The sequence below is a fragment of the Ipomoea nil genome, unplaced genomic scaffold, assembly GCF_001879475.1.
Source record: "Ipomoea nil cultivar Tokyo-kokei standard unplaced genomic scaffold, Asagao_1.1 scaffold2283, whole genome shotgun sequence".
NCBI lineage: Eukaryota > Viridiplantae > Streptophyta > Magnoliopsida > Solanales > Convolvulaceae > Ipomoea > Ipomoea nil.
The window spans coordinates 2,558,229-2,617,731 of record NW_017618711.1 but is presented as its reverse complement, the minus strand read 5'-3'; the positions used below and the strand labels follow the sequence as shown (position 1 = coordinate 2,617,731).

Below are 59,503 nucleotides of genomic sequence, written 5' to 3'. Positions count from 1 at the left end.
TCTTTCTAGTATAGGAAGGAGAGTCTCGTCGTTGACCCGCGTCGCAAACCTGCTAAAGCTCTTTTTTTTCAAGACTGTTCATAACTACTTTCTCAAGTTACTAAAGCACAAATAGTCAATATTAACTCCATTAAGGCTTGATCCCACAACCTCCTATATGGAAGTTCAACTTGGTGCCACTAGACCACACAATCTTTGCTATAATTTTGATATTTAATTATAAGATAGTGTAAAAAAAATTAAAAAAAAAAAAAAGACAATCTAGTTAATATAATTAATTAATAGATTTGAAAGTTATGGTGCATTGTAAGAAATAAAAAATAATATACCTCATAAAATTATATCTTTTTTAACAATTTTTGATAATGAATATTTTTTTTTTAAATAAAGACATTGTAGACATCCAATTCTAAATTAAATGAATGCATATATATTAATTTTTGTTATAACTACTAATTAATTTAATTTAATAAGAGTAATAAAGTGGCTATTACTTTTTATCTACTGATGTAGCAAAAATAAGATGTGAGCTCGGGTGTGTAATGTCGTCCTCTGGGGATTGGGGGATATGGCACGCAATATGCAATCATAATAAACTAGGCACTAGCATAAGGAAATCAACAAGAAGCTAAGCAAACTACAAGTTTAAGGAAATGATAAGACTAACACATATACACAAAGATAAACACAAAATAAAGAGATAGGACTCAAGCTAGGGAGCATTATCATCTAGATGCTTTAACAACCTAAGGGATTAGGGAGAACAAGTAACTAAGGAAACAAGCGGGAATGCACGTAGGTATCCTAGTCTACGAACCATTCTCATGATTAATAAACAAGGATTAGGACAAGGAAATGCCCCACTTTCGTGGTGAATCAATTCCAAGTCTATCAAGCACACAAAGCATCTAAACCCCCCAATTTCCCCTATTTTCATAGGAAGAAATCGGGTTTATGCAAAGGGTGGCTTGGATCCACCACCCAACTCTCATTGAGGCAAGGAATCCTCCAAAAACAAGCTAATGAATGTGTACATCAAACATTAACAAGATATAAATACAAAACCTTTACAAACACATGAACCCTAGGTTGGAGTTCTTCCCCTTTTTTACAATAATCACAAATCAAGCATCAAGATAGATAATACAACCCTAACTCAAGTCCATAAACTAACTACTCATGATTAACTAGCATAAAGAACACAAAAGCATAAGTAACAAACATAAATCTTGCAAAAGAAAGAGATAAAAGGAAGGAAAGCTTCTCTATTGAAAATGGATGGTGGAATCTTGAAATGTTGGAATCCAAGCTTCAAATCCAAGATTACAAGCTTCAAAAGTGTGAAGAAACATAAATCTAAGCCTAATCTAACCTAAAAATATGAAAGGAAGTGAAAGGAAATGTCTAGGGTTGGAACAAGGTCCAAAAACCAAGTAGAAATGACTAAAATCGCGCCTATATAGTGGACAGAGCACAGTGGGACGCCCTCAGGGATGGGCGTACGCCAGGGGGTACGATTTTTGGTGCATTTCCAGTGAAAACTGCATCAGGGAGAAGAGATGCGTACTGGCATACGTATGGGCGTACGGCAGGGCGTACGAGGCTCCTGGAAACAGAATTCTGTGCACTTGTCTTGACTTCTAGGCTATTTTCCTCCTCTAAAACCATTTTATTGGCACTTATGGTCTTCAACAAAGTTGTAGCCCTTTAAGTTGGCTTTCCAATGGAGCAATAATCACTTCATTTGGACATTCCTAGGCCGAGATATGATCAAAAAACCGAACAGTGTCCGAAATGAGCGAAAATTACAATGTCTTGATTTTTTGCTCCTCTTTTGTTTTGATTTGCCCAAATGACTAAGACCATTGAATACACCACTCTTAGGCTCCCTTGGAAGTGTTTTGCCCATCTCCATAGCTTCTCCTTGGCTCCCATGGACTCCTAATGCGTCCAAAATGCCCCATTTGACTCCAATGTCCACCAAAATGCCTGAAAATACTCATCTTTGTTTCCAAACAAAACTCCTTACAAAATAACACAATTTAATCATAATCTCATGAAATTTGGAATGATCTATAAGCAAAATGGCTTAGTGAAAGGGGGAAAAATATAGATAAATAAGCATTTATCATCTACACCAATGAAGTCATTGATTTTTTTTTTTTTTTCATTTTGAGACAAAGTCTTTTAAAAGTTTGTCAATACAATTGCTATGATTACTGCTTATAGAGAATGGAGATAAATAATTTGAAATATATAGTTACAATAGATATTTTTATAATCATAAAATAAAAATTAACTTACAAATATCTTTAAAAATTTTCACAAATAAATATTAATGAAATATTCCGTTACTAAAGTTTATACTAACGAAATGCTGGGGTATTTAAGGGAAGAAAATTACTGAGTATATTTTTGAATGCTACTGGCTCTATTACATTGTAGTATCTGTTCATATACTTTCTCAACCTACTGAAATACAAAGAACCAATAACGCCTCCACTGAGGCTCGAACTCACAACCTTCCAAATTATATAATAGAGGGTAAAGTAGAATTATGCTGGGGTATTTAAGGGGAGATATATAATTCAAAATAATTCGAATCATTAATTTCATGTAACAATTACGTCAACATTTTTTAGTTCTCATTAGGGTTCAAATTATTTTTTAATTTTTTCTATGTTATTAATAAAATACTTGGTAAATAAATATATATAACATTATTTTGTATTATAACTTTGATATTTAATTACAAGATAATGTAAAAAGAAGACAATGGACAATATAGTTAATATAATTAATTAATTAATTTGAAAGTAAAGAATCTTTGCATGGTAAGAAATAAAAACAATATAACTAATAAAATTATATATCATTTAAAATTTTTTGATAATGAATACTTTAAAAAAAAAAAAAAAAAGACATCGTAGACATCTAATTTTATCCACAACAATGAAGTGCTTGATTTTTTTTTTTATATAAATTTTCATTCGTTGTTGAGACAAATTGTTTTGAAAGTTTGTTAATGACAATTGTTACAATTGATGTCAGTAGAGGATGAAGATAAATAATTTGAAATATATGGTCACAATAGATATTGTTATAATTATATAGTAAAATATAAGTTTTCATAATAAATAGTTAACGGAATATTTCGTTACTAAGGTTTATACTAACGGAATGTTGAGGTATTTAAGGGAAGAAAATTATATAATATAATGTAAAGTAAGAAAATCAAAGGAAAACACTAAACTTAAAATAATCTGAACCATTAGTTTTATAAAACGATTACTAATATATTTTTTAGTTTACATTATGGGCCTAACTCGGTGTCTTTATTGTTTTTATTAAGTTTGTAGATGCATACATAAATTAGTAGATAAATAAATAAATAAATAAATAAATAAATAAATATATATATATATATATATATATATATATATATATATGCATTAATTTAATTTAATTAAAATTAGGTGTCTACGATCCCTTTATTAAAAAAAAAAAAGTTTTCATTATTAATAAAGTAAATAAAATAAATAATTTCATTAGTTATATAGTCTTTATTTTTTCTAATGCTAATATTATTTATATTCAAATTTATCAATTGGTTATATCACTAGTTCACTACATTGTCCACTGTTTTATTATTACAATATCTTGTAATTAAATATCAAAGTGATAATATAAAATAATATTATATATTTATTTACCAAATATTTTATTAATACCATGAGAAAAAATAGTTTGAAGCCAATTATATTAACTATTTGGAAGAATTTGTTGACAAATAGAGTATTCAAATAACCCAACAAACTTAAGCGGGAAACTACCTCATAATATATTTGGACTACATCATATAATGTTTAAATTTTTACTACCTTAGCTAATGTTATTCCTTAAACTATGAATTTCTTTATCCACAATAACTCATTCGACAATAATGGTTGAACTAAATGAACCCGAGCAGAACAATAAATGACTTATATGCTTTTATGTTGATAATAATATGTAAATGTTAATTATATCATTATCTTACGTAGCTAAATTTAAAACTTATTATTAAAATTGTCAATGTAGGATAATAGAATACCGTAACACACTTGATGCATTTAAAAGATGTCGATACTACACCAATGCTACAATCAAATTGACAAACCTAAAAAATGAAGAAATTTGAAAATAGTCATTGTTGATGTATTCATTGATCATGTATGTAAAATGCTTATTGTGCATTTGATGGTTTTATTGGGACAGGTTCCACCATAAATCGGATATAGAAACATAGAATAGGGGTAGAAAAAGAATTACCCGGGGCGCGAGGTCCAAAATAGTACGTACAAAGTCCGAGACACATACCTAGAATGACGGCCCAAATACAAATACCACTACCCAAGGAATGGAATATGGCCCAAAATAATGACTAAACAAGCCAAGGGAACTAATAAATGAAATAAAACGGGGTTAAGACTCAGGCCAACGAACCGGGAGGGGATTGGTGAGCCAAGGGGTGCCTTTAAAAGGGAGGGAAGAGTGCATATTTATACTGTTGAGGGATTCACGTATGGTTGACAAATGGACGACATCTGACAGCATTCATTATGGACCACACATGTGTCCTCCCACTACCTTGCTTCCAGCGCACTCCCATGCATAAGTGGAGTTTCTTGCCCTTTAATACACAAGATCCGCAAATTATGCCGTGGAAACGTGTTCACTATGCTTGGTGAACACGGTCTCAAACGACATCGTTTTTACCGAAAAAAAGAAAAAAATTAGTTAATGTGTTGTCAGGGCCGTTCCAATAAAAATGGAGGTCCTGTGCGATATCTTAAATTGGGCCCCTTTTTTTCAAGTAATTTGTATATATATAAAATATTTGTTCAAAATGTTGTGTCAAAAATTCAAAATATAAATATTGTATAGAAACTACATCTAAAATTTCATGTAATCTCGGTCACTCTTCTCTCAATTTGGCAAATATTTTGATTAAAATGTTGACGAAAATTTTCTAGAGAATTTATCTTTAGGACCTTTATTTATTGATAAATCTCTTTTAGGACCATTTTTCACAAGAATATCTATTAATTTATAATTAAGAGCTTCCCAATTTCTTGTTTCATATGTGTCAAATAAAAGCGAATCATTTAGTTTATTGTGACGAACATCATCTAAACAACTATCAACCTTCTTATTATTGTCATTGTCACAGTGATACATATCATCGTTGTGCACACTATCATTTAATTTTTTTCTAATCTCACAATCATCTTGATCTTCCATATGAAGATTAGCATCTAACAATTTTTCATTGCCATCATTTTTTTGCACATCTATTTGAGTTAGTTGCTCAATTCTTCTTTTCTTTTTACACTTCTCAAACCCAGATGAATATATTTTAGAATACATAATTATAAAATCCTAAGAAAAAAATAAGAATTTATTTAGAAATTAATCCCTATGAATAAATAAATAATTAATCAAGAAACAAATTCTTTTTCCAAAAAGGCTGAACCCCAACCCTAAGGCCCCCACACCTCAACCCTAACTTTATGAATTATTAAAGAAACAAGTTCTTGAATATATTATTCTGTAATCAGAATTATTAAGTCATGTAAATAAAATAATAAATAAGAATTGTGAAATATTTAGTAATTTTAATTACCTGTTAAGCGAATTGAAGAACTTGAGAATTTGTGACTTTGTATGATCAAGAAAAATTGAAGAATTTTGTCAAGCTGCGTCTATCGTCTGCTATTTGCGTCAATTGCATGCTAGTTGAGCTTTGCCTCAGTATGCGTCAATTACATTACACCTAATTGTCGTCTGCTATAATGCTGTATGTGAGATTTGCGTAAATGCGTAAATAATAGGGTTGCGCCGAATGAAAGAAATTTGCTATGGTACTACTGTTTACGTAATGATGATTCGATTAATACCTAATTGCATGCCGCCTCCCACTTATATACTCTATACATAATAAATTTATTTATTTTTTAATTATGGGGCCCCCAAAAATTGGGGGCCCTGTGCAAAGTCCCTGGGCAGACATGCCTAGGGACGGGCCTGTGTGTTGTTAATGGCGTTTTGCATTCTATGTTCATATTATGAATTTACATTTATTAAATTATGAATTTTCTGTTATGAGATTATGAATTTAGAGTTATGTAATTCTGAATTTTCTGTACATTCATAATCTCATAACAGAAAATTCATAATTTCATAACTGCACATTCATAAATCCATGCTTGCACATTCATAATTTATAAGTGTTGAAGAAACTTGCACGAAGAGGAAGTGAAACCGCGAAATGTGAATATAAAGAAGAAAAATCGCGCTTTTAATTAAAAAAAAATGGTGGAAGATAACGGTGCCCGTAGGCACCGTTACCGTTTCGGACCGTGTTCACCATGGATGGTGAATACGGTTCCATGACATAACGATTGAGGATCGCAAATTATGCCGTGGGGGCATCGTTTTTACCGGGAAAAAAATTAGTTAATGCGTTGTTAACGGCATTTTGCATTCTATGTTCAGATTATGAATTTACATTTATTAAATTATGAATTTTCTGTTATGAGATTATGAATTTATATTTATGTAATTATGAATTTTCTGTTATGAGATTATGAATTTACAATTATGTTATTATGAATTTTCTGTACATTCATAATCTAATAACAGAAAATTAATAATCTCATAACAGAAAATTCATAATCTCGTAAAAGAAAATTCATAATCTCGTAAAAGAAAATTATTTATTAAATTATGATTTTTTTTATGAGATTATGAATTTACAGTTATGTAATTATGAATTTTCTGTACATTCATAATCTTATAACAAAAGATTCATAATCTCATAACAGAAAATTCATAATCTCATAATTTTTTTTTCATAATTTCATAATTGCACATACATAAATCCATGCCTGCACATTCATAATTTATGAGTGTTGAAGAAAATTGCGCGAAGAGGAAGTGAAATCGCAAAATGTGAATATGAAGAAGAAAAGTCGCACTGCTAATTAAAAAAAAAAAAAAAGGATTGGTGGAAGATAACGGTGCCCGTAGGCACTGTTACCGTTTGGGTTCGTGTTCACCATCCATGGTGAACACGGTTCCATGGCATAACAATTGCATAAGATCTTGATTGACTTGGTGGGTTGGGACTTGTGTTGTTATGCTTGAGATTGTGGGTTTGATACCCCATAGTAATATTTTTTTAAAATAATAATATTTTTGCTCCAAACTTCATTCTTTTGTTAACACAATAGAATTCCATTATTCTTGTTGGGCCAACACCTCATCCATAAAGATGGACACCCTGATTAGGCCAAGACTTTCCCAAACGGATAGTTATGCTGTGGGCTCGTGCCCAGCGTGCATCATGGGCACGGTAACAGTGCCGTCAGGCACCGTTATCTTCCCCCTCTTTTTTTTTTTTTTTTTTTTTTTTTTTTTTTTTTTTTTTTTAAATTTAATTTCAGACCGCTTCGTTATAGGAGCATATATTCACAGCTTTGTGTTCATAATTTCATAACTGTACATTCATAATTCCATAATTGTACATTCATAATTCTATAACTATACATTCATAATTCCGTAACTGTACATTCATAATTCAATAACTGTAAATTCATAATTTTCGAAGCTCTATGTTCATAATTGTAAGTTCATAATGTCAGAGTTCTATGTTCATAATTTCATAACTGTACATTCATAATTCCATAACTGTACATTCATAATTCCATAACTGTACATTCATAATTCCATAACTGTACATTCATAATTCCATACTGTATATTCATAATTCCATACCGAACATTCATAATTTTCGAAGCTCTATGTTCATAATTCCATAACTATACATTCATAATTCTATAACTGTACATTCATAATGTCATAACTGTATATTCATAATTTCATAACGAATATGCCGTTAACAGCGTTTCGAACAAATATTTTTTTTTATAGTTAAAACAGCGTCGTTTTCACGGAAAACGACGCCGTTTTAGCGCCGTGCGCACCTTGCAAGGTACGCACGTGCGCATAGCATAATTTGCCATCCCAAACCCCCGGGATCCCCAAATCCCCATCAACATTCATTAAATATATTTTAACTAATATATCATCATCAACCTTGACAACAAAAACACTTGGTATATATAATGTAGTCAATATTTAAAAAATGTGTATGGACAAAGTGAAAAATAATTTAACCCAAATGTTAGTATCAATTCAATAAAAAAAAAAAACACACACACACACACAATCAAATACTGCGCTCATTTCTACCAATTCTAAAAATATATATGAACTTGAAAATGAACATGTGCAAAATGGATGTGAAAATTGTTGATGGAACTGGACCGTTGCAACATTAGTATTCGAACTATCTGCATAGTTATTGTTATACTATTTAAAAAACAAGTTATGAAAATAAAACAAAAGGTACTACTCATGAAATTTATGCAAATACAATAAATATTAAAATTTTATTTAATACTTCCACATGACACATTGGGGAGGGGGTATTACACAAAATATCAATAGGCGCTTGCAAGATCAAGAATTAGTAGTACAACTAAGATCCTAATCATATACACGACAAAACAAATCCACAACTTCTTACACCATAATCTCATTACATGACACTGCCATCTATACTATAACCACTAACCTCATTACAAATAACACATTACCAACAAAAAAAGAATATGACAAATAATGAAGATAAAGATAATGTCAATACTACCAAAAAAAGAATTAAGAAGATTTAGAAAAATTCAAACAAAAAATAGTATCTATTTAGATTATCGATTTTACGAAGTTACCAATATTTATTTGAGTGACAATTTTAATGAATCTCATATATTATTTTACATTTATATACTTATAATTACACATTTAAATAAATAAATTCGATATTCAATTATTTATGAACTTCTTTAATATAATATTACACATAGGTTAAAATACTTATTTAAATATAAACATTAAGCATTAATGCATTCGCCGGAATGAACGTTTAAAACTAGTGTTGATAAAACTTTGGTTGGAATTGCGCGGGAACACAACGACACGATTCTTTAGGTTGAGGAAGGTAATTTCGCGCGACCCAATGAGAACTTAACACGTGTGAACGGTACAAAGTAGTGAAGTACCTCCGATAAAGTCGATCACTTCATTCCAGTGTTTTCCCGCCGTTGCTCCGCTCTCGTTTTCTGTAATCCATTCTATCATAAGAAGAAGGTTGTTGCAAGTCGAATCTATGGCGAATCAAGCTGGTACCATTTCCAAAATCCGACTCGAAAATTTTATGTGCCATAACAATCTCGAAATCGACTTCGGAGATTCGGTCAACTTTATCACAGGCCAAAATGGAAGTAAGCTCTCTCGTCTCGTTCTAAGTAGTTGTGTCTTTCCTTTACCGCTGTTCAATGTGTTCTGTTTAGTAAGTAGAGAGTAGATGCCGGGAAAAGGGTAAGGCTTTCGGGGGATATATTTTGTGGTATAAGAAGCTGAACTGGCAATTGCTACTCTTAACATTTTCTTGGTATTGATTGATATTTGAATGCTTTAGGTGGTAAAAGTGCGATCCTCACAGCCTTGTGTTTGGCATTTGGAAGCCGTGCTAGAGGCACGCAAAGGGCAAATACAATGAAGGACTTCATAAAGACAGGCTGCAGGTTTGATGTTATCTGGTTCTGTCTCTTCTATAGCAGTACACGGTTGATAAAATATATGAAAGTAATTCTCTATCATCGTTTTATTAGGGCCGCCTCCCCGAGCCTTTTTTTTTTTTTGCCCCCCTCGAAACAAGCTTTCTAACTCCAATTGCATTTCTGTTGCGTATTATCTCTCCTTTCAAGGGGTTCAGGTTTTAGAGTGGGGTTTGGGAGTGATGTAACATTTTTATTCTTTGGATGTGTGGCACTCTATTGGATCCATTAGACTGATGAATTGTGGACTGTGGTGGTGATCAGGCAATTCCAAATGTCCGCAAGAATGCCACTTTACTGCTATTTCATATTTTTGTATTACTAGGAATCTGACTTTCCTTGGCCTAAGTGTAATGACACTGCAAAAGTAGCTTTCCCTTGTATACTTAAAAGTAACAGTGTATTGTTAACACTTAATTTTGGATTTTATCCATTTACTGCTTGTTTGACCTAGCTTATTTTTTTGGCATATTGTTGAGTTTGTCTCATATATGGATTACGAATAAGTGTTTGTCTCATACTAGGAGTAGGAGTGAAACGGGTAGACCTATTGTATAGGGATTGGATGCCTATAAATATATTGGTTGTATCCCTAAAGGGTGGTGTGTCACCACCATTACCATCACAAATAATAAGAGAATACGTTCACTCCCGTGGATGTAGGCACATTGCCGAACCACGTAAATCTTGCCTTCTTTACCCTTTTCTGCCATTGTTATTGTTTATTGTTCTTGTTAATCTCAAAAAATTGGTATCAGAGCACTGTTGAGATGACCAGTTCAAGTACAAAATTCAAGGTACCAAAATTTGATGGTACAGGGAATTTTGGGTTATGGCAGTCTAGGGTAAAGGATTTGTTGGCACAACATGGTCTTCTGAAAACCTTGAGGGCGGAAAAGCCAGCTAATTTAGAAGAGGATGATAAGGAGGAGTTGAAGAAACAGGAAGCTACGGACGTGGTACATGCTGATGACTCTTATTATAGTGAAGGTGACGTTCTAGCAGTTACAAGGAACAAGTTCGAACATGGTTTGGACTTATTGGATGTTTCTAGATGCTAGATGAGAAAGTGGTGAGGGGCGCTGTAGTGTTGGGCAGCGCGGATACCAAGAGGGGTCGTGGACCTGGTATCAATATGGGTCAATATTGGCTCGCTATGGATCGGGCTTGTCACGAGTCACGGCTGGTATCGGTATGGGCTTATATGGCCTCGGTATGTGCCGGTATGGCACTGGTTAGGGCCGATATGAGTTTGGTATGGGAGGACTTCTCGGGACCACGAAGAAGTTCGTGAACATGCACTGGGAAACGTTTGGTGCTGCGTTGTGCGTGTTGCTGGCCAGTGGTAATTGCTGGTTAGTGGAGCATTGGGCAAGGCACACGAGTTTAGTGTGACTTTGCAGGGGCGCTGTTGTGTTGGGGCAGCGTGGATACTAGGAGGGGATATGGACCTGGTATGGGCCGGATGCAGGAAGTCAGCTGAACGGGGCAGTTAGCATGAGTCGCGGCGGTATAACAGGTCGACGGCTGAGGGGCGAATGGCTTGGAACAAAGCGGTTCGTGTACATGCACTGGGTAACGTTTGATGCTGCGTATGCATGTGGCTGGCTAGTTGGGATGAGCATGGTTGTTCCTACCCATGTGTATATGTGAGACAAGTTTTTTTCTCCTAAGGGGCATAATTGTGAAGGTGAAGATGGTGAGATACATCTTTTCTCCTAAGGGACATATTTGCTAAGGTGGAGATTTGTTGAGTTATCTTTTTCTCCTAAAGGACATATTTGCGAAGGTGGAGAAGTCTTTTCTCCCAAAGGGTATATATGTGAAGGTGGAGATGGTGAGATAAGTCTTTTCTCCTAAAGAGCATATTCGTCAAGGTGGAGAATTGTTGAGTTATCTTTTCTCCTAAAGAACATATTCGCCAAGGTGGAGATTGTTGAGTTTGTCTCATATATGGATTAGGAATAAGTGTTTGTCTCATACTAGGAGTAGGAGTGAAACGGGTAGACCTATTGTATAGGGATTGGATGCCTATAAATATATTGGTTGTATCCCTAAAGGGTGGTGTGTCACCACCATTACCATCACAAATAATAAGAGAATACTTTCACTCCCGTGGATGTAGGCACATTGTCGAACCACGTAAATCTTGTCTTCTTTATCCTTTACTGCCATTATTATTTTTCTTGTTCTTATTAATCTCAACACATATCTACTTAAAAGATTGATAAACTAAGCCAAGCACTAACTTTCTAAAAATTTAAATTAGCTTTTTAGAGTAGATGAGCTAAATTACAATTATCTACATGTAACCCTGAATTTAGGCTTTTGGTAAAGGCTCTTTGCTTAAAAGAGGTTTGATCAAACTCTTAAGTTCTCATTTTTGTTCTGATGTATTCCAATTATTTACTATCAATGTATAAAACCACAGCATTGTTAAATTAATAAATGTCCTTTTTTCTAATTTTATGCTATCATATTAATGAACCAAGTTTCAAAATTAAATCATCCACACAATATAGGTATTAACAAGAAAGGATTTCAATGTGCATTTAGCCAAGCAAAATAAAAACTTGTTTAACAAGTTCATTATAAAAAGGATTTATCTAAATTGATCTATTTAAAGAAGTTACAGTTGGGCCAATTAAGCCCTGTGTCATACCAAGCTTATTGTGTTCTTTTAATTGTAAGATACATTAATCCCATGAAAACTTTTGCAGCTATGCTCTTGTACATGTAGAGATAAAGAACCAAGGGGAGGATTCTTTCAAGCCTGAAACATATGGTCGGACCATAATAGTAGAGCGCAGGATATCAGAATCTGCCAGTTCTATAATTTTAAAGAACCACCAAGGTTTCTTGTATTATTACTTTATAACTGGTTCTCACTGGATTGAAATTAAGGATTTTGTTCTTTGTAATTTTAATATTTTATTACTTTATATGAGCATTAATCTAGAAGCCTAGAAGGTATTGTACCCAAGTAGAAATATCCAGTTTGATTTGCTTAATATGAAGAATCATAGGAATGCTTTTATAATTTCTATCCTGTTTCTTAAAGATGCTTTTTTTGTGTACCAATTTGCTAGTTCCTCTTCATTCGTATTGGAGCTCAGATCATGCTATATTCCTGAAACACATGCTAAGTCTAGCTGTCTAGGATTACTATATATTTGAGCTTGATATTCAATCTACACGCAAACAATAGATTTGGGGTATAAATTATTTTTAATTTTTATTTCTTAAATTATGTAATACCATTGAGTGTAGTTAGTCTGTTAACTACTTGACTTTTATTTTTTTCCCATCTCCTTTTTCCTATGTTGTAATAACCAAATCTTCTTACATTTGGCATTCTTTCTGGTATCCTTTTCCATTCCCATCTCTTTTTGTGTATCATTCATCAGCAAGAAAGGTGCCATATTGCCCCTTCTGTTGAAGATTAGTAATTCAAACTTTCCAGTGTGGTTTTGAAAATTAACATCCTAGTTGGGAGTTCTAATTTTGCTACATTGCTGAAGCATATACTAATTTTAAGATTGTTTTGGTAAACATTGATGTTCTTGTCTGTGCAACCAATACCTTCAAGTATACTCATTTTCTGAGCTATTATTTTTGTCTATTTTCCTCTCTATTATAATACAATTTCTTACCTATGATATTCATTTCTGTTTCCGTTTTCCCATCTCCCCTCTATGTATCACTCTCCAGGCAAAAAGGTGGCTACTCGAAGAGAGGATCTCCATGAACTAGTGGAGCACTTTAATGTGAGAATGGGCCTTATACATGCCATGTGGAGTATTCTTTGTTGATTAAAGGCCTTGATCATTTGTTTGTTTTTGTAGATTGATGTTGAAAATCCGTGTGTTATAATGAGTCAAGACAAAAGTCGAGAATTCTTGCATTCGGGAAATGACAAAGACAAGTTCAAGGTAGGCAACTCAAGTTGCATTCCCCATTAGTATTTACTTTTGTTTGTTTGTTTTTTTGTTTTGTTTTGTTTTGTTTTTTTTTTTTTTTTTTTTTGCTTTTCTGTTGTGTTTTTGTTTGTTTTTTTTTGTTTATATATATATATATATATATATATATATATATATATATTTATTTATATATTATTTTCATCTTTCAATTAATTTTTTTTTGTTTTTTTGTTTTTTTTTGTGAAAAGTATTAAGAATGTGTTCTTTGCTCAGTGGAATTTGCCTAACCTTGATTTAGTTACGTAGTTACTAGTAACTAATTAGGATAGCATAGAGGCAAATTATGAGAATTGCATACTTACTAATATTATCTTATGCAGTTCTTTTTCAAGGCAACACTTCTTCAGCAAGTGGAGGATCTTCTGAAGGGTATTGAAGGTCACCTGTGTAATGCAGATAGTCTGATTGATGAACTAGAGAAGTCCATTAGCCCAATAGTTATGGAAATTGAGGAGCTGAATATCAAGATAAAAAGTGTGGAACACATAGAAGAGATATCTCATCAGTTGGAGCTGCTAAAAAAGAAACTAGCTTGGTCGTGGGTCTATAATGTAGACACTCAACTGCGGGAAAAAAGTGAGTTGATTGTGAAACTAAATGGACGGATTCCTATGTGTCAGTCCCAAATAGATCAGTGGATGGTAAGTGCTGCATTTATGGTTTTAATAAAGAAGGTTGCTCTGGAATAGTTATGCCTATTGGTAACTGACTAACTGCTGATTTATTATACCCATCTCTCATCTACTCTTGTTTTTTCTTGTTAGAGAATGGCATATTCCTCCTTTGGCAATTAATATTAATTTGTTCCCTTACTCCTACATCATTCCCATGGGTTTCATGTTGAGTTAATTAAGTAAATCCTCAGGTTGATGATTTATCTTTCTCTGATTGGTCTGTATTAAAGTATTATGTTCGCGTGTGATGATCAAAATTGTTAACATATGCTATTTCCTAAAATATTTAGCATATGTTAATATGGTACCCTATATTTGTATTATATTTTGCTTTGCAAAATGTGCTCCATCAACCATTAGGTGAAGAGTCTAAGAGTTGAATATTGAATCAGGTACTATTTCCCTCTTGGTTATTGACAAGTTTGGATTGGGTGATCACTATTGGTGACTTCTCAAAATGTTTTAAATGTTTAGACCTAGCAATGTATATTTGTTTTTTGGTCTCATATCCTTGCTTTTCTGGTATCATTTTTTGATCATATCATAGTATTGTACATATAATCAACAAACATCAAGAAATATATCATTTTAATGGGCAGAGAAGGATTGAGGAATTGAGTGATCGCATAGCCAAGAAAAATGCACAAGTTGCAGTTTTATTGGAGAAGACATCAGAATTCATGATCAAGAAGGATGATTTTAAGCAAAAACTTTCTTTGGTATGGTGCTTGCTTTACATTTTCCATTTGTGGTTTTGGATTGAGATCTATTGTGATTTTTATGAAAATGATTTACTTCTGTTGTGTAATAGTAAGGTCTGGTTTGGCTTGTGACCAAGTGTGCTGTTGTTGACACTTATGTCAAGAGTCCAACCTGGAAGCCATTTTGACATTCCCATTCTGTACTACCTGCATAATAGCATTTGATGGAATAGAATGTTCCATATATTAACGAAGAGCTTAATCTATTAGAGGGTGGATATATTATATATTTTATTCAGTTTCCTTAATGGAAAGAATTGTTTCCTGCATGCATACTGATACTGTTTCTTTGAACTGCTCTTGATTGTTCTATATGCTAACAAAACCATGATAATGTGATGTGTGATGTGTGGATTTTATTTCTTAGGCTACAAAAGCTAAGCTTGGCGTAGAAGAAGAACATGGACGTAAAGCCAATTACATTCAGACATTAGAAAAACGACGGAAGTTGCTGGACAGACAAATTCATGAAACTCAAGAGCAACATATTAGAAATACTCAGGTTTCTTTACCTCTTTGAATTAATGTCTTTTAGTTTTTTAATCTTTGGTTTTCTTAGAAAATGACAAGTTGAATTTCTTGTTTTACATCCTGTGAACTAATTAGTCTTAGAGAAACTTGAAGTATCATAATCTTACAATTATCTGAAGTTTTGGAAAGAAAGACATGAATGCAGACTCTCTTATGTGCCTCTCATAGCTTGTAAATAGTAGGTACTTGTAATCAAGTTTGTTAAGAAGCAGTGAAATACTGTTTTTATTAAGTTCATTAATCAGATTACATTGAGCTACTACATATATAGTCATACAAGGAAGACGCGGATAAAAGCTAAATAAATGTTAGGCTACTCAAGGTAACTACTCTTGATGGAGGCCATGCTGCTATGGGAATTAGGGCTGCTCAAGACTAGTATACAACATTTAGGAAAAGGCAAGACATATATCTCAACACTCCCCTCAAGTTGGAGCATATAAATCAAATGTTCCAAGCTTGCTACAAATGTATTCAATCCTAGGTTCAAAAAGAGATTTAGTGAGAACATTAACGAGTTGATCATTTGATTTAACGAATGGTGTAAAGATGTCTCCAAGATGAAACCTTTTCTCATATAATGTGGCAATCAACCGCAATATGTTTGGTTCTTTTGTGGGAGATAGGATTGATGCAATATGCAAAGTTGCTTGATTATCACAAATTAACTTCATAGAACAAAGTTGGCAGAAATTGAGTTTTGTGAGACCTTAACCCAAATTAGCTCACATATTCCAAGTGTCATTACTCGGTATTTTGTTTTTGCACTTGAATAGAGTTGTCAAAATTGGTTTTGCCTACTGGGCCAACCTGCCTCGCCCCCCTATATAGGTAGCGGTGGGTTTTGATTTTGGCGGCCCACAGAAAGAGTGGGCCTTAGAGGTCCACCCATAAAATAAAATAAAATGATATATATATATATATATATATATATATATATATATATATATATATATATACCTTTCATTTTATTTTATTATTTTTAGTGTTGTATATCGTGGATATTGGACTAGTAAAAGTCCCAAAGAAATTAGGATTTAATTTGAATGATGGTAGCAATGAAATTATAATATTATATATTAGAATATTAGATTAGTATATTAGAATATTATTATAGGTTAGAGAATATGACTTAAAAAGAATGTATCTATTAAACAATGAACTATCTTGTATATTTCTATATGTTCTGTGTGTAAATGTATAAGGAAGTATAGAGCTATTTATATAAGACAAGAATTAATCCTAGCCATAGATTTCAAACACCTAAAACTAAGGCTAAGAGAGATCCTCTCAACTAACTCCCTATTCCTCTAACATTCCCCCTCAAGTTGGAGCATCCAACTTGTTACATATGTATCACATGAACCATAAGACTCCACACCTAGACTCATAACTTCCAAGGCTAACGCTCAAGTCTTGAACCACTCGAACAACCTTCGAATCACATTGTGCCAAACCAGTCCACAACGCACCTTGTCGCACCAACAACGCTTCTACGGAGCCAACAAAAGCTAGGCCAATCACCACAGCGCCGCATCTGCCTCTCACACCCTACACCCTTATCACCGCTGCCTAACACCACAACGTACTTGCCACTCACTCCACAAACCGTTAGCGCTGCTAGACCACAGTGCACCTGTCCCTCTCACCATGCACCCTTATTAACGCTGCCTAACACTACAGCGTCTCCCTGGTGCATGCACGTAAACTGATTCACTCTGAATCATTCTTCAGCCGTCGGCCTCCCCCACGGCATATTCCAGGTCCGCCCCACTCCTGACACCGTGTTGCCCACTCTTGCAACACCCCTGTTTACGCACACTGAACAAGCTGCACTTAACTCAACTCAGACTCTAGAATTGCTCCCATACCAAATTAACTTAAAGCGACAAACTATGATAAACAAAACACAAAGCTCAAGACTTATTAATACGATAAACAAAAGAACCTACTGCCTAATTATTTTGTAGCCATGAGACCACCCAACTTCACTTCATGGACCTCCCCTACCATCTCTCTTGGCTGATACCAGACTGGTGAACAAACAGATCCTCGCTGCTGTTGTCGGGGGTTATGAACCCAAACCCCTTCTGGTCACCGAACCACTCGACGCAACCCTTCATCCTCTGCTCACTCTCCTCAGCCACTTTTTTCTCACAAACCCTACCTCTCTCTCTCGCGACCAACAGTAACCTTCAAGTTTCCCAGTTGGAATTTTTGCACCACTTACGCAGCAGGAGATGCAGCAATCCAAAATGCAGAAGTCCACAATGCAACAGTCCAAACAAACGCAGTAGTGAAGTGAAGACCGTACAACCAACAAACACCTTCGCAACACCGGACTACACCACCACTGCAGACGTACTGGGCGTTCAGAGGCGAGCCCAACGGTACCGGCTTTGACCGGAGTAGTCGCCAGAGAACTCCGCACGCGCCGGCGCGTGGCGTCGGAAACCTAGGACCGCGGCGGCGCTTGAGGACTCCGGTGGCTGCTCCGCCTCTCCCGCCGGCGTGAGTCGCCTCCTCTTTCCGACCAACACCCACTTCCCAGTCATCTCAATCTCGCTCTGATACCATGTTAAACAATGAACTATCTTGTATATTTCTATATGTTCTGTGTGTAAATGTACAAGGAAGTATAGAGCTATTTATATAAGATAAGAACTATTCCTAGCCATAGATTTCAAACACCTAAAACTAAGGCTAAGAGAGATCCTCTCAACTAACTCCCTATTCCTCTAACAGTATCGAACTATGTACTAAAAAAGATTGTTGGGTTGGCTTGGCCTGCCCAGCCTGCAGGCGTTGAAGGGGGTAGGGCGGGCTAGCCAACTCCTAGGACCTTTTAAGTAGTGGGCCTCAAAGGCCTGCCTTGCCCCCCGCGGCCTGCATTGACAACTCTACACTTGAGCATGCAGCCACATCATGTTTCTTGATTTTCCAAAAAACAAGATTACCTTCAAATAGAATACAATATCCAAATGTTGATGAATTGATCTCCTATCCCAAGGGCATCCATCCCTAAATGCATTTGTATAACCAACAATTTTAGTACATCAATAATCCCTATAAAGCAACCTTATACTTGAGAGGTGTTTTCACATATCTTAAGGTTTTGATGGTTGCATCCCGATGACTTTGACATGTCTCTTGCATAAATTGACTAACTACACAAACAACAAAGGAGATATCTGGATAGGTGACAGTTAAGTATTTGCCAACTAATCATCAGCATCTACTTGGATTGGATAATGATTCCCCCTATCTTGTAAGAAGTTTAACATTTGGATCCATGGGTGTTAATTGGCTGTTTGGCTTGCTATTTGTCATACTTGTTGCTTCAAGAATGTCCAAAGCATATTTTCGTTGGGACACAACGCTTGGATTGAGCAACCTCAATAACAAGAAAATAATTCAATTTTTCGAGATCTTTTGTATCAAAATGTTCGATTTATTCTGTCTATATCGTCCCTTTTAATAACAATGTCATCAACATAAATCACAATATATATGCTTTTTCTAGTTAGACGTTTATAAAAGATAGAATATCAACCTTGCTTTGAATCATGGCAAATAGTTGAACACTATCACTAAACCTCCCAAACCAAACATGGGGGATTGATTCAACCCATAGTGAGAGCATTTGAAGCAACATACTAGATTAGTTTTTGTCTGGCCCACAAGACTAGAGGGTTGCTCCATGTACACTTTTTCTTGTTTGGGGTATTGATCTGCCTATTCATTCTACTAGGATATGAGGCTCTTGAGTGTGCCCTAGTTGACATGATTCACATTCTATAGATTTTAGATTTGACAAACTAGGAAAAAGTTGGCATAGTTTATTGAGGCTAGGATGTCCTAAATGACAATGATCATGAAAAGGTAAAACATTAGATTGCTGTAGTAGATTGCATAGTTGGGCTTTAACTCTTTCCCGAACATTTCTTTCATGCTAGATTTCTTCTATTTATATAGTAAGATGATCAACAATTTCTTGTCCCATAAACCATAGTTCCACTGCAAAGGTCTGATCTTGATAATTTTGGGACCCCAAGTTTCTCATTGGTGATGACTAAGTTCCTTGAGAGATTTGGTATAGACTTTATGCTGGGCAGGAACATTCTCAACAGTGTTTAAAACTTCATCTTCAGTCATTGTTATTAGAAAAATATGAAAAAAACCATGGAGGGTCGCGGACAACTAGACGAGACGAGTTGATTTGGAGAATTTGGCCGGAAAAAGTTGCCTTAGAAGATCTCACTCGCCAGTGCATGGCTTCAGAGGTTTGTCAGCATGCAGGTGCATGCGGGGACTGTTTCTGAAATAAGATGGGCAGAGTCGCCTGCCCTCCTTTAGAAGGTTTATTCCACCAATTTAGTGAAGAGGGCTCCCAGCTGTGCACAACTGAGAAAATGGTAGAATAATGAACAATGTTTGTCCTGTTCATCTCTAGAAAATTGAAGGAATTTCAGTCCCCAGAGGGAGAGGCTTTTGATACCATTGTGAAGAAGCAATGAAATATTGTTTTTATTCAGTTCACTAATCAAATTATACTAGTCTGCTACATATATGTCATACAAGGAAGGCACAGGGATAAAAGCTAAATAATTGCAAGGCTGCTCAAGGCAACTACTCCTAATGGAGGCCATGCTGCTATTGGGATTAGGCTGCTCCAGACTACAGTGTACAAGATTTAGGAAAAGACAAGACATATACCTCAACAAAGTTATTAGGCAATATATCTAGTTTCATATCTTCTCTCTTTCCCTCCCATCATTCTACTACTTAACACATCAAGTTTCTTCCTCAGTGGTGGATGGTATTTCGGGTGAGCTTACTTTTTAGGTCAACAGTAACTGCGCACCTTCCATTTTTGGCTCTGATTTTCATCTTTACAAAAGTCAATTAGCATTGCATGTCTTCTCCAATATTCCAATTTGACCTGACCTTTTTGCAGTGTACTTAAAATAAATTTGTTTGGTGTTCAAAATTTTCGAGTGAGACAGTTGCTCATCCATTAACCCAGGATGTCAAATTTTCTATATTATGTTTGTATCTTGCTGAAGAGGTGTTACTTTGGTTTTTTCTTCTGGTTGTTGGTTGCCTATGGCACTTTTGAAGAGCCAGTTCTGCACCTTAGAAGTCTTTTTAGTTCACTATTTATTCTTCAAAGACCAGATCTTCTATGCATGCTCCTGCTGTAAACTGCAATATTGAACATATAAAGCTATTAACTTTAAATGTGAGTTTACATAGGTGTGCTCGTGTAATCTGTATTTGAAGTATACAGATTTGTTGTACTGTTTTAAATTTGTTATGAGGTCAGATATCTTGTTTTATCTTGCTATGGTTAGTTTGAGACCATGGCAATAATGCAGGGCTCTCAGGGGTGGTTGTTCTAGTAGTGGTGGCAGTAGTAAATGAAATCTGATGATGGTGTTTTTTTTTTGCAAATAATGTAAGTGAAACTTGGAGATTAATCAGATGATTGTTATAGGAGTAACTGTAGAAGGTTGGGGTGTTTCCCTTAGTGAAGACGCCAAGACGGTATTGTTTGAATCAGTCTTGGTGGAGACAGAGATGGTGAACCTGTGGACCTGGCTCTGATGTTGTCTTTTTTTACTTTCTTTGTTTTAGTTTCCTTTTTTGCTTTTCTGTTCTTAAATTTCTACATTATCTATTTTTATTTATTTTTAATTTAATGGCAATTTGATATGCCGAAAAGTCTCTTAATGTAGTGTTGTAACATCAAAGATGAAATGGTCTTCATGTTTTTAGTCTTAATTTGTAGGCAGAAGAGCACGAGATGGAGGAAAGATTGAAGGAGTTACAAGAAGATGTGGACAATGCTTGTTTAATACTTCAAAGGTTAAAAGCAGTTTTGTAATGCAAGGCTATGAATTTGCGCTTTGCAGTCTCACTCATGCCATATGAGAATTGTCAACCTGATGTAATGTATGCATATGGTCTTTGTAGATATCAATTAGTTCTAACATAATTCAATGGTTTGCAGATTGAGAGCTGAAGAGGATGCCCTAGAAGTAAATATTGGAAAAACAAAGGATCAAGTGAATGCTATTATTGGTGAAGTATGGTCTTCTAACTGTTGTTGTCTATGGTCTTATAGAATTTTTTGATTAGTTAATAAAAAATTTATTCATAAGAAAAAGCATATAAAGATTGCACCATGACGAACAAAGTCTACTTTCAAAAAGAAAAAGAAAAAAGACAGCACTTGCTTACATTATGTGAACTTTTGATGAAAAAATGAACAAGTAAACACTTCATAAATGCAGCACACCCAACCTTCAAAAATTAAATGATGAATAATATTTATAAATTTTGATGAACATTTCTCAACTGTGATGAAAAGTAAGGTAGATGGGTCCATGATGTAATTTGTGGAATGCAATAATGGAGTAGTTTCTCTTTCATTTGTTTCTGTACATGTGTGTATTGTATGCCATTATATTGTGCAATAGGAATTTAATTTTATACTAATGTTCTTTGAATGACTAGAATATAGAACTCTCATGATAATGCACATATCATTTGTACTTTCCTGCTTGAATAAATGAATTTATACTTTACTTTTTAGATTCAGGAAAATGAAAAAGAGCTTTATCGTATTCATAGGCACATTGGTGATCTTCAACTTAATAGAACCAGCAAGGTAAAATTTATTTTTAAGCAAATTTGTCCTTTTTCTTTTTCTTTTAGTTTCCACTGTTAGAAAAACTATGATTGTAAGTTTTTCTTTTGGGACCCAGTTACTAAATTTTTTATGGCTTTACTGATTATCTAAATGATAAGTCCACTGTTTCTAACTCATTTTCTGGCCAAATAGACCTTAGATTTCAGCAAGTGCCTAAAAATAGAACATGTGGTCCTAATTTTAGGTTGTGTTGAAGGTTGCTTGATATATGTAGAACACGTAAACAGACTATGTACTGTATATCTATTGAACTCTGATAAATAGGAAACTGTACTAGATAGGTATATTAGTATTATAGTATATATACATGCTAGCAGAAGAGTAAACCAAGCTCTCAACCACTCATTTCAAATTCAAAACAGTAGTTGAGAGCTATTCTCTCAACCTCCCTCAACACTCTCTAACAATATATAAAGCAAATAATTTGTGGATAGTTTACAAATTTAAATCATGGAAACTTTTGGTTTTGTATTTCACTTCAGTTAATTAGTTGTTTTTTTTTTTCCCTCTTCGCTCAGGTTACAGCTTTTGGAGGGAGTCGAGTGACTCATCTTTTGAAGGAGATTGAAAGAAATCATAAAAGGTTCAAGAGGTCCCCAATTGGTCCTATTGGTTCCCATGTGGTATGTGTAATGGAAAATACAAATGTGCATTTTCAACTTTGCTGCTGAATAAAATAATTTTGTTTTTATTGTTTTCTTAGATGCCTAAGATTAAGAACTTCTACATAGTGTTGCATTTTATCTTTGATTCTTTTTCCATAGCAAATTGTTTCATGAAAATATTATTTTTAAGGTTTCAGCTGTTGCATGCTGTTTAGCAGCGATACTTGTATCCTCGTTGGTTCATTAAAAATAATGGAAAATGTTTCAGTTTGTTGAAAAACTAGTTTATTGATCTTATCTTCTTCAAATGTCAAGAGAGCACAACTATATATACACACACCAAGGCTAGGCCAACAGACAAGAATACAGAAGTTGAGACACAACACTTGTAAAATGAGTCTTGAAACTAAACAGTTATAATGTGCATCGTTCTCAACAGTCCCCATCAAGTTGGAGCGTATAAATAAAATGCTCCATTCCAAGCACAAGGAGATTGTTTGATGCTTTTTTTCACTTGTAAAAAGCCAAACAGGTTGTTATAGGCTAGGATCGCGTCAAAGGCATAGAAACTTAGGAATACAAAACGAAGCTTTTCTGGAGTGCTTCTTCTCCCCAAATGAAGCGTTTTTGTGGAGTGCTTCTTCTCCCCCAAATGAAGCGTTTTTGTGGAGTGCTTCTTCTCCCCCAATCTTCCCTTCAATAGGAAGCCCAAAATACAAATTTCCCAGATCTCCCTTCTTCAAATACATAGATACCTATTTATACACATAATAAAACTACCCACTACTCCAACTACCCCACTACCTTAAACTACTCTAACTACCTAAGGAAGTGGTCATCCCACTACTACTACTTCTACCACTATAATAATAATAATAATAATAATAATAATAATAATAATAATAAAGTGCCCCATGATCATGGTTATATCATTGCCGCACCCATCAAAATCACCTTGTCCTCAAGGTGATAATTAATGAGACGTAACTCCAAAGCTTGACCAAATCTGCTTCTGTATATTATCAAAGGCATCCTCTCTAAGCACTACTAATAATAATAATCTCTCTTGGACTAGTCTTGTGGTGAACCGATTTCCTTGGCGTGACTAATTAATCTACAACAGCAAATTAATTGAGTCAGCAGCAACTGTTGATTTTGGAAGCAATTCTGCGCAATTCTTGGTTGGCAGCCGTTGAATGATCCATGGCGACACCATGTTCCCTAGCTTTCTTTTGTCAATTCTGGGGATTAGTTTTGTTCGCCGGCAGAATTTCGCTTCGGTCAGCAGTGCAACTGGTTTGGTGGTAGCGGGCGCAAAACTGTTGAGTGTTGTTGCTGTGATTTTTCTTCTTTTTTTAGTTTTTTCCTTTCGTTTTGGGAACAAGCCTGAAAATAATTTTTTCAGGATGATACTCTCAACTGAGCTATCCTCGCAGGGAAGTAACAAAGTCTGATATGGATTGTTCGCCCATGACGACTGGCTCTGATACCAATTGTTATAGGCTAGGATCGCGTCAAAGGCATAGAAACTTAGGAATACAAAACGAAGCTTTTCTGGAGTGCTTCTTCTCCCCAAATGAAGCGTTTTTGTGGAGTGCTTCTTCTCCCCCAAATGAAGCGTTTTTGTGGAGTGCTTCTTCTCCCCCAATCTTCCCTTCAATAGGAAGCCCAAAATACAAATTTCCCAGATCTCCCTTCTTCAAATACATAGATACCTATTTATACACATAATAAAACTACCCACTACTCCAACTACCCCACTACCTTAAACTACTCTAACTACCTAAGGAAGTGGTCATCCCACTACTACTACTTCTACCACTATAATAATAATAATAATAATAATAATAATAATAATAATAATAATAAAGTGCCCCATGATCATGGTTATATCACAGGTATCAATGTAACCAATACCAAAAATCTATGTGTAACCTTTTTTTTACATGCTGAGCTTTGTGTTATTCCACTTGTCTTTCGAGGCCCACCTTCAGATTCAAAATTGTCAAATGTGACCACTTCATCACTTGAAGTGACCAGATTAATGTCTCATGGATCTGGTATGACAAAGTGATGGTTTTTAGGAAATCACAGAAAAGTGAGTGGTTTTCTCCCCTTGAGCAATGCACAAAGTGAGTGCTTTTCTTATAGAGGATGAATTGAAGAGTCAAAGACCCATCACCCATCAATCATCTTTTTCTTCTTCAATTTATCAGTTATATGTCATTCCATTGCTTCCTCAATTATTCCTAATCGTTGACCATCCCTTTTTTTTTCTCTCATTTTTCAGAGTGCTAATTGTCACTTGGCTGAGTTACACCAAGTCGCCAGTGCTATTAATTTTTGAAGAGGCATAGTTAATCTTTGGAGAGTCAGGAGAGTTCTAAACTCCTAGAACTCTCTAATGAAAAAAAAATTGAAAGCTTTTCAATTCTCAAGAGGCTTAAATACTTAATAGTTTTCTAGTTATTATATATAAAATCAATTCTAGAACTCTCCAAGGCTCCAACAATACATAAATTCTCTTGATTCAAAATTCTATAATTAGTTAATATATAATTATATGTTATTTGGTAGATAGCTTATCCTATGATTTATCAATTGATGTTTATAGATTATAAATATGAAGTTAGGATTATGGATTATTATTAAGATAAATTCTTAATTAACAAATTAAGGATTATAGATGATTAAGAATGATTCTTACTAAGAATATTAACATATTAATTGATTTAATGATATTCTCAAGTGACTTAACTTAGGAATTTTAAATTTTTTCTCCTGGGCTTTGCGCTTCCACTTTAAAGCAAAGTAGTGCCTTGTTGCTCTTAGTGCACTATTGCTTTTAAATTTTGTTGAAATTATACACCATCTGCAACCAACCACTGTTTAGGTTATATCTAGAGTAAGACGGTGAGGATTTCAAGTAGACTTGGTTCCTATTTGTCTTGCTATAGGTGAAAAAGTTTCAAGTGTCTTGGATGAGTTAAGAGGTGGCCCTGAATTATTGGGACATTCATTCATGGAATTTACTTTCATGCGGGAGATGATTTCTTCATTGGTATGCATATGGAAAAGGTGATGATGGTGGTAGTGGTGTTGATGTTTTGATAGTTGAGGTGATGCGGTTACTTAGCTATGATTATGGACTAAGACATGATGATGGAATGACTTAGAAAAGGTAGGAACAGGAATTGCCTTATCATGGGAAACATAGGGTTCTGCCATGAAGTTGGATTTGATAGTGGAACTGATAGAGTGGTAGGAAAGAATGGAGTGGACTCGAAAAAAGTTGCATCAAATGAGGTGTAGAAATGCTTTTACTCAAGGTAGTAGCATCATTAACCTTTTTGAAGATGTGAATACCTTACAAACACATTTGAGGGATTTGGATATAGATTAGGACAATACAAGTACACCCGAAAACTTGTAATGGTAATTCATTAGGTATCTTAGGCATTCGGTTTGTGGACTAACAGAGTAACAGGAATGGTGTATATGGCAGCCCCCAAAATTTGCTTAGGACATTATAATGGATAACTATAGTGCGAGCTGTTTCAACTAGGTGTCAATTATTCTGTTTAGCTATTCCATTTTGCTGAGGAGCACCTAAATAAGAAGATTCATGAAGAACCCCTTGCGAGGACAAGGAGTTAGTAAAGGGTGATGAAAAATACTCTGCTTTATCACTGCGCAAGACCTTTATACTCCAAATTGATTCTTGATTTCATTGTAGAATAAAAAAAACTAGAATATGGAAGTTGTCTTTGCTGTTTTCCTCCATGTTTCACTATGGCTGTATCAATTATTTGATTAAAAGGAAGTACTGTAGAATTAGTTTAGTGAGTTGTGTATGACAGTTGGTAGTCTATGAATAGATCTTTTCTGCTAATCGGATTTCTAATTAAGTATATTGATGTACTGTTTATTAATGGTTACTTTGTTTTCTTCAATTTGTGCTTTATAGACCTTGGTTAATGGGGAGAAGTGGGGAGCTGCAGTAGAAAATGCACTTGGAAGGCTGCTAAATGCTTTTATTGTTACAGACCATAAAGACTCTCTTGTTCTAAGGGCATGTGCTAAGGATGCCAACTATGGCTCCCTTCAGATTATCATATATGACTTTTCAAGACCAAGGTTGAGATATGGTGTACTGTTTACAATGGGACCATCTGTATTATCAACATTTTGGGTTTAAATTCTGTTTGTGCTATTCCTCAAATGTTGACTTTACTTATTGTAGGTTAAATATTCCAAGCCACATGCTCCCTCAAACTGGTCATCCAACTACAATTTCCGTTATACGCTCTGAAGAAGATGCTGTATTTAATGTCCTAATTGATATGGTAAAGTTTCAAAAATTTATCCAAGTGATGTTTACTTTGAAGATGCTGCATTTTGGTGTGTTAGCTATTGCATGTTTATCTATGCTTTCATCCATTCTGAGAGTAATCATAATATCATATACAACAGTCGATTTGTCCATGTCCCACAAGGTAGAACCCTTCCTCCATTGGTGAATCCAATTCATTAGCAATGGGGTCAGCTGACCCACTGAAATTATAAAATGTCGTCTATGTAAGTCTACAATCTTATATTCATTTTATATGTGTTATGCTGAGTATGAATTTGATTGAAAATATCAAATGATCCACTTAAAAAAATGTAAAAATTCTATAAGTGGAGTCAAAGTTTTATACTAATCTTGGGCTGAATAAAAAATATTAGAATATCATCAGAAAATGAGAGTGATGGCTTAGTTGTAATAGGGAAAATAACATTTCTTTCAATTTTCAAAATTTCTTCAATATTAATTTCATATTAATAAAATTATACAGATTACATGTGTGTGTTTGAGTCCACTGAATTAAAATCTTAAAGTTGCTACCATCACCGGCTTACCCCCTGCCCAAAAAAGCCCTACCGGCCTAACGTTTACAGTTACATCAGATCAAAATCAGCATAATCTTAATGAAAACTTGTTTCACATTCATGTTGCTCTCCAATTAATGCCTATAATTATGGACTAATATATTTTCAAAATCATGAAATATGTTGTATTTCACTAGGGTAATGCTGAGAGACAAGTTCTTGTTGATAACTATGGTGATGGAAAAGTGGTTGCTTTTGAGCAAGCAATTGCAAATTTGAAAGAGGTTTACACTTCTGATGGATATAAAATGTAAGTTGACTTATAATAGTAGTTTGTGTGGTTTATCTATCAAAAATCAATTTGTGAGGAGTTGATGCAAATTATGGCTTAAATGGATTGAACTCGTGCATTCAATAAGTATAATAGGTTAAATTTTATTTCAATTAAGAATGCATTTAGGTAATTATTACTTTATATGTTTGTAGGTTTTCCCGAGGTTCAGTGCAAACTACTCTTCCACCAATGAAGAATGCTAGAACCGGACGTCTTTGTGGTTCATTTGTCAATCAGATAGAGAGTCTTGAAAGAGATGCATTAATTGTAAAAGAGCGCAATGAAAAATCTAAGGTATTGAAGAGGGGATATGATGAAGATCTTAGAATTCTCAATGAGAAGAAGCCAAATACTAAAGTAAGTTGCGTGCTTACTAATTACTAATTTGTATATGAATGTATTTTGCTTAGTTTCCTATTTTGATCACTTAATGCACTGGCTTTACTTAACTATTTACATATATACACAAACATATATTATTGCGAAAATATTTTAATCTTCAGCTTAGACAGTTCATTGAAGATTGAATTTCATCTTATGATAAATTGATAATAGTTCTTCCCTAAACCATTTAAATGTGAGCAGAAATTATATGTATGTATGTGTAGAAACATTATAGAAGAGGTGGATGCTTGGTGAGTATTTAGGTGGATTTATTTCTCATTGACTGTTATTTGGCTGGAATATTTCTGAATTTTATTGACACCTGTTACTTCAGAGAACCATATCTTCACGGATTTTTCATAATAAACTAAAAATATTGACCAGTTTGATTTCTAAGTTGATCAGTTTTAGTTATAAATGAAAGACATACTGTTGATATAACTATTCATTCCTTTGCTTCATATAGAGGATGCGGAGTGAGGCTGATCGAGACTTGCAGTCTAAGGAATTCCGCTTAAAAGATTTTAAGAAGTCACGGTTTGCAGAAACTTGTACCACAATTACATCCAATGATGAACTTCTTCAGGAAAAATCGGTCTTTCCTTTAAATCATTCTCATAGTATAAATCCAGCATGTTTATTATTATTGTTATTATTATAGGCAAAAAGGATTCTAATTTAGTGTTATTTTCTTTTGAAACTAACGTCCAGAAAATCGTCAATGAGATTCAAGAAGAGGAAAAACTTCTGGAGGAAATTCAGTCGAGATTGAATAAAGCGGAAGTTAAAAGAAATAATTTAAAGATGTCGCTTGAAAATTGGTGTGGTATGCCAATTTTTTTTTTTTCATTTCTTTTTAATCTGCCTATATCACAATATATACTGTACATGCCCATACATTAGAATGCAGAGTCTGCAAATAAGGGCAAGGTTGCCTTGGGAAATGCAGAAGATGAGCTGAAGGACATAGTAGAAGATCTAGGCAATGCCAAATCGGTCTAGCTTATTTTACATGCTTTTCATTTTTGCTTTCCTTGCTGAAGCTTTTTTTTTCCTGATTATATTATTTGGAAATCACAAGTTGATTACAATTCAAATTGTTTATTCAGAAGAAGAATTATTATGAAGGTGTCATGAATAGCAAAGTCTTAAATGTACTCAAGGAGGTGGAGAAAGAATATCAAGAGCTTGAACATAGCCGTGAGGTATGCTTCTGACCTTATTTTGTGGTCATAATAGTGAAACTTAAGTCAGAGAAATACAAGGACAGTGAGTTTCTTTTTTCTTTTCCCTTTTTTTGGAGAGCGGGGGTGGGGAGTTAGACTTGACTGATTCACCTTTCCAGATCTTCCATTGTTCACTACAATTGGATATGGTTATGATACAAACCATGCATAAAAGGAAAGTAATCAAATAATCATTCAAATGGCAGAATTCAGGGAAGAATACAATCAGTGATTAACTGATTATGTAATTCCTTGCTTATTTTATGGAGCATGTAATTAGGGATTAACTGATTATGTAATAAATAATTGGTGCTCCTTCCTTGTTTTACATATGGTAATAGATTATAAATAGGGACACATCTATTAGAAGAGACGGCATCCAGTGTAATTAGAACAATTAAGCTCTAAGTAGCAGAGGGCTGGAATTTATTATTGCTGGAGGGATATTCTTAGAAGTCCCTTGGTTTCTTTCTTTTGTGTTTCTTGGTTCGAATCCATCCTGTTTACTCTTATCAGGTTATGTCTAGAATCCATGTAATCCAGAACCTTTGTTTAACCTTGTTAGACAAGTGACGGGTAAACTGTATTACTGTATGTTCACTGTACAGAAAAGAAAAGCTATATATACAAGCTAAGGAAAGACCTATGCCACTTATTTCAAAATTCAAACTCAAGGGTTGAGAGTAATTCTTTCAACGAAACCTGACTTCTAACACTCCCACTCAAGATGGTGCATAAATATCGAACATGCCCAGCTTGTTACATATATATGACATCTGACTCCAACTCAGTCCTTTCGTGAATATGTCAGCTAGTTGATCACCACTACAAACATGCACATCAGATATCAGTCCTTGTTGCACTTTCTCTCGTATAATGTGACAATCTACCTCAATATGTTTCGTCCGCTCATGGAAAACTGGATTATTCGTAATGTGTATAGCTGCACGATTATCACACCACAACTTTATAGGCAGCTCCACTTCTACACCTATCTCTCTTAGAATATTATGTACCCAAATTACCTCACTGGTCACATGAGCCATAGCTCTATACTCGGACACTGCACTTGACCGTGCCACAACACTTTGCTTCTTACTCTTCCACGGAATTAAATTGCCTCCCAAAAACACACAATACCCCGTCATTGACTTCCTGTCGCTAGGCGAGCCAGCCCAATCTGCATCGGAGAATGCCTCAACAGCTGTATGTCCATAATCAGCATAAAGGACCCCCTTTCCAGGTGCACTCTTCAGATATTTCACAATACAAACTGCTTCCCAATGAGTTCGTGTAGGTGAGCTCATGAACTGCCTCACCACTCACTGGAAACGCAATATCCGGACGAGTAATTGTGTGGTAGTTTAGCTTCCCTACCAGTCTCCTATACCTTTCTGGATCTTCAAACACCTCCCCCTCATCTGCTACAAGCTTGACACCTTGTTCCATCGGCGTATCACACGGCTTTGACCCAAGCAATCCAGTATCACCAAGAAGGTCCATCACATATTTCCTCTGTGAAAGAAATATGCCCTTCTTTGAGCGAGCAACTTCAATACCCATAAAGTATTTTAGTATTCCCAAATCTTTAGTATGAAACTCAGCTCCAAGGAAGGACTTAAGAACACCTATTCCGTCTGCATCACTACCTGTGATTACAATGTTATCCACATACACTATCAACAAAACACACCCACGGTTAGTATGTTTATAAAAGACAGTATGATCACAAGCACTCCTCAGCATTCCAAACTTCATAATTGCACTGCTAAACCTCCTAAACCACGCACGCGGGGACTGTCTCAGACCGTACAAAGACTTCTTTAACTTGCACACTTTCCCAGTCTCCCCCTGAGCTACAAACCCTGGTGGTTGCTCCATATAAACTTCTTCAAGTAAATCACCTTGTAAAAGCACATTTTTGACATCTAGCTGATATAAACTGTATGTATTCACTGTTACTGTATGTTCACTGTACAGAAAAGAAGAACTATATATACAAGCTAAAGAAAGACCTATGCCACTTATTTCAAAATTCAAACTCAAGGGTTGAGAGTAATTCTCTCAACCAAACCTGACTTCTAACAAACCTTGTTGGTTATGAGAAAGTTCTCTGATGGTTAGAAGTGACCTGCTAGGGTCCTGGAAGTCTAAAAATGCAAAATTAGACCTACTGCAGCGAAATTATTCTACCCATCTAAGGGTGATAGATGTGACCTTGAGTCCCACATAGTTCTTTAAAAGTGAGGCAACCCTGAAAAGTGAATTGCATTACGTGCCCTCTTCAACTGACTGGCTAAATTTCAGGAAAGCTACAGAAAAGCTTCAATCATATGTTCTGAGAGTGAGATTGACAGTCTAGGAGGCTGCTCTGGAAGTACACCAGAGCAAGTTAGTGCCCAACTTACAAGGCTAAGTAATAGACTCCAACAAGAGAGTCGGAGGTCAGGATTTTAATATTTGTTATTTTATTTTTTCATGATATATTTGGTTCAATAACATGCTGATACAGTATCCTTATGAAAACTTTTATACAGACACCCAGAATCTATTGATGATCTGCGAGTGTTGTATGAGAACAAGAAGCGAAAGATATTTAAGAAGCAGCAAACATATAAAGCGTTTCGTGATAAGCTTGCTGTAAGTGTCTTTTATCCCTTGTTATTTCAGAATTCTGACAAATGCTTGGACTGGTAAAAACATGTCCTCAATTTTTCACCTTTTTTAGTTTTGGTAGTGGCTATATGCTGTTTGGTTAGTTACAAAGAATCCTCTATTATGGAGAACTCCATCTTGATTTGTTCACAATTGTCAAACAAGAAAAATAATGATAAAAATAGAAATATATTTCTGGATATCATCCGAGTAGTTTCCTTCAGTTTTCACATTTATGTCTCAACCTGAATACTGTCAAAAGCATTCTCTTTCCTCTCAAGTGTGAAATGTTATGAAGTGTAGGGGAAAAAGATTAAGGGAAGGACTTGATTTCTTCAGAACAAAATGTTCTGGATAATGATTTTGGATCTGGCATATATAGTTGAACTTTGTTGCATGCATGTGAAACATTCTAAAGTTTGAGTTCCTTCCAAAGTGGAAGGATTTTGCTAGTGTGAGCCATGCATCTCTTCCTATAATGTTGGTAGTCTCCTTGTTTAATAGGAAAATAACTTCTATCCTATTGCAATGCACATCATAGACTTTTGGTTTCTGATTTTTATGCTGGTTCTGGTCTCAGGCTTGCCGTAAAGCGCTTGATTTACGGTGGAACAAGTTTCAGAGAAATGCCAGTCTCTTGAAGCGCCAGTTAACTTGGCAGTATGGCATCTGCTGTTTAAATGTCCATGTTACATGGCTATTGTTTTTGTATTTAACATTTAAGATGGGCTGCAGTTTCACTTGTTAATTATCTTGATTGCCCATTTTTGCTAGATTTAATGGCCACTTGGGAAAGAAAGGGATCAGTGGGAAAATCATAGTTGATTATGAAAAGAAGACCCTTTCAATCGAGGTAAGTTGGGAATGGTCCTAATATATTTGTACTTGTACATGCATGCGCGCTAAATTTTGATGATCTGAAAATTTGGCGTTCTTTCTGGAGCTTTTGGGTAGTTTTCCTATGGGAATTTCTTCTTCAAATCATGATGGGTTTTACTAGGTCAGATAGTATGTGCCATGCCATAGTAATGTGTTATTCAAATTTAACCTTTCAACTTTCTTGCATCTTTGTCATTTACAGGTCACAATGCCCCAAGATGCATCAAGCATCTCAGTTCAGGACACTAGGGGGCTTTCAGGTTTCCTTGTTTATGTTTATGTGTGTGTATTAATATCAATTTCACTTATGTAGTTATGTGTATGTATTTGTGTGTTACATAATTATTATATAATTTTTTAAAACCTGGCAGTAGTTTGGACCCCTGCAATATCTATTAATATATAATCCCAATAGAGTATTAATAGATGATAGAGACCTATGCATGCTACAGTTTCACATGGCCGAAACTTCTCTGAAGTCCTAGCCATCTTCAAACTGGACTCCAAAAGTCTATACAGAAATAATAGTATCACACCCATTGGTGTATATTTGAATTGAAAAATGAAACAAAAAACTATATAATCAAATATCCAATGAAAAAAAAAAAAAAGGCTACAGGTTAAAAAGCTGTTGTTGAAATTCTGGCTATCCATGATCTAGTTACTGTCTCTGCCACTCTGGTATTCCTCCCAACCCTTTGTTAGAAGCACACTTAGCCTCAGACTCATAGTGGCATGACCAGATAGGGTTTGAAACCTAGAGTTGTGACAATTCTCCCCCAGCTAATTTATTTGATGCCATGGTTACATACTTACATGTTAGTGAGCACATGTTTGATGTTTCCAAAATCAACCTATTTTAGTCAAATTCTACTTCCCTTTGCTGTCATTCCGATTACTTGCACCCAACCAATGGCACAGTACCCTCTTTGTCACCCACTCACCCTTCCAAGGCATGGTATAGAATCACCAACTGTCCTCTTGATAGACCTAGTGCAGTACTTATCAACTGTTGAAATTGAAGGATTGAAAGGCTTGGCAGGTGGCAAATAGCGACCACCTGCCAGTTTGGCGAAAGGTAAATATATGAAAACCACAATAAAGTACTAATTAGTAAGCACACAACTTAAGTAATTTGCAAATTGCAATTTCTCATTGACACTTCTATGCTCTTCATCATATCAACTCTTTGAAACCTTAGATTTTTCATTGTGGTCTTTTACATTTGATGCATCTCTTTCAAGACTCTATCTGATTGCCAAATGAACCACAAAGATGTCCAGTTCTGCATTCTTCATTGGTGGAAGAATAGTTTGCACTGAACCTCTGGAAAACCTACAAATATATAAAGTTATTGTTATTTAAATGCATTCTTAATTGACTTCATTTGGTCATTTGTAATTGAGGCATCTGTACATCCATCACTAATGTAACTACTCTTTTTTTTTAGAAACAGAGTAGCTAGAAATCCCACTGTACTTCAGGCGCTGAAAGTGGAATTAGTTCTTTTAAGATAATAATACTTTATGTAGATCCTTAAGTCATGTTTTTCAAAGTTATACTAATTAATAATGTTATTCTCATATCAAATTAGTTTAATTCACATTTTGAAACTATTAAGAGTCCCACATCGATAAAATAAGAGTGAACATATGGGTTTATAAGACCATGGGTTAGACTAGCTAATTGGTTAGATTCAATCTTTTAGTGTGGTTTGGCCCATGTGCATTATAATCCAGTTGAGTGACCTGACTGAAGTCTATCCAATTCAATAGTCATTTAAACAAATGGGATGGAGGCTATTTTATTTAGTAAGCTTGTGATGATGCTTTCCTAAGCATTTAATGAGAATTTTTGTACTGGTTAACTCTTTATTTCATTTTGTGACTTTTTATGATGTTTACTCAGGGGGAGAACGCTCTTTCTCGACTTTGTGCTTTGCACTTGCCCTTCATGAAATGATAGAAGCACCTTTTCGAGCTATGGATGAGTTTGATGTGTTTATGGTAAATCTTTTAGTTTGCAACATTTTGAGACTTTGCACCAAGTTTCTTTTATTATTAGAAAGAATGTTAGTCTTCTCGCTAGAAATTGTTCTGGATCATATTTCCTTGCATTTGCAAAATTCAAAATATGGATGCAAAACTCGCCACCTCCTTTTCTCTTGTTTCATCTTCAAATTCCTCCACGAATATTTTTTCCAATCAGAATCTCAAATTATTTTGGCATTTAAATGTCATGTTCGAATTTGCTGTGGGGAACCAAATTATGCCTTTGAGGAACCAAATATGTGGAGAATTGGAAGTAATTAACAGAAAATTTACTTGTTAAGGATGAATACTGGTAATAAATTTCTTTTATTAAGGAATAAATCCAACCATGGTATATAGTACCTTGTTAGCACTATTGCTCAATAGGAGAGTATTTAGGTTTATTCCTTTTCTTGCTAATTAGGCCATATGGTTCCCTTCCCTGTATTTGTCAATTTACTTTTCTTGTTGGATGTCAAAGATTTTCTTTCAGCCATGGGATGAGAGGTTTTCGGTTTCTGAGTGGCAATAGTCATTGGCAACCAGTTTTTCCACAACTTGAAGATTATGTTGAAAATTCATTGCTTTATGGTTGGGTGTGCAGGATGCAGTAAGTAGAAAAATCAGCCTGGATGCTCTTGTTGACTTTGCATTGGCTCAAGGATCTCAGTGGATATTCATCACACCTCATGACATCAGGTAATCTAACAATCAGGCTTTAGTGTTTGATTTGATCCTGAGGTCCTGCCATTTCAAACATCCAATTCTGATGAACATTTGATATTTTTGTTGTCAGTATGGTGAAGCAGGATGAGAGGGTGAGGAAGCAGCAAATGGCGGCTCCTCGTGCATAACTACTCTGTTGGTGTATTATCTTTTTTGTTGCTCAAACCAGAATTGAGTTGTGTGTGGAATACATCAAATCTTCTGACCATGATAACCATGATGCTTCACATGAAACCCTGATTTATGTTATTTTGAAATTTGAAGGGGATGTAACTTAATGCTCTCTGGCTTTATGTTCATGTTTTCGATTATCGCATTGGTTAATTAAAGTGCTCATTACACTAACTAAAAACATATTTAAACCGCTTTTTATCTATTGGTGATTTATACTTTTTGCATTAATCTATACTATCTATACTATATATAAAAAATAAAATCATAAACTTTAACTTTCCGCCTAAATTTCTAAAAAATCTAGTTTTCTAATAAAATATACTGTATTATTTTATATTATAATTCTAGGTTAAAATTTTTATTCTATTTTTTTTGAAAAGAGGTTAAAATTCTTATTCAAATATTATAAAATAGTATAATACAATTCCTAATAGAATATATTGTTTATTACTTTTGGATTTGTACTATAATTCTACATTAAAATTCTTATTCGTAATACAATAGAACTATATATATATATATATATATATATATATATGGGAAAATGGCACTTTTTCCCCCTTTGTTATATACTTATAGTACTTTTTCCCCTTAAATTATTTAAGTGGCACTTTTCCCCCTGATATATTAAATGGACATATTTACCCTTAAAATAAATATTTCATTTATTTTTCTTCTCCAACAAATTATAACCACGATTTGAAAAAATAAAATACATTAAGGGGTCGTTTGGTTCACGGAATGTCAGATTACCTTAGGGAATGTTAGATTGCTGGGAATGTTAGATTACTGGGAATGTTAGATTCCTGTGTTTGGTTAAAATTGGGGTATGTAATATAATCATGTTTGGTTTAGGGTTATCTTTTATACACACTATAATATCCTTAACATATTTTCATATATTTTAATAAATTTAAAAATTAAAATAAATAAATAAGATAACGGTATCATATATAATTACATGATTTTAAAATATTAACTAAAATCTTGAACTTGAGAAACAAAATTATTTTATATGCTAACATAACATAATAAAAATAAAAATATATATAATTACAAAAATAATTATATATATATATATATATATATATATATATATATATATATAAATAATAATAATAATAATAATAATAATAATAAACTAACATAACTAAGGTTATCTTACATTACCTAAGATTTTGAAGGGAATCACATTCCCTTGAAAATCCTATGTGGAGGGAATGTGACATTCCTAGGGAATGTTAGATTTCCTGAGATAATGTGAACCAAACATAGGAATGTGAGCTTTGGAATGTCACATTCCCTTGGTTATGTTATATAACCTGAACCAAACGCCCCCTAAGTGTTAAATTTAGAATATTTTAAAAATAAAAAAATAAAATTTAAAAAAAAAAAAGATTGAACCAACCGTTCAAATTGGATCCAAAATCGTGAACCGACGGTTCAAAATAAAACTCAAATCGCGATTATATATACTTATATGTGAGAGTCAATATAAATGCGGAAAAAAAACATACACTATTTGCAAATATTATAATTCTAATTTAAGCTATTGCTAGTAGTTGTTCCGATTTGAACCTCCGGTTCACGGTTCAGGATCCATTTTTTCCAGTTCACGATTTTAATAAACGGAAACCCAAATATTGGGTTATGTTATGAATCATAACCGAAAATTTTTAATTTGATTGCTATAGTGTTTGGTTCAGTTCGAACCAAACCGTGATCATCCCTACGTATAAGCAATAATTTGGTGAAGAAGAGAAATAAATAAAATATTTGTTTTAAGGGTAGAAATGTCCATTTAATATTATCAGGGGGAAAAACCGCCACTTCTATAATAATTGAGGGGACAAATGTGAATGCATGAATAACTCAGGGGGAAAAAGTGCTATAAGCATATAACATAGGGGGAAAAGTGTCATTTTCCCTATATATATTGTTTTTGAAAGCAAAAACAACCGAATATATTACTTAAGCAAAGTTGTAACAAAGTCAGGAGAGACAGAGTCTCAGTACATAGAACTAGCCTAAGTAGAGGCTTTAGAAGTTAAAGTATGCGCAATCAAATTAAAATGCCTAGGAGTTATAAATGCAATGAGCAAGAATTAAAGAGTGACATAGCATGTAAACAGTCATCGATTACCACCACAACATATGATCTCAGTCTGGCAATGGAACATAGCGGTGCAGCTCTGAGCAATCAGTGCAAAAATTTGCTGACAAGAGTTCACGATCCCTTAGCCACGAGAGGGATTCCTTGCAGGTCAAAGATTCCGCAGTGAAAGCGTTGGGACAAGAAGGAAGACTGTCGTTTTTGGCTGCTAAAAAGGATCCCTGTGTCGAGAGCAGAACTACTCTGTATGATGTCGTTCATGATGCCGGTGAGAATCCCGCGTCGAAGTAGCAGCGAGGGGTAACTGATGAGACCAACTGTTGAGTGGCTCTTGAGGTCCTTTATATAACAAATATAATTGCTTGTCCATGAACGTAGTGAAGTATTGAGAAACCAAAAGGCTCTTATTTAAGTTAGCTTAATGACTTCTTATTTTAGTTTTTTTTTTTAAATAATTATTTATTTACTATTAAGGGGGTTTGGGAAAGATTAACTCAAAATATATGTGTTGTTTTAGCTTTTAGCAAATTGGAGTAAATTGCTAAGTTAGTAAATAATATTTTTGGTGTTTTGATTAAAGACAAAATGTTAAAATGGCGAATTTGTCAATAATCAAACAAGGACATTATCTAATAATTGTTATGGCATTTTCCAAATTAATTGTATAAATATTAAAGTTCGTTTGAAAAGTAAAAAAATGATTTCTGAAAAATGAGTTATTTTTCAGAAAGCATTTTTCTTTTAAATGTTTGGCTGCACAGCACAACATTGTCCAAAAGAAATTTTATATTATTATTATTATTATTATTATTATTATTATTATTATGTAATAATGTAATAATAAAATAATAATATTAATAATATAATAACAATCAAAAGAAAAACTATATACTAAATAAAATTAAAATTTAAAAAAAAAAAAAAAAAAAGACAAAGGGGAACCACAGACTCCCCATTGTAAATGATATTGATCATTTTGATCCCACATCGAAAATGTTTGAAATGAGGAACTCTTGAGTTCCTCTATATAAGAGGAGCAATGCTCCTCTTCTAAACATAATTGCTTGCCCATCAACGTGAGCATGTATTGAGAAGTCAAAACGCTCTTATTTAAGAAAATCTTAACTTAATGGCTTTTTATTTTAGTTTTTTTTTTTTTTTGAAAATATTTTTTCTTTTTAATGTTTGGTTGCACAATAAAAAATTGTCTAAAAGAAAATTTATATTATTATTATTGTTATTATTATTATTATTATTATTATGTAATATTGTAATTGTAATAATAAAATAAAATTATAATAATAATCAAAACAAAACTATATATAAAATAAAATAATTTTTTTGTTAAAAAAAAAAAAAAGACAAAGTGTTGTAAATGATGTGCGAAAATGTTTGGAAAAAAGGAGATTTCTCCTCTATATAAGAGGAAAAAAAGAGCTTTCTCCTCTATATAAGAGGAGCAATGCTCTTCTTCGAAACATAATTTCTTGCCCTTCAACGTGCGCTTGAGAAGTCAAAAGTCTCTTATTTAAAAAGCCTATATTTTTGTTAATGTTCGACTGCACAGTAGAAAATTATCTAAAAGAATATTATTATTATTATTATTATTATTATTATTATTATTATTATTATTATTATTATGTAATAATGTTATAATAAAAAATTACAATAATAATAATATAATAATAATCAAAACAAAATAATATACAAAATAAAGTTAAAATTAAAAAGAAAAAAGACAAAGGGGAACTGGCTCCCCCTTTGTAAAAGAGGAGCTCTTGAGCACCTCTATATAAGAGGAGCAATGCTTCTCTTCCAAACATAATTGTTTGCCCATCAACATGGGCAAGTTTTGAAAAGCTAAAAGACTCTTATTTAAAGACTTAGCTTAATGACTTCTTATTCTATTTTTTTTTTCAGAAAATATTTTTTCTTTTTAATGTTTGGCTGCACAGCAAAATATTGTCTGAAAAAATATTATTATTATTATTATTATTATTATTATTATTATTATTATTATTATTATTATGTAATAATAAAATAAAATTACAATAATAATAATATTAATAATAAATAATATAATAATAATCATAACAAATCTATATACAACATAATTTTTTTTTTTAAAAAAAAAAAAAGACAAAGGGGAGCCACGAGTTCCCCTTTATAAATGATGTGGGATCATTTTGATCACACATCGAAAATGTTTAGAAAGACGAGCTCTTGAGCTCCTCTATATAAGAGGAGCAATGCTCTTCTTCCAAACATAATTACTTGCACATCAACGTGGGCAAGCATTGAGAGACCAAAATGCTAATATTTAAGAAGTCTTAGATTAATGACTTCTTATTTTAATTTTTTTCAGAAAACTTTTTTTTTAATGTTTGGCTACACAACAGAAAATTATCTAAAAGAAAATTTATATTATTATTATTATGTAATGATATAATAATAAAATAAAATTACAATAATAATAATAATAATAATAATAATAATAATAATAATAATAATCAAAACAAAATTATATATAAAATAAAATTAAAATTAAATAAATAAATAAATAAATAAAAAAAGACAACGGGGAGCTACGGACTCTTCTTTGTAAATGATGTGGGATCATTTTGATCAAACATCGAAAATGTTTGAAAATATGAGCTCTAGGAGCAATGCTCCTTTTCCAAACATAATTGCTTGCCCATCAATGTGGGCAAGTATTGAGAAGTCAAAATGCTTTTATTTAAGAAGTCTTAGTTTAATGGCTTCTTATTTTAGTTTTTTTTTTTAAAATTTATTTATTAGGGTTGTTTGGGAAATATTAACCCAAAATGTATATATGTTGTTTTAGTTTTTAGCAGTTTGGAGAAAATTGTTGAATTATTAAATAATATTTTTAATTTGGTGTTTTGATTAAAGACAAAATGTTAAAATGACGAATTTGATAAAATTTTGGCGTTTTTGTCAATAATCAAACAAGGCAATTATCTAATAATTATCATTTGGAAAGTAAGAAAATAATTTATGGAAAATGAGTTATTATTCAGAAAACATTTTCCTTTGACTTTATTACAATGTAGTATCAGCTAATAACGCCTCGACAAAGGCTCGAACTCACAACCTCCCATATGGGAATCCAACCCAGGTGCCATCTAAACACAAGGTGCTTAGCAAAAGAGAAAAGAATATGATATTACTAATTGATAGAAAATACAAAATGGTCACTAATTGAGTGATATTCTACCATTATATATTTTCACCCGAGTAACCCGTCCTGATGGACTGAAGGTGTTACCTCTAGACGAGGATGGACAAGATCGTGTTGCCAATACCAATGTCGTCTACAAAGAGGTTTCAATAATGTGTAAATATAATCGGTGATATTATGTTTTTTTTTAATGAAAAAATTATTATATATCTAGACCAAAAATATATCTTCCATACAAATGAATTAGGATAACAATTCATCTATAACTGAGTTGTTAAAGAACGGGCACATTTGTCTAATTTATGAAAATACTAAACAATGATAAATAAAATCTTCAAAGTTATAGCACTGCATGCGTACATATAGACATTAGCTATTAATTTGAACAATTATTTGCACAAATTCAAGCAATGATAACATCAAAATACATAAACGATCCAAATCATATCTTTAATTGCACTATATAATAGTTTAAATAATTATATATCGATTCAAATATTCTTAATATATTACAACAAATCCATTCCGTGCATCGCATGGGTGAAAATACTAGTTGTAGCTAAACTAGTATTACTAACAAGTTTGCTATCCAGATATGGGCACTGTCAAATGTGAGCAGTTAAGAATTTTACTACATGTACTTTTAAGTTTTAACTAGCTCACTTTGATAAATTGTTTCAAGTTATCTCTATTGTGTGTGTTTCAAAAAATGTGTTTATATTAAGAATTTGAGAGGGATAAAAGTTGGGAGTAGAAGATAGAGTTTACAGTGTGTTTTCCTTTCATTAAGGCTCAAGGTTTCTACTCTGCATCAATGCATTCAGATGGCTAGGACGACGACATGTAATGGATAGGTTTATAAAGGTTAATTTAGACGGTTTATAAGCGCAGTGGTGAGTTGATAGATTGATCAAAATCTGATAATCGGCCGTGCACTTAGGTTAAAATAATAATAATAATAATAATAATAATAATAATAAAGACAAGAAACTTACCAGACACATGAGTTTGACAAAAAAATTGGTAGAGTGGTCAGAATTATTGTGTGTGATGAAGGTTAATTACTGTGTGATGAAGGTTTATATTGAAAGCATAAACAAAAAAGGAAAGGAAATATTTGAAAATAAAAAGAAGAAAAGAAACTATATATTTTAGATTTCCATAAGGATTAAAATTCCTAAGTTACTTAGGAATCTTTGATGCAATTATTACTCCCAAGTCAAATCAAATATATTCGCAAATTGTAGAGTACGGGGGCTGGTGACATAATAATGGGACAAGCACCCGATCCAAGACCATCTTAGTGAGAGCAACAAGCACTTGACTTGGAATCACCTTAAGAAGGCGAATTGTCATAATCATTTACTACAGAGTCATTTACTACCGCTTATTCAAGACAGGACATTATGATAAATAAAGTACTCGCCTCCTCATTATTATGTAACCGTTACTTAACGTTAGAAGACCACCTCAGTGAGGGCAACAAGCACTTGACCTGGAATCACCTTAAGAAGGCCATTTGTCATAATCATTTACTACAGAGTCATTTACTACCGCTTATTCAAGACAGGACATTATGATAAATAAAGTACTCGGCTCCTTGTTATTATGTAACCGTTACTTAACGTTAGAAGACTAGTATAAGTAAGAACTCTTTTTCTAAGCAGGGGACACGCTGAAACTTTGTACTAGACTCTTGAGCAATACAAAATCACTTATACAATTATTTTGATAACATATTTACGGTCAATTTATTTCTTGGATATCCCTGGCCTCCTTTGGTGATAAAAAGAAAAAAAATAAAACTAAATAAATACACCCCACACAAATATACATATTTTCTTATATGATGTGGTGGATTTGTAGTGAGTACCCTGCATTGATTCTTTCACTAAAGTGATTATTGAGTCACTATAATCTACCTTTCTATAATTTTGTGAGGCCGAGAAATAGAAGCCAATGAGAAAATTTGTATACAAACCAGTACTCCATCCGTCACGAATTCGTTGTCATATTTACTTTTCGCACGCTTTTTAAAAAGTTAAAGTAAATATTATGCGTTTTTTCAGTTATATCCTTAATTTTCTTACTTTTGAAAATAAAACTAACAAATAATACAAAAGTAATAATAGTAATAATAATCATATTCAATTTTGAGAAGAGGACAATATTTTAAGACAAACTAAAAAAGAAAATAAGAGAGATAAAATGAGACCGGGGAATAACTATTTTCTAAGGATCGGAGAAGAAAGGGCAATCAATCGGGTATACCGGATAGTAAATGCGGAGCCCACACCAATCGCCCAAATTCAAATTTGAGGGAACGAATCGAAACAAAAAGTCAAAAAGCGCAAACAATTGAATTAATTACAAAAATGTGGGATGGACCCCACTTGTAGGTGTCCGTTGGCAACAGTAAACTCAAAATCCGAAACCTTTTTTCTCCCTTCCAACTAACACCAATCTCTGGCCTTACCAGACCGAGAAATCAAGAACACTTCACCGCAAAATCAGATCCATTCAAGAAAACTCTCCAAATCTCTGAATTCCCAAACTTCTTCCCAAAAGATGCTGCAACCCTTCAGACCAGAACCAGAACCGGAGATCTAAACGATGTCGTGTTTGGCTGAAGACCCAAAGGCTGTTTCTTCTCCGGCCCGGAGATGGTCTGGGCTATGGATGAAGAACAAGAAAGCTATAAACAATGTCCTCTTCGCTATGCACCTTCAATCTTTACCCAAACCCCCTAAAAATTCCCACCCCGTTTCCTCTTCTCCGCAGTCGATTAAGGCCCAAGACTTCGCCGTTCCGGTGCCGGTCTCCGATCGGACCTCACTCCTCGCCGACGAAACCCTTCTCTATATTCTCTCTAAGCTCCCGGATTCTCAAAGGAACTCCAATTCTCTCGTGTCCAAGCGGTGGCTCAATCTCCAGGGCCGCCTTGTTAGGTCCCTCAAGCTCCTTCAATGGGACTTCCTCGTCTCCGGCAGGTTATTTCACCGGTTCCCCAACCTCATCCACGTCGATTTGGTCAACGGCTCCGTGGTTTCGCCGCGAAACTCCGGTATTTTCTGTTCCAACAACGCTGTTTCCTTCCATGTCGATTCTATCCTTAATCCCAACGACAATGGCTCAAAAATCCTGTTGGGGTCCCAGGAAATCGACGCGGGGCTGGAGGTTTTAGCCAATGGGTACCCCAATTTACGAAGACTCTCGGCGATGAACGCTAGCGAGATGGGCGTTTTGAGCGTGGCGGAGGACTGCCCAACTCTGCAAGAACTGGAATTGCACAATTGCAACGACCAGGTCCTGCGGGGGATCGCCGCGTGCCACAATTTGCAGATATTAAGGTTGGTCGGAAACCTCGACGGGTTTTACAAATCCTCGGTGTCGGATGTCGGGTTGACGATATTAGCGCAGGGGTGTAAGAGGCTTGTGAAGCTGGAGTTGAGTGGGTGCGAGGGGAGCTATGAAGGGATCAAAGCCATTGGGCAGTGTTGCCAGATGCTGGAGGAGTTGACGATCTGTGATCATAGGATGGAGGATGGGTGGTTATATGCTCTTTGTTATTGTTGGAGTTTGAGGACTTTGAGGTTTGTGTCGTGTGGGAGGATTGATAGGAGAAGTTCGGAGTTTTCTGAGGAAATTGGGTTTTGTCCCACTCTTGAAAGATTGCATTTGGAGAAATGTCAATTGCGAGATGGGAGTAGTTTGGGGGTATTGTTTTCTGTTTGTCAAGAAGTTAGGGAAGTTATGTTCCACAACTGCTGGGGATTGGACAATGATATGTTCAGAACTGCTCTTATTTTCAGGTATTAGGTTGCCTTACTCTTTTGTTCTTTTCCCCATTTTGCTGTCCCCCACAAGCTTTCTTTATATTAACTGTTAGATCAAATGTTTACTAAAAGCTAAAGCTAAGTAATGAGATGACACAATTTTATTTCCTTGTATCTCTCACATTTTGGAGTAGCGAGTGTTGGGCTGGGCCCTTCGGGCCGCTGCCCAGCAATCCTTTAGCCACCTGGTGTTGGACTTGTCCTTCAGGCCTCTGCCCAAATCTTCATCCCAGCTCGGTAGACGTGAGTGGCCATACACTCTCATTCCTTAGGTCAGGAGTTCCAACCCCCTCTCGTATGGAAAAACTAATCTGGCTAGCACTTTGCCCCTTAATTGGGTCGATCCGGTGCGAATGGGGATTAGTCTGAGTATGATACGGGCTTAAAGGTGCCTCCTAAAGCTAGGACCTGCTCAGGACACTATCCTGACAAAAAAATAATCATTTAGCCATCTGGTGCTGGATTTGGCCCTTCACGGGTCTCCACCCAACTCTGCAGTACAATTAGATAAATTTAATCCAAATATGCACTTTAGATAGCTTATGGTATGTATCTGTAGTAATTACTGATTAGTAAAGCACAATATAATACTACCAAACTAGAGAAAACTAAATGTTGGGAAAACAGAAATTCATTGCAAATCTTGGCTAGTTGACAGTGAATGTTAAAAAATGGGATTTGATCGACGATGTGCATAATGTTGTGTTGACAGGAGAGTGAAGTTCCTATCCATAGAGGGCTGCTCTCGACTCACAATCGAGGGTCTGGAGCATGTTCTCCTGTCGTCGAAGGAGCTTCGGAGCCTGAGAGTGGTGTCCTGTAAGAGCATAAAGGACAGCGAAACCAGCCAGGCGCTTTCTGCGCTGTTCTCCTCGCTCAAGGATCTGAAATGGAGACCGGATACAAAGTCGCTCGTTTCTGCCACCATTGCTGGATCTGGCATGGGGAAAAGAGGCAGTAGGTTCTTCAGAAAGGGCTGTGACTGGAAGTCTCTGCCTGGTGCATAAACCCTTTCCTAGCTTCCTTCATGCAATTCTGCAAGCTTTGAATGAATGTGGCCTTCCTCACTGCCATTTTCAATGTACCAATTCTAAGTAATCCTGCCTAGCTTGTGTTGTTTCAGTGTACCAATACTAAGTAATCTGGCCCTGTACTATATCAATGTTATGTAGTGTAAGGTACCCATGGAGTGTTGGATGCGATGACAGAAATCTCTTCGTCTAAAGACTCTTAAGATTCTATTGCAGGGCGTCTATTATTATAATTTATTGTACCAATATTATATTTATTTGAGTAGGTTAATGTTGTAAACTTATAATTCACTATGACTTTGGTGAATCCTTAAAGAGGTTAGGGGACATTTGGTTTATACCTCAATTTTGAGGTGTGGAATCGATTACTATTTTAATGTTCATCAATCAATCCTTCTATATAATAAACTATAGAACTTTGGTTAATCAGATTATGATATTTTCCCGTCTAGTAAAAGTGACGCCGTTTTGAATTATCTATTTTTAAGATAATCTCTGAATTTTATTTGTGTTAAGTGATTAAGTGAGATATTTTATTTCTCAAATCTTAATATACCAACATGGTATACACCTAAACTAATCCTATACAATATTATTCACAAACCCTATTTGAAGAATCCTTTTTTTTTTTTTTGGGTATACCTCGGGTTTTCACCGTCCGACACCGTGACTAATTCCCTCACTGAATTATAGGCACCTCTTTTGGGTGGGACAACTGACCTGGAGATTTAAGGCTGCTTCATTCCCAAATGTCAAGATTTTGTAAGTCAATGAGGAAGGATTTTATTTTTAATGGTACAAATACAAATGTTAATGTATACATACTTTTATTTTTTTGTAATATTTATTTAAGTTTATATGTGTCCCCTATTCTTAGATACTAGTAATTCACTCGCGCAATGCACGGAAAAAAATTATGTTATTATAAATATAAATAAAAAATAAAAAAACTAAAATATTTTAAATTATTTAATATAATAATATTTTTGAGCTTCCATTGGTCAAGTATTTATTATTTTTATAGAATACAAAATTACAACTAAAATTAAAATTAATATTAAAATTATAATTTTGTATGGTTAATATAATCTCTAATTATGTTCATATTCAAATAAACTTATAGAGAGAATTTACATAATTACATTGATTTATTCTTAATTGTATTTCATCTATATTATAATTTTCACAATAGTATATTTTTTATATGATTATATAATATATAGCTATTTTATTTTGTATGGTTAATATAATCTCTAATTATGTGCATATTCAAATAAACTTATAGAGATAATTTACATAATTACATTGATTTATTCTTAATTTTATTTCATCTATATTATTATTTTCACAATACAAATAATAACTAAGATAATTACATTTGGAAAGTAAATTTTAAATTTTGTATGTGTAAATTTAAACTCTAATTGAACATATTTTTTATATGATTATATAATATGTAGCTATTTTATTTTTCAAAAGTATATTTTTTATATGATTATATAATATATATAGCTATTTTATTTTTTAAATGTTGTTTTTTTTTTTTTAATAATAAAGGATGTTGTGGCATTAATTGTAACATTAATTATTTCCCAAACCATATAGCTTTATTATATAAAGGATTATACTCGATCCTAAGCTTTGACCATATCAATTAAAGCGGTGCTCCATCTCAACTAAAAATCTAAACTTATAGTTGGATTGCACATTAATGGTTATATGCTCAACAATATCTAACTTTAGAGCAGCTAGCCCAACCAACCTGGCCAATCTGCTTCCTCCTCAGAAAATGACCTATCTCAGATGCAATCAGGATATTATCTGTTAAGTCTACCAGGCAAAAAGGCACTCTGGGATACATAAATAATATTATCTAGCATAGGTTTCATACGATTTGCAACCATCTTAGCCATAATCTTATAAACCATAATAGGCCTAAGACCAGAGACTAATTCTGGCACAAATTTCTTAGAAATCAAGACAATATTAGCATCATTCAGCCCCTCCGAGAACGAAACATCAGATAAACATGCATCTCAAAACAAAATTCGTTACAACAACGAAATCCTTCTATATAATATAGAAGAATTTCTTAACATCTCTTATTTCAACAAAGTAGGGAAAAAGTTTGTTAGAATTGTACAACAACCATCCTTCTAAAATATAATTTTAGATGCAGTTAAAATGTATGGCCTACTTATAAGCACACTTCATTTGGTTGATAAGGACATCCAATTTGCTATGGGGTACATTTATCTTGTAATGGAGCAAGCAAAATAAGCTATATCAAGGCTTTCAGATGTAACAAAAAACAAGTACAAAATGGTGTTTTAGATTACTGTGATAGAAGATGGAGCTCTCTACTTTGTTAGCTATTGCATGTAGTAGCGTAACACTAGAATCCATACTTCTTTTGGTTTCATGACAAGACAAAGGTTACTCCTAGGTCCTGTTTGGTAAAATGACTGTTAGCTGATTGTGTTAATTAGAGGGTATAAATAGTTGATAACATTAGCTGATTGTAGAAAAGTGTTTGGTAAATTAACTGTTAGCTGATAGCTGTTTGGTATAATTTTTTTTCTTAAAAAGCTAATTGAAAAAGTTGCTTGGAGTAGCTTTTTGAATTTTAGCCTTTTGGAGTTGCAAAAAGCTAATTAACCAAACATTTATATTGATATTTTAACTAAATTAAACAATTAATAATGGTCAAATAAGCTAAAATTGGCCTATAGGTCAATTTTTTTATCAAACAGGCCCTAGTGTCATATCAATGAAAATGATAGCTATATTTTATGATTGTTTGGAATGATTTGTAAGAAAACAAATGAGGTTTTTTTATTTATTTTTATTTATTATTATTATTTTTTTTTTGTGAAAGGAAATGAGGTTCTCTAATTTATAGAGAAAATGTTAATGATAGAAGTGTTTTTGGTGATGTGGTATGTCAACTAAGAAAACTGTGAATGTGTATTATGTATTGTAATGAACACTAGTACAAAAAGGTATATCCGCTACACATGTACAGGTGTAGGCGTGTAGTGGAAAGCAATGACCCAAAAAGTGCAGACTTTTCGTCGTGACACACTGTAAAATATTTTTTTTTCTTTAATCAAGGCTTTCCCGCAGCACTCACTAAAGGCTGTGTGTCGCGAAAATATTTATTTAATTTTAAATATTTTATTTAAATTTTGAAAATTACCTATTTTTTTTTATTCAAAACATGTACAAATTCTCCAAAACCACCAAATCAACACAAAAAATTACAAAACTAATAACAAATATTATTACTCCCTAGCTGGCTGTGCTACCACTACAAGAAAAATGCACATAGACAACACTAGAAAGACAACAGTTTTTAAGAAAAGTGTTGTCTTTTGTTTAAAAGACAACAGTTTTGTCTAAAACCGTTGTCTTTGATGCAACACTTTTGTCAAAGACAACGGTTTTTACTTAACCGTTGTTATAAGTGTGTTGTCTTTGTGCATTTTATGAAAAGACAACACCACAACGACAACAGTTTTTTAAAACCGTTGTCTATGTGCGTTTTTTTTTAAAGAAGACAACGGTTTTTTTAACTGTTGTCGTTGGTGTGTTGTCTTTAAGCGCACTGGAATACACAACACTAAAAAGATAACGGTCAACCGTTGTCTTTGTGCGCTTTTTTTTTTTTTTAAAGACAACGGTTTTATTTAACCGTTGTCGTTGTTGTGTTGTCGTTAAGCGCACTCAAATACACAACACTAAAACGACAACGGTTTTATATAACCGTTGTCGTTGCGCGTTCTTTATTTGTTTAAGACAACGGTTTTATTTAACCGTTGTCTTTGGTATGTTGTCTTTAAGCGTATTTGAATACACAACACTACAAAGACAACGGTTTTAAAAAACTGTTGTCTTTGAGCATCATTATTTAACAAGTATATAAAATGAAAACAAGGATGTTAACAATAAGAGTTGAACCTATAACCTCAAACTTAACAAATAAGTGGTCTAACCAACTAAGCAACATAAACTCTTATTTCTAAAGGTGCAAAATCTTATATATAACTGAGTTGCTTCTGTGTTGTTTGTGAAAATCAAGACAACAATTTTAGAAAATAGTTAAAGAATGCCCCCCAAGAAAAATAAAACCTAAGACTTCTAACATAATAAACTAAGCTAAACCCACCAAGCTACACTAACTATTGTTTACTCAAATGCAACATCTAGTATATTACCAATTTGCTTATGTGTTGTCTTTGAGAACCAATACAATGATTGTATAAAATAGGTTAAGAATGCCACCACAAAGGATAGAACCCAAAACCTTTAACATAACAAACAAAGCTAAATCCACCAAGCCACACCAACTATTATATATTTAAATGTTACACCTTATCTTTTACCTATAATTTAACAAAGAAAGAATACAATTCAAAAGTTAATTTAATAGTTCTATTTTCCTTCATATTTAAATATAAAATTATTCACCAAAATTTCAAAGTAAATTCATTGACCCTTCCGGCTAGCGCATGACTGACAAGGTTAGCTATATGTTGGTAATCGATCCTTCCGGCTAGCGCATGACTAACAAGGTTAGTTATGTTGGAAATCGACCATTCCGGCTAGCGCATGACTAACAAGGTTAGCTATATGTTGGTAATCGACCCTTCCGGCATGCCTGGGACACGTTGAGAATGGATATGAAAGAGTAGTTGATCGATGCCGTACAGTTAGCTATATCCCATTTCTTTTGCCGCGATCTTAATTAGCTCTATGTTCATAATTACCAAACTATATATTCATAATTTTTGAATTGAAATGCATAATCATAATTGAATAACTCTTATCTATATTCACAATTACAGAACTTTATGTTTATAATTTGCGATGTTCATATTCCCAAGTGTTGATAACTATACAGTTTAGAAATTATGAATCAACAATACAGAAATTATGAATCTGCAGTATAGAAATTATGAATTTACTGTATAGAAATTATTAATCTATACAACTGTATTTAAATTAGAAATATACTGTATAGAAATTATGAATCTACATTATAGAAATCTATGAATCTCGTGTTCTGTACCTATATACCGAGTACTATTTTAATTGACTGGATGTAGCGACCCGAGTAATTAAACTAATATTTTGGGACTGTATGTCTTGTGCATGACCGAATATAGTCGTGTGCTACAGTTTGTATGTCACATGCATACATTTGTTAATTAATAGAGCTTGGTTTCGAACCTGATGTTTACATGAATTCTTGTGTGCCATTATGTATTAAATTGTGTGTCTGATATTAATTTGTTGTGTGCCCATTATTTGTCAGCACAATCCTCTATATATTTTTGTCCTCATTTGAACTCAACCATATATATATATATATATATATATATATATATATATATATATATATATATATATATATATATATATATATATATATATATATAATTTTATTTTTTAATTTTATATGATATACTACATTGATTAAATAAAATTGAAATATAATTTATTATATAACATCGTTTTATTATTAGAATTGATCTTATAACTTCAAATACAGAAATTATGAATCAACAAATACAGAAATTATGAATCTGCAATATAGAAATTATGAATCTACTGTATAGAAATTATGAATCTATATTATTGTATTTAAATTAGAAATATACTGTATAGAAATTATGAATCTACATTATAGAAACCTATGAATCTCGCATTTTGTATCTATATACCCAGTACTATTTTAATTGTGTCTATCGACCTAAATAATAAAACTAATATTTTCTTACAAAATTTCCCTCTAAAACAAAATTTTCCTCTAAAACAAAATTGGGAACAAAATTTCCAGACAAAATTTCCCACAAAATTACGAACGAAATTGGGACAAAATTTCCCTTGCTCGCCGACTACCATTGTCCTCAGACATCTTCGCAGTCAGAGTGCTCTTCACCAACCGCCATTGTCCTCAGACATCTCCGCCTCCGCCGACCGCCATTCTCCACACTAGCCATCTCCGCAGTAAAAACATTTTAGTTTAGAAATCATTACAGAGCTCCAAGTGAAAGAAGATATACTAGGGTTTAACCATTCCTCCTCTCTTTTCTCTCTTCATATCTGGAATCTCAGAAAATTATCGATTTCTGCAAACTCAACTTTCATGGCTTTCAATTGAGATCTCCGAAGCTCCTCCTCGGTCGTCGCCTCCGCAGCAGGTACGTACAAAATGTTTTTGTAATTATTTAATTTTTCTATTTTATTTTAGCAGAAGCAGCTACTAGCCAAGGGGTCGTTGGTTGAGGACCTGAGGTGTGCACAGACGAAGAAGGCTTCACGGGAACGTGGTTTGGGGCCGTCATTCTTGACCCTAATCCTCCTCCTCCATCTTCTTCTCCTTCTTCCACTACATGATTCGGTTCCAAAAAGAAGAACGCCTTTGGAACGCCAAGGTCTACATCGAGTATGTAAACCTTCTCAAAAATAAAAATTTTAATTTATTGGACAAAGTAGATGCATATTATGATTTTGGCTGGTGGAGAGGAGTGGTAAACAAAGTACTTGCTGATAATAGTTATAGTGTTTTCTTTAAACATGGGAAGAAGGAGAGGCTGCTCAATCACTCAGAATTAAGACCTCACATGGATTGGAAGGATGGAAAATGGTATACTTCTCAGGTATGCTCCTGACAATAGCTCATAATCATTTTTGTTTGTCATACTTGGAAGAAATTGAGTCTATGAGCCAGTATCATAACAAATTAACAACTTGTGTGGGTGAATCATTGTTTTATTACCAATCACAAATTTTGTGTTGAATGCTGTATTCATACTGGAAATTATTATCCGCATTACTTATTAATCACCATCTACTTCAGAGATGAAAGATTCTTGTGGGAGAAAGGCATAGTGTTATTTTATATATTTAATTTTTCTGTTTATTGATGTTAAATATATTATACATTTATCTTTAGTGTATAAGTTTTTGCATAAAAGAACTTATTCTCTAATTTTCACATCAAAAAAGCCAGCTGATTAGTTATTCTCAAACTGCATAGAACTTATTTCTTTTTCTATTGTGGAGTATCTTCCTATTTCTTAATTACTTGTTCACAAAAGTATGCCTGATGTTTATTTGCATTGATAGTGGAGTCATTTCACTCACTTGAAAAAAATACTCTCGGTCAACTAGAGGGTGCTGTGTCACTTGGTAATCTTTGAATTTTTTTTATTATTAAAATGATTTTACATTTCAACAGATGCTATTTATTAGATTGTGGTGAAAAGGTATTTTTTTGGGTTGGCCGTGTAACACAAGTGAATGAGAGGAAATCTGCTATTCAAGCTGCAGAGGTAGAAAATCTGTTTTATGCCCTTCTTAGTTAATTTTATGTGTGTTATTTAATGTGATAGAGATTCTCATACCTTTATACTAAATGATATCCTCAGGAGTTCATAGACTCTCAAAATAGACCCAAATCGATGTGTATTACTCGGCTTATTCAAGGTTATGAGACACATTCATTCAAGTCCATTCATTCGCCCTTCGCCCATTACCGCAAGCTCGCCGGTCGCCACCATTCTCCTCGGTCGCCGCAAGGTACGTCCTTTAACTTTTTTTAGTGCCTCTCAATCTCAAGGTAAGCATTTTCGTTCTAAACATTCAATAGGATTTTTGCTGAATATGCATATTCTGAATTCTCTGTTGGACTGAGGAGAATTTCATGCAAAATGACTTCAAAAGACAGCAGAGGTGAATCAGGTGATATTTTGATTTTCGACCTTAAAAGCAAAAGATTAAAAAGTTTCAAAATGGGAGTAGTCAGTTTAAGTTAGAAGTCTGTCATTGTATTTGTTCAAAATGGGAGTAGTCAGTTTAAGTTAGGGTTTTCCTAAATACAGAAGAATAAATATTTTTGAACTTAATGTAAAGATTTGTCAGTATAAAATAATATATGTAGGAAGTTTTATAGCCTAAATGATGTAGAATGCTGACAAATTATATTATTACCATCAAATAAAAAAACATAGATTTTTTAGCTTAGAAATGAACATGCAAATAAAAGAACACATAGTATAGTTATGTTGGCTATATATTGATATCTTCCAACTAATTGATTTAAGTTTATCATTTCATAAACATATAAATGATGAATAGAAGAAACAATGATCAGGTAATATTAAGCTTTCAAAATTGATTAAGATTATTGTACCTTTGTTGTCAATTCCTTTTGCTGGTCTATAATTGTAGAACTAATTATTGACCTCATACTTTGATTTGACTGCCTTTTAGTTTTGAATTTATGTAAATAGATTGAGTTGATGAAATTTCAATCTGTCATTTTTTGTGGTATTTATTTGTAAAGCGTTAAGTATTCAATTCATAAAGCTTTTGATTACAATTAAAAGTATGACTATTCTTTTTTTTTTTTTTTTTTTTTGGTAATGAACAATGTCTGCTACTTTTTTCTCATTAAATCTTCTTGTTCCCCCTCTTATTGACATTAAATAATTATGATTGAGATTTCTTAAAAGTAACTAACTTTTTTTTTTTCAAGTTGATGGCAAATGATGAAAAGACAATTCTGATGCCCTAATTTTCTTTAGAATTCTTAAAATTGAAAGCAGATGATGGACCTAATGTTCTGATGCATTAGATTTTTATTGGCAGCAATAAACTGTGAAGTTGCATTATTAGTTTTAATGCTATCAATTCTATATAGCATGTTGCTTCAAGTTTATAAGTTGATGGCAGATAGTGAGAATAGCATCATTCTTATGCCTTAGGTTTATCTTCTATTGTTCTAATTGATAAAAGAGTTCTCAGAATTAAATTATTTGAGAATCTTTACATTTTCAATTTATGGCAGAGCAATAGAACATTCATCTGATGCCCTATAGTTGTTTTTTATGACAGAGCAATGGAAAACTAAATCGAACAGTGAAGTTTGTTTGTTTGTTTGTTTTTTTGTTTTTTTGTTTTTTTTTTTTTAGATTTTTAAATACAGCTAAAGGGCCGGGGCAGATACAAATTAGTGTTTTTCAACCACTGTTTGATTGTTGATCATGTATGAATGATTTTAACACTGTTTTGTTTGAAATTTGAACTCTTCATATGAAATATCTGACCTGCTGACTGCAAAAAATAAAATTAGGCAAAAAAACAACCTAGACAAAAATTAATTCATTTGCAGATAAGTTTTTGGTCTAAAAAATAGTAACTAATTTTTTTATCTAGATTATTTTAGGCAAATTTGCAATATTGATCTTCTTGTTTCACCCAACAATATTATATCACCATTCAAAGGTGATATTGATTCAGTCTCCAAATCCCAACAATAAGTTAAATTTTTCTTGTTTAATGGTTGCCAACTTCGACTTTTTAAGCCCTTTGGATGAAGAAAACTAATCCAACATGTGCATCTTTTCACAGCACCAGATTCTTGAGTCTCAACATCATTCTTTTTTAAGTGATCTGCAGTGATTGGACTGTTGAACTCATCAACTTTAGATGCTTTCTGAATTGGACTGTTGGCAGTATAATTTTGAGTACTCAATTTATTGTTGAAGTCTATTGATTGAATGCTTTTTAGTTTTTAATTTGATACTTTTATTCACAAAGTTTAAAGTGGAGAGATCAGAGAAAAGACAAAAGATCTTGCCTTTAGAACTGCTAAAACTCTATTACCATATAGTGGTTCTTGCAAATTACTCCTAACTTATTTCGAATTTCATAGCAAATTTATTATATCTATACTAATTTATTTACTCACTTTTTACATGTAGTTTCAACAAGTTGATTATGACAAAGCGGTTATTGATCTGGTGCGTTCAGAATGTGCCGATATTCTATCAAATTATATAGAGTAGGTATAATTTGACGTTGTAATCATTTAGACTTGGTTCGTAGAATTGTTTTTTTTAGTATTATGACTTGGATGATGATTGGATTAGAATTGGTAATGAAAGTATTTTGACTTCTTATTTTGAATCTTGCTTAGCTTCTTCAAAATTATGTAACTACACTTGGCCATGCATGGTGAATGGATAAATTGATTTTTTTTTATATGATTAAAATTTAAGCAGGTTAAAAATGGGTTGAGACAACGGTTAAAAACCGTTGTCTATTTTATAATAGACAACAGTTTGAAACTGTTGTCTTTTCTACAAAAGACAACAGTTTATGGGTGTCACTTTTAACAACACCGGTTTCAACAACACTTAATAGACAACGGTTAAAAAACCGTTGTCGTTGGTAGAAAAGACAACGGTTAATAACCGTTGTCTATTGCGTGACTTAACAACACTTAATGGACAACGGTTAAAAAACCGTTGTCGTTGGTAGAAAAGACAACGGTTAATAACCGTTGTCTATTGCGTGACTTTTAACAACATCGATTTCAACAACATTTAATAGACAACGGTTAAAAAACCGTTGTCGTTGGTAGAAAAGACAACGGTTAATAACCGTTGTCTATTGCGTGACTTTTAACAACACCGGTTTCAACAACACTTAATAGACAACGGTTAAAAAACCGTTGTCGTTTCTAGAAAAGACAACGGTTATTAACTGTTGTCTATGTGCGTGACTTTTAACAACACTTAATAGACAACGGTTAAAAAACCGTTGTCGTTTCTAGAAAAGACAACGGTTATTAACCGTTGTCTATGTGCGTGACTTACAACAACACCGGCTTCAACAACACTTAATAGACAACGGTTAAAAAACCGTTGTTGTTTCTAGAAAAGACAACGGTTAAAAAACCGTTGTCTATGCGCGGGATTTACAACAACACCGGCTTCAACAACAGAAAGTATACCCCTACGACAACGGTTAATAACCGTTGTCTATGTGCATTTTTCTTGTAGTGTACGCTTTCAACTCGGGATGGAGTAGGGGGGCTAGTGATAGGATAATGGGAAAAAGTACTAGATCCAACCCGAAGCACATCTGGACTGACCCGCAGTAGTAAAAGCAATCAACATGGTCAGTTGGTAAGGGTTAAGAGTGAAGTAGGAAGAGGTGGAATGATTCTTAGAGTCCAATACCGCCTCATGAAAGAACAATTATTGAGGAACCCGGACACTTATTGAGGGGAACTGTTGCACTTATTAGGAGGCCGTTAGTACCCATTATTATAGTTGTTACCATTGCACAGTATAAAAGATGAACCAATGTAACAAGTAGGGGACTGGGACACATTTTAACTTTGTATTGAGACTATAGCAACACAATTTATCTCTGCTCACTTACAAACAAATATCTCTGAAAACATATTTACCATCAATAATTACCTAAAAATTTCTACTTAACCTATATATTTACCACAACAACATGCATACCTATCTTGCTATTGACCTATCTATCTACCCCTACGAGGCCCTAATCCCCTATTGCTATGGCCCAACTTTTGTTCGACTTAATTAGCGAACCATGTGACATATGACCTACCTTAATCCAGAGGTAATTAACCTACACCCACACACTTAGATCAAGTGTTTAGGACTTTAATTAGGCAACTAACAAAAGGGACACAAGATTACATGCAAACTGGACCAACCTTGTATATTCAAAGTCGAAATACACACAAGACTCACAAACACTCTACACAAAGATCAGAGCAATGCAAAATGCCACCACTCCTTTTTGCCAAATTCTCATCAACAAAAAAGAAAAGAAAAACATCCATGTGGGGCTAAAGGTGGTTGTTTATACATATAAGAAGGGTTACAAGCCAACTGCCTATCTAATAACTACCCTTAATGGAGGATAACTTCAAGGCATAATCACCCAAAACCATCCAAGTCCACACAACATGCTCTTAAAATTGCTCATCACATGTGCTCATATGTTTGGACAATGATATCTTAATTTTATGTCAAGTATTCAAAATTTTGAGTAATTTTTTTTTTTTTTTAAACGTGATATCTAAAATCTTTTTAGATAAGTTAATGCTAATGACTATATGTCTGATCTTCGTTTTCAGAGGATGAGGATTAATGAAGATTTATAATTAACAATTGATAATTGATAAATTTAAATTTCAAATTTAAAAGTCCCTTAGTGTTCTTGCTTTGAAAACGGATAGATGAGGTAAAGGGAGGGATATTCCTTAATAGGTTTACATGTCCCAAATGCTTGATTATGATTTGATGATATTATGACTTATAAGAGATATATTTTATTATTATGATTTTTTTTTGAAAGCCAACCAATAAATGACTGTATTAATGAATCAAATCTGCAATCGAGTCTGGAGGGATAGAATCCCAATACATAATTTGATCTTGAGAGAAAGCTAACGAAGCTAAAGTATATTTTAGGGAAAATGGCACTTTTTACCCCTGAGTTATATACTTATAGCAATTTTTCCCCCTCAATTATTTAGGTAAGCACATTAGCCCCCCCAGTTATTCTAAAAGTGGTGCTTTTTCCCCCCTGATATATTCAATAGACATTTATACCCTTAAAGTAAATATTTTATTTATTTTACTTCTCCAACAAATTATTGTGTATACGTAGGGATGACCACGGTTCGGTTTGAATTGAACCGGATACTATAGCAATCGAATTAATAGTTTTCGGTTATAATTCAGATCTAGAATCCAATATTTAAATGTCAATTTATTAAAATTATGTATCAAAAAAATTGAATCTTAAACTGTGAACCGGCGATTCTGGATCCGATTCGCGATTTTGAACCGTCTTTATTTTAAAATTTTATTTTTTATTTTAAAATAGTATAAATTCAACAATATATGTATTTTATTTTTTCAGTTCGGAACATGAACCGTCCGTTCTGGTTCACGATTTTAATAAACTCTAAATATCGGATTTCGATTCTAAATTGTAATTGGAATATTTCGGTTTGGTTGCTATAGTGTTTGTTTGGTTTGAACCAAATTATGGTCATAATTTGTTGGAGAAAAAAAATAAATTAAATATTTAGTTGAAGGGTAAATATGTCCATTTAACATTTCAGGGGGGAAAACAACCACTTCAATAATTTAGGGGGCAAAAATGCTATAAGTATATAACTCAGGGGGAAAAAGTGCAATTTTCCCT

At 33.7% G+C, this 59,503-nt stretch overlaps 3 protein-coding genes across 7 annotated transcripts; all 3 read left to right on the top strand.

Moving 5' to 3' along the window:
* Positions 1-9,234: 9,234 nt before the first annotated feature.
* Positions 9,235-36,435, top strand: LOC109151325 (structural maintenance of chromosomes protein 6B-like). The gene is made up of 28 exons (XM_019299289.1): positions 9,235-9,386; positions 9,584-9,689; positions 12,443-12,576; positions 13,434-13,489; positions 13,568-13,654; positions 14,023-14,343; positions 14,976-15,095; positions 15,505-15,639; positions 21,460-21,536; positions 21,682-21,757; positions 22,267-22,341; positions 22,902-23,006; positions 26,956-27,125; positions 27,232-27,334; positions 28,058-28,170; positions 28,347-28,551; positions 29,045-29,173; positions 29,290-29,404; positions 29,489-29,574; positions 29,688-29,783; positions 32,112-32,248; positions 32,342-32,444; positions 33,040-33,119; positions 33,234-33,312; positions 33,541-33,598; positions 35,247-35,344; positions 35,973-36,067; positions 36,165-36,435. Exons 1-28 carry the CDS (start codon positions 9,272-9,274, stop codon positions 36,220-36,222), a joined length of 3,132 nt encoding a protein of 1,043 aa, XP_019154834.1. The 5' UTR covers positions 9,235-9,271; the 3' UTR covers positions 36,223-36,435.
* Positions 36,436-43,890: 7,455 nt separating this feature from the next.
* On the top strand, positions 43,891-46,796 carry LOC109151088 (F-box protein At5g51370-like). The gene is made up of 2 exons (XM_019299001.1): positions 43,891-45,395; positions 46,132-46,796. The coding sequence occupies exons 1-2, from the start codon at positions 44,197-44,199 to the stop codon at positions 46,424-46,426; spliced, it is 1,494 nt and encodes a 497-aa protein (XP_019154546.1). The 5' UTR covers positions 43,891-44,196; the 3' UTR covers positions 46,427-46,796.
* A 5,408-nt stretch (positions 46,797-52,204) lies between these two features.
* Positions 52,205-56,428, top strand: LOC109151116 (villin-3-like). 5 transcript variants are annotated; one of them, XM_019299034.1, is made up of 6 exons: positions 52,206-52,462; positions 52,571-52,901; positions 53,019-53,115; positions 53,697-53,790; positions 53,887-54,037; positions 54,108-54,414. In XM_019299034.1, the coding sequence occupies exons 3-6, from the start codon at positions 53,093-53,095 to the stop codon at positions 54,149-54,151; spliced, it is 312 nt and encodes a 103-aa protein (XP_019154579.1). In that variant the 5' UTR covers positions 52,206-52,462; positions 52,571-52,901; positions 53,019-53,092; the 3' UTR covers positions 54,152-54,414. The 5 variants fall into 5 exon arrangements, with proteins under 5 accessions (XP_019154578.1, XP_019154579.1, XP_019154576.1 ...); XM_019299033.1 differs by having other exon boundaries at positions 52,205-52,901; positions 53,037-53,115; XM_019299031.1 differs by having other exon boundaries at positions 52,206-52,901.
* Positions 56,429-59,503: the final 3,075 nt, after the last annotated feature.

What these genes read in the sequence shown, in the direction of transcription:
- LOC109151325 (XM_019299289.1), top strand. Translation starts at nt 9,272, where the DNA reads ATGGCGAATCAAGCTGGTACCATTTCCAAAATCCGACTCGAAAATTTT. An exon ending in GCTTGTTTAATACTTCAAAG is followed by an intron (nt 21,537 to 21,681) that starts GTTAAAAGCAGT and finishes AATGGTTTGCAG; the next exon opens with ATTGAGAGCTGAAGAGGATG. An exon ending in AACTTAATAGAACCAGCAAG is followed by an intron (nt 22,342 to 22,901) that starts GTAAAATTTATT and finishes CTCTTCGCTCAG; the next exon opens with GTTACAGCTTTTGGAGGGAG.
- LOC109151088 (XM_019299001.1), top strand. Translation starts at nt 44,197, where the DNA reads ATGTCGTGTTTGGCTGAAGACCCAAAGGCTGTTTCTTCTCCGGCCCGG. An exon ending in AGAACTGCTCTTATTTTCAG is followed by an intron (nt 45,396 to 46,131) that starts GTATTAGGTTGC and finishes TTGTGTTGACAG; the next exon opens with GAGAGTGAAGTTCCTATCCA.
- LOC109151116 (XM_019299033.1), top strand. Translation starts at nt 53,093, where the DNA reads ATGGAAAATGGTATACTTCTCAG. An exon ending in GAAAATGGTATACTTCTCAG is followed by an intron (nt 53,116 to 53,696) that starts GTATGCTCCTGA and finishes ACATTTCAACAG; the next exon opens with ATGCTATTTATTAGATTGTG. An exon ending in CTGCTATTCAAGCTGCAGAG is followed by an intron (nt 53,791 to 53,886) that starts GTAGAAAATCTG and finishes TGATATCCTCAG; the next exon opens with GAGTTCATAGACTCTCAAAA.